The following is a 72,089-nucleotide window of genomic DNA, read 5'->3' on the forward strand; positions in this document are numbered from 1 at the left end:
CACCGAGTGCATCTATGTGAATCACCGAGTCCTTGTTGTTCCTCAGAACATCGTGAAAACCCAACTTAACCCGTCGAGTTGTCTCATCAACTCGCTGAGTTACCCTTGTCCACACTCATCGGGGGAAAACCCTAGCCGACTCGTCAAGTCAGCTCGTTGACTCGACGAGTCTATTCAGTCTGTATTCTCATTCAGACATTTTAAGGCAGATCCACCACTCCAAACTCTAGATCCAGTCCCTCGAGGCTCGAATATCACATAAAGCTTCGATCTTTACGTTCATGCATGACATATTTGCTCCATAATGCCAATACAAGCTACAACAAGGGTTAGATGCACAAGCTCTTATCTCTAGCTCAATTAAGTTTGGGTCTTTGGACTCACAAGACCTCCTACATTCTAGATCTGAGGTTTCAACCTCAAATCATGCTCAAAGGACTCAAATGACACAACAAGGGTGGGAGAAAACCCTAAAAACTCCCTAAACCAAGATCTCATAAGGAAATGATCAAGTTAGCATCTTTTTACCTCCAACTGAAGCAAAAACCTGATGAACCTCTAGATCCAAGCTTTGATGATCTCCTCTTCTCCTTTAAAAGTTCACTAAAAATCACAAGATTAGCTTCTCTCTCACTCACTAGCTCAAGTGGACGATTAGGGTTTCTCTCACGGATGTAAGGTGGCTGGTGAGGCGGAAATGAGGGCTTAAGGCCCCTTAAAAAGGTCACAAACTCAGGGATTTAGGGTTTCCTCGCACAATGCCAACTCGGCAAGTCGACTCTCTGACTCGTCGAGTCGGTCATGAAACCCATGTGACCAATCCAACTCTACTCGATGATTCGGACACACAACTCGTCGAGTCACTCATTAAATCCCAAAAGTAAATAAATAAATAAATGTAATACATGGATGTCGGGTTGTAATATTAAAAGAATAAGGGATGTTTTACAAATCATTGATAGTTGTGAAACTGGGCTAATGGACTGCTTAATTAGGTGTAGACGAATATCTATAGGGAGGCTGAAACGACCCAAAAATCACGACCAAAAAATTTCTTTAAAAGCATTACTAGAATCATATTTATAAAAACTGTATCATAAGTCATAACATAAGTTCTCGAGTATTAATTCAAAACATAATATCATTATCAGAGTAAAACATTCCCAGGCTAACTGACTATGGTGTGTGCACTGCAATCTCCCCGAGCTCCTCTTTTGAAAACTGAGTACCTGAAACCAAAACTGAAAACCGTAAGCACGAAGCTTAGTGAGCTCCCCCAATCTAACACATACCATACAACAACATATAAAGCACATACTGGGCCTTGCCCACTGCATCGGACCAATGTCTGGACTAACTGGGGCCTTGCCCCTACATTGGACCGAAGTCCGGAAACTGACTGGGACCTTGTCCCCTGCATCGGACCGAAGTCCAGACTAACTAGGGCCTTGCCCCCTGCATCGGACCGAAGTCCGGAAACTGACTGGGACCTTGTCCCCTGCATCGGACCGAAGTCCGGGCTAACTGGGGCCTTGCCCCCTGCATCGGACCGAAGTCCGGAAACTGACTGGGACCTTGTCCCCTGCATCGGACCGAAGTCCGGGCTAACTGAGTGAACATAGCATAGCATAACATATCAACTAGCATGAACACATATACTGCATACTACATCGGGCCGTAGCCCGGAACACATAACACATAACACATAAAACATAGCACATAAATCCTGTCTGAGCCACGAAGGCATCAAACATACTAACTACTGCATCAGACCGAAGTCCGGAAACTACTGCTAACTGAACGGGCCGACATTGTGACCTTAGACCCGTCCCTACTGGAAGGAAACTCACCTGAGACTGCTGAACTGATGCTGCTAATCCTCTTGACTGCTACTTGACCTCTGACTCCAAACTGCTGCTCCACTAACTCTTCGAGCTTCAAAAGCCAATAAAACACTTAGTCCAACTGACCTCCAAAGGTCACTAGGTCAACTCTGGTCAAGGTCAAAACCCTCGTCAATGTCAACCTTCCAGGTCAACCCTACTCGCCGAGTTTACCTACTGACTCGCCGAGTTCCTACGCTCAGGGTCTTTCTTATTCGCGACTCGACTCGCCGAGTTAGTCTATGAATCGCCGAGTCCAACTAGTTCCAAGTCCTGTCCTGTCCAACTCGCTGAGTCACCACCCGACTCACTGATTCGAATCTCAACTCGAAGGGTTTAGGGTTTCGCGATCTGACTCGCCGAGTCCAAGAACAGACTCGCCGAGTCCTAGACAATCTTCAACCAACTCGTCGGGTTGTTCATCCAACTCGCCGAGTCCATGCCTAACTTCATCCGACTCGACGAGTTGTTCATCCTACTCATCGAGTTCCTCCTCATCTTCAAGCTACTCGCCGAGTCCACTCGAAGGACTCGCCGAGTCTATCCAGTCCTCAATCCATGCAGTGGCTTTTCGAGCCAAACAGAGTTTCCAACTCATAGATCCATACTTCTAGGGACTATTCCCCACGTAAAGTGGCAAACTTTACGTGTAGATTAAGAGATCTAGGCTCAAAACACCCTAAACTCGGGTTTATGGCAAACATACTTCTTCAACATACCAAGGGCTGATACTTTAGGGGATTCAAGACCAAAACAAACATGGATCTGAGGTAGCAACCTCAGATCTGAACCTCCAAATCGAATTGGTTACATATCATACTAAAAATGACCAAAACTCACATATAAGAATAGATCTAGGTGCAAAGGGAGTCCAAGCAACAGCTTATTACCTCCAACTGGTCTGAAATGTCTTCTCAATCTCGGATCTACAGTCCCTTCTTGCACCTCCAAGGGTTTTCTTCCTTCTCCAAGCTTTAGTGCACTCTACAAGGCAAGATCTAGCTCAAAAGCGGATATGGCGGCTAGGGTTTGGTGTTCTGGGGTAGAGAGGCAGTAAAGGAACCCTAGGAAGGAGAATGAGACGCTTAAATAGGCTCCAAGTTCCCGGATTTAGGGTTTTCCTCGTTCAGACCCAACTCGTCGAGTCTCCTTGGCCGACTCGCCGAGTCGGTCGCTTTCACCACAACCCGGATCCCGCTCGGACTCGCCGAGTCCCTCCATGGACTCGCCGAGTCTCCCCTAAACTTGAGGTTTTCTTTCTTTTCTTGGCTTTCCAAACTTTGGGGTGTTACAACTCTCCCCCACTTAAACTAAACTTCGCCCTCGAAGTTTGCTACGATCAACTGCCTTCGAACTGCCTCCAACTCTCGGTCTGGAAAATCTAACGCCCTTTTGTCCATCACTCCAGCCACTCACCTTGCCGATCATTATCGTTGGTACATACTGAATCCTTCTCCTTTCCATAATTTTCTTAGCGTTACTTCCTCTGACTGGCAATTCTGTACCCCTCATCCGCCTACTGGATGCACTGAGACCACTTTGGTCTAACTAATCTACCGATATCCGAGTTACCGGACTCCCACCGGTCACTATACTCCATCGCAATCTCCTAGTCGCTTCCAGCGACTCCTGAAAATACTTCGACTATCTATAACTGTTCCATCCATTCTTCCGCTCATACTGAAACGATGTTGCTGGAAATAGCTTGCTTATATCCCATCTGATTACTCAACTCCTACTAACTCGAGCCTTCCATCCTGAAAGAAAAGCTACCTGCCTAGCTATCTTTACATATCACTATACTCGGCCGAAGGCTCAGCTGATCCTACTGAGGGAGACTTGCCATTTCCAAATCAACCAACTATACCGTCAACACTTGCATTCCAACGCAAATACAATACTGACCCAAAACCCTGAAACCTTCCAAACACTGAATTGTCTGCAATACTGAGCCTGCCTGAAACACTAAACTGCCTGAAACGCTGATCTGGCTGAAACACTGAGCTGCCTGAAACACTGAACTGGCTGAAACACTAAGCTGCCTGAAACACTAAACTGGCTGAAACACTGAGCTTCCTGAAACACTAAACTCAAACCCAACTGTGGAGTCAAGGGACCCGCACTTAGTCGCTTCCACGACTTCTGAATGAAATCTTCCTCTGGGACTAGTTTCCACTAGTTATCCTGTCTCTGTGGCTCTAACAACCTTCCGATCCAACCGATCGGGTCCATACATCACATCCTGACATCATCCATTCCATGTCTATCAACATGATGGTTCCCAGACTGACGGTAGCCCTTAACATACCCGAACCCCAACGGTCCACTGCTACTCTGATCTCATAACTGATGTGACGATCTATAGCCCAAATTGCTGACTTAGCCATAACTGAACCATTTGGGAAATCCGAAATCTAACCCGTGGATTCCCATATTCCCACTGCTTCACCCGGACGGGTGGGAATTACTACGTTCCCGCGTTCAACAACGCGCTCATGCTGCTACCAGTCTGATAAAAGGTTGCGACTACGCTCGCGGACTTACAACTCTCTAGTACTATCTGGCTACTAGTGAATGCTACGGCTACCCCCGCAGACTTACAACACCACTTACTACTATCTGACTGCTAGTGAATGCTACGGCTACCCCCGCAGACTTACAACACCACTTACTACTATCTGACTGCTAGTGAATGCTACGGCCACCCCCACAGACTTACAACACCACTTACTACTATCTGACTGCTAGTGAATGCTACGGCTACCCCCGCAAACTTACAACACTACTTACTACTATCTGACTGCTAGTGAATGCTACGGCTACCCCCGCAGACTTACAACACTACTACTACTATCTATCCCGAGGACATCCTGACTATCCCTAGTCCCGCTAGTGATTCCTCATCCCGATTTCTCAAAACCAGCTCTCAGTCCTTGAATTACTGCATCATCCTCGACATCCTATATCCTTGATTGCTCAGCGCTTCGTCGAGGAATTCTCCGGCTTGGATCCCAAACCAACCGTCTACTAATCCGAATACAATAAGCTATTGTTGGGAAGTTTCCAACCTCCCAACTCCTGAATCCACACAATCCTGCATGCTGGCTCTGCCACCGGCTACTAATACGAAGACATCTCCTGCTAACCGTTCCTCCGGATCCTCATTCGACTCACTTGAGCCTTTACAGGTGGTCCTCAAATCCTGGATCCCCAACCAGCTTCTAACCATCTCCATTACATGAACCCACTGCTGGGAAAAGTTCTCGAACTCTCAATTCTGAACTTCTCAATCCATCCATCACTGTGCTACTACCACTTCTTCTCAGAGGCCGCGCACTCATTCTGAGTGACTCTTATCCATGTATACCTGGAGGGTTCTCCCCCACTTCGATCCTGCTTACCCCTTGCTGCTTCACATTCAAAAGAGATCCCGACCTTTACTACCATTCCAAAACTTCTACTGGGGAACCCAAGCCCGCCAGGTAGGAATTTGACCATTCCATCCAAACCACTATCCACTCCGAACTAGCGAAACGAACCAGATCTCTCCCTACCATGCTATAGTTATTGCATCCTCCGAAACTTCTCCATATGAGCACATCCCCTAACTACCAACCAATTATCCGAGGTATGCAAATGGCATATGGCATAATCACAAGCAAGCCACTCCATAACACAACACTTATACCACAATTGATGCAGAAACCATAACAATATAATCATAACATAAGCTGACAAAACAAAGTTACATACCTCCATTACTCAGTGCTGCTCGAATCCTTGCTGAAATCTAACGGAGAAACTCGGCTCCGAGCCGTAGGCACCCTTTCCCGGCCTTGACAACCACTGATGGTACTTGAAGTTCCAAGGGCAGGAGCTGGCGCCTGCCCTGCTGAATACAAACTCGGACAGTGGGCCTTCTTGTGGCCCCTCTGACTGCAATGGAAACACAACGGATCAAGTCCCTGGGCGATGGTAACAACACAGTCTCTGCTAAAATGACCAATCCGGCCGCACTTGAAACACCCAGCATCGCCACCACTTCTACGCCTACACACACCCATGTGCGTCCTTCCGCACTTCCCGCATCGACTGCGGCTCTGATAGTTCCTCGTCCTCAAATCTGAACTCTTGGGCCTCTTACTCGAACCTGTGGCAACCTGAGTCTCATCCATTTTCCTCTTCCCTTCCGACTCCCTGCCCGACTCTCGCTCCTGCGTTACCCCAACGGCAACGTTTGCTGACTGAACAACAGATGTCTGGTCCTGAAGCCTCGCTATCAATCTATCAGTGATCCTCACGACCATGTCTGGCAGACCCTCGCGAATGGCTCGCGAAACTTCCTCAACTATCCAATCATGCAATGGTTTCTCTTGGAGACAGAATGCTCCACACACCCCTGCCCCCTGATAGCAGAAACTAGAAATGGGATCTCCCTCCCTGATGGATCCCCGAACTCCATAAGATTCGGGACCTAGACGAGCCCCAATCTGTCCTAAAACTAACCCGGCCCTAAAGGCCTCAAGATGACTGTCCATGAGCTCCACAATAGCCTCTCTAACTGAACCGAAAATCACTGGAGTCTGATCGATGATGTTGCGCATAATCTCTGCGGAAATGAAATCCCTCATCTGATCATCAAGCTGTCCGGCTCTAAAGCCCGAGCCAGACCCCTCCCCTGCACCTGAACTGCCAACTGATATCTCGCGCAACGTCACCATGCTGAAAATATAACAATCCCTGACCAATTACATACTACTGCTGAGGGATCTCTCACATACTCTACTAGTTCCTTGGTTTCGCTTCGGCCCCTCTTGAATCGAGTACGGATCCTCTGCTTTCAGTAGTATGGGCCCCTACTACCTTCCACATCTATCCGTACTTTCCTCAAGAGTTACCTCAACTCCACCAAGTCCCCTTTACTCTTCTACTGATCTCTGCTACTCTCATCCTAGGCTTGCCCTAGGGAACCTCTGACTCTACCCAAACAGTCCTCAGCTGCTGAAGGCCTCCTTGTAATGCCAATTAGCCACCACCTGAATACCATCACATGTGATGAGGCTCGGATAATCCTTCGAGTAAAAGTCTCGTCCCTACAACGGTTGGACTCAGACAAGAGCTGTGCAGTAGGGCCAAATCTAGCACTCTTAGATTATCCAACCCTAATCACATGTGATGTGACGTATTCACCTAATGGCTAACTCCCATCACTCAGAGTCCCACAAAGCACAAAGCAAACAACATTCGGATAAAGGAAACATACTTAGGCAAAACAATTCTCATAACAAGAAACTGTACTAGCATACAATGCTAAGCTCATGCTATCAGGCATAACCTACACAGGCTATCCTACTACTGTCTACTCAAAACTAGCATGCAATTCTTATCAGCTGAAACATATAAAACAGGCACATAAGGCATCATCCTAGATACTTAGTCTTATTCTAGCATGCTGTTCTACTGAAGCAGAAACTGAAACTGAAACTGATAATGATGATCATAACATAACTTGCATGGGTAAATTGGGAGTACTTACTTGAGCTCGGCTGATTGCATGCACCACACCCTTTTCTCGTTTTCAAAACTCTTTTCTTTCTAAGTTCTTTTTCCAAAACCCTTTTTCAAAAATTTTTTTCTTTTGAAAATCCTTTATCGTGTCCTTAGTTTGAGTTCAAATACACTCGAATGCATATCTGAATCCCTCAAACCAAGGCTCTGATACCAACTTGAAACGACCCAAAAATTACGACCAAAAAATTTCTTTAAAAGCATTACTAGAATCATATTTATAAAAACTGTATCATAAGTCATAACATAAATTCTCGAGTATTAATTCAAAACATAATATCATTATCAGAGTAAAACATTCCCAGGCTAACTGACTATGGTGTGTGCACTGCAATCTCCCCGAGCTCCTCTTTTGAAAACTGAGTACCTGAAACCAAAACTGAAAACCGTAAGCACGAAGCTTAGTGAGCTCCCCCAATCTAACACATACCATACAACAACATATAAAGCACATACTGGGCCTTTCCCACTGCATCGGACCAATGTCCGGACTAACTGGGGCCTTGCCCCTACATCGGACTGAAGTCCGGAAACTGACTGGGACCTTGCCCCCTGCATCGGACCGAAGTCCGGACTAACTAGGGCCTTGCCCCTGCATCGGACCGAAGTCCGGAAACTGACTGGGACCTTGTCCCCTGCATCGGACCGAAGTCCGGGCTAACTGGGGCCTTGCCCCCTGCATCGGACCGAAGTCCGGGCTAACTGACTGAACATAGCATAGCATAACATATCAACTAGCATGAACACATATACTGCATACTACATCGGGCCGTAGCCCGGAACACATAACACATAACACATAAAACATAGCACATAAATCCTGTCTGAGCCACGAAGGCATCAAACATACTAACTACTGCATCGGACCGAAGTCCGGAAACTACTGCTAACTGAACGGGCCGGCATTGTGGCCTTAGACCCGTCCCTACTGGAAGGAAACTCACCTGAGACTGCTGAACTGATGCTGCTAATCCTCTTCACTGCTACTTGACCTCTGACTCCGAACTGCTGCTCCACTAACTCTTCGAGCTTCAAAAGCCAATAAAACACTTAGTCCAACTGACCTCCAAAGGTCACTAGGTCAACTCTGGTCAAGGTCAAAACCCTCGTCAATGTCAACCTTCCAGGTCAACCCTACTCGCCGAGTTTACCTACTGACTCGCCGAGTTCCTACGCTCAGGGTCTTTCTTATTCGCGACTCGACTCGCCGAGTTAGTCTATGAATCGCCGAGTCCAACTAGTTCCAAGTCCTGTCCTGTCCAACTCGCTGAGTCACCACCCGAATCACTGATTCGAATCTCAACTCGAAGGGTTTAGGGTTTCGCGATCTGACTCGCCGAGTCCAAGAACAGACTCGCCGAGTCCTAGACAATCTTCAACCAACTCGTCGGGTTTTTCATCCAACTCGCCGAGTCCATGCCTAACTTCATCCGACTCGACGAGTTGTTCATCCTACTCGTCGAGTTCCTCCTCATCTTCAAGCTACTCGCCGAGTCCACTCGAAGGACTCGCCGAGTCTATCCAGTCCTCAATCCATGCAGTGGCTTTTCGAGCCAAACAGAGTTTCCAACTCATAGATCCATACTTCTAGGGACTATTCCCCACGTAAAGTGGCAAACTTTACGTGTAGATTAAGAGATCTAGGCTCAAAACACCCTAAACTCGGGTTTATGGCAAACATACTTCTTCAACATACCAAGGGCTGATACTTTAGGGGATTCAAGACCAAAACAAACATGGATCTGAGGTAGCAACCTCAGATCTGAACCTCCAACTCGAATTGGTTACATATCATACTAAAAATGACCAAAACTCACATATAAGAATAGATCTAGGTGCAAAGGGAGTCCAAGCAACAGCTTATTACCTCCAACTGGTCTGAAATGTCTTCTCAATCTCGGATCTACAGTCCCTTCTTGCACCTCCAAGGCTTTTCTTCCTTCTCCAAGCTTTAGTGCACTCTACAAGGCAAGATCTAGCTCAAAAGCGGATATGGCGGCTAGGGTTTGGTGTTCTGGGGTAGAGAGGCAGTAAAGGAACCCTAGGAAGGAGAATGAGACGCTTAAATAGGCTCCAAGTTCCCGGATTTAGGGTTTTCCTCGTTCAGACCCAACTCGTCGAGTCTCCTTGGCCGACTCGCCGAGTCGGTCGCTTTCACCACAACCCGGATCCCGCTCGGACTCGCCGAGTCCCTCCATGGACTCGCCGAGTCTCCCCTAAACTTGAGGTTTTCTTTCTTTTCTTGGCTTTCCAAACTTTGGGGTGTTACAACTCTCCCCCACTTAAACTAAACTTCGCCCTCGAAGTTTGCTACGATCAACTGCCTTCGAACTGCCTCCAACTCTCGGTCTGGAAAATCTAACGCCCTTTTGTCCATCACTCCAGCCACTCACCTTGCCGATCATTATCGTTGGTACATACTGAATCCTTCTCCTTTCCATAATTTTCTTAGCGTTACTTCCTCTGACTGGCAATTCTGTACCCCTCATCCGCCTACTGGATGCACTGAGACCACTTTGGTCCAACTAATCTACCGATATCCGAGTTACCGGACTCCCACCGGTCACTATACTCCATCGCAATCTCCTAGTCGCTTCCAGCGACTCCTGAAAATACTTCGACTATCTATAACTGTTCCATCCATTCTTCCGCTCATACTGAAACGATGTTGCTGGAAATAGCTTGCTTATATCCCATCTGATTACTCAACTCCTACTAACTCGAGCCTTCCATCCTGAAAGAAAAGCTACCTGCCTAGCTATCTTTACATATCACTATACTCGGCCGAAGGCTCAGCTGATCCTACTGAGGGAGACTTGCCATTTCCAAATCAACCAACTATACCGTCAACACTTGCATTCCAACGCAAATACAATACTGACCCAAAACCCTGAAACCTTCCAAACACTGAATTGTCTGCAATACTGAGCCTGCCTGAAACACTAAACTGCCTGAAACGCTGATCTGGCTGAAACACTGAGCTGCCTGAAACACTGAACTGGCTGAAACACTAAGCTGCCTGAAACACTAAACTGGCTGAAACACTGAGCTTCCTGAAACACTAAACTCAAACCCAACTGTGGAGTCAAGGGACCCGCACTTAGTCGCTTCCACGACTTCTGAATGAAATCTTCCTCTAGGACTAGTTTCCACTAGTTATCCTGTCTCTGTGGCTCTAACAACCTTCCGATCCAACCGATCGGGTCCATACATCACATCCTGACATCATCCATTCCATGTCTATCAACATGATGGTTCCCAGACTGACGGTAGCCCTTAACATACCCGAACCCCAACGGTCCACTGCTACTCTGATCTCATAACTGATGTGACGATCTATAGCCCAAATTGCTGACTTAGCCATAACTGAACCATTTGGGAAATCCGAAATCTAACCCGTGGATTCCCATATTCCCACTGCTTCACCCGGACGGGTGGGAATTACTACGTTCCCGCGTTCAACAACGCGCTCATGCTGCTACCAGTCTGATAAAAGGTTGCGACTACGCTCGCGGACTTACAACTCTCTAGTACTATCTGGCTACTAGTGAATGCTACGGCTACCCCCGCAGACTTACAACACCACTTACTACTATCTGACTGCTAGTGAATGCTACGGCTACCCCCGCAGACTTACAACACCACTTACTACTATCTGACTGCTAGTGAATGCTACGGCCACCCCCACAGACTTACAACACCACTTACTACTATCTGACTGCTAGTGAATGCTACGGCTACCCCCGCAGACTTACAACACTACTTACTACTATCTGACTGCTAGTGAATGCTACGGCTACCCCCGCAGACTTACAACACTACTACTACTATCTATCCCGAGGACATCCTGACTATCCCTAGTCCCGCTAGTGATTCCTCATCCCGATTTCTCAAAACCAGCTCTCAGTCCTTGAATTACTGCATCATCCTCGACATCCTATATCCTTGATTGCTCAGCGCTTCGTCGAGGAATTCTCCGGCTTGGATCCCAAACCAACCGTCTACTAATCCGAATACAATAAGCTATTGTTGGGAACTTTCCAACCTCCCAACTCCTGAATCCACACAATCCTGCATGCTGGCTCTGCCACCGGCTACTAATACGAAGACATCTCCTGCTAACCGTTCCTCCGGATCCTCATTCGACTCACTTGAGCCTTTACAGGTGGTCCTCAAATCCTGGATCCCCAACCAGCTTCTAACCATCTCCATTACATGAACCCACTGCTGGGAAAAGTTCTCGAACTCTCAATTCTGAACTTCTCAATCCATCCATCACTGTGCTACTACCACTTCTTCTCAGAGGCCGCGCACTCATTCTGAGTGACTCTTATCCATGTATACCCGGAGGGTTCTCCCCCACTTCGATCCTGCTTACCCCTTGCTGCTTCACATTCAAAAGAGATCCCGACCTTTACTACCATTCCAAAACTTCTACTGGGGAACCCAAGCCCGCCAGGTAGGAATTTGACCATTCCATCCAAACCACTATCCACTCCGAACTAGCGAAACGAACCAGATCTCTCCCTACCATGCTACAGTTATTGCATCCTCCGAAACTTCTCCATATGAGCACATCCCCTAACTACCAACCAATTATCCGAGGTATGCAAATGGCATATGGCATAATCACAAGCAAGCCACTCCATAACACAACACTTATACCACAATTGATGCAGAAACCATAACAATATAATCATAACATAAGCTGACAAAACAAAGTTACATACCTCCATTACTCAGTGCTGCTCGAATCCTTGCTGAAATCTAACGGAGAAACTCGGCTCCGAGCCGTAGGCACCCTTTCCCGGCCTTGACAACCACTGACGGTACTTGAAGTTCCAAGGGCAGGAGCTGGCGCCTGCCCTGCTGAATACAAACTCGGACAGTGGGCCTTCTTGTGGCCCCTCTGACTGCAATGGAAACACAACCGATCAAGTCCCTGGGCGATGGTAACAACACAGTCTCTGCTAAAATGACCAATCCGGCCGCACTTGAAACACCCAGCATCGCCACCACTTCTACGCCTACACACACCCATGTGCGTCCTTCCGCACTTCCCGCATCGACTGCGGCTCTGATAGTTCCTCGTCCTCAAATCTGAACTCTTGGGCCTCTTACTCGAACCTGTGGCAACCTGAGTCTCATCCATTTTCCTCTTCCCTTCCGACTCCCTGCCCGACTCTCGCTCCTGCGTTACCCCAACGGCAACGTTTGCTGACTGAACAACAGATGTCTGGTCCTGAAGCCTCGCTATCAATCTATCAGTGATCCTCACGACCATGTCTGGCAGACCCTCGCGAATGGCTCGCGAAACTTCCTCAACTATCCAATCATGCAATGGTTTCTCTTGGAGACAGAATGCTCCACACACCCCTGCCCCCTGATAGCAGAAACTAGAAATGGGATCTCCCTCCCTGATGGATCCCCGAACTCCATAAGATTCGGGACCTAGACGAGCCCCAATCTGTCCTAAAACTAACCCGGCCCTAAAGGCCTCAAGATGACTGTCCATGAGCTCCACAATAGCCTCTCTAACTGAACCGAAAATCACTGGAGTCTGATCGATGATGTTGCGCATAATCTCTGCGGAAATGAAATCCCTCATCTGATCATCAAGCTGTCCGGCTCTAAAGCCCGAGCCAGACCCCTCCCCTGCACCTGAACTGCCAACTGATATCTCGCGCAACGTCACCATGCTGAAAATATAACAATCCCTGACCAATTACATACTACTGCTGAGGGATCTCTCACATACTCTACTAGTTCCTTGGTTTCGCTTCGGCCCCTCTTGAATCGAGTACGGATCCTCTGCTTTCAGTAGTATGGGCCCCTACTACCTTCCACATCTATCCGTACTTTCCTCAAGAGTTACCTCAACTCCACCAAGTCCCCTTTACTCTTCTACTGATCTCTGCTACTCTCATCCTAGGCTTGCCCTAGGGAACCTCTGACTCTACCCAAACAGTCCTCAGCTGCTGAAGGCCTCCTTGTAATGCCAATTAGCCACCACCTGAATACCATCACATGTGATGAGGCTCGGATAATCCTTCGAGTAAAAGTCTCGTCCCTACAACGGTTGGACTCAGACAAGAGCTGTGCAGTAGGGCCAAATCTAGCACTCTTAGATTATCCAACCCTAATCACATGTGATGTGACGTATTCACCTAATGGCTAACTCCCATCACTCAGAGTCCCACAAAGCACAAAGCAAACAACATTCGGATAAAGGAAACATACTTAGGCAAAACAATTCTCATAACAAGAAACTGTACTAGCATACAATGCTAAGCTCATGCTATCAGGCATAACCTACACAGGCTATCCTACTACTGTCTACTCAAAACTAGCATGCAATTCTTATCAGCTGAAACATATAAAACAGGCACATAAGGCATCATCCTAGATACTTAGTCTTATTCTAGCATGCTGTTCTACTGAAGCAGAAACTGAAACTGAAACTGATAATGATGATCATAACATAACTTGTATGGGTAAATTGGGAGTACTTACTTGAGCTCGGCTGATTGCATGCACCACACCCTTTTCTCGTTTTCAAAACTCTTTTCTTTCTAAGTTCTTTTTCCAAAACCCTTTTTCAAAAATGTTTTTCTTTTGAAAATCCTTTATCGTGTCCTTAGTTTGAGTTCAAATACACTCGAATGCATATCTGAATCCCTCAAACCAAGGCTCTGATACCAACTTGAAACGACCCAAAAATTACGACCAAAAAATTTCTTTAAAAGCATTACTAGAATCATATTTATAAAAACTGTATCATAAGTCATAACATAAATTCTCGAGTATTAATTCAAAACATAATATCATTATCAGAGTAAAACATTCCCAGGCTAACTGACTATGGTGTGTGCACTGCAATCTCCCCGAGCTCCTCTTTTGAAAACTGAGTACCTGAAACCAAAACTGAAAACCGTAAGCACGAAGCTTAGTGAGCTCCCCCAATCTAACACATACCATACAACAACATATAAAGCACATACTGGGCCTTGCCCACTGCATCGGACCAATGTCCGGACTAACTGGGGCCTTGCCCCTACATCGGACTGAAGTCCGGAAACTGACTGGGACCTTGCCCCCTGCATCGGACCGAAGTCCGGACTAACTAGGGCCTTGCCCCCTGCATCGGACCGAAGTCCGGAAACTGACTGGGACCTTGTCCCCTGCATCGGACCGAAGTCCGGGCTAACTGGGGCCTTGCCCCCTGCATCGGACCGAAGTCCGGAAACTGACTGGGACCTTGTCCCCTGCATCGGACCGAAGTCCGGGCTAACTGACTGAACATAGAATAGCATAACATATCAACTAGCATGAACACATATACTGCATACTACATCGGGCCGTAGCCCGGAACACATAACACATAACACATAAAACATAGCACATAAATCCTGTCTGAGCCACGAAGGCATCAAACATACTAACTACTGCATCGGACCGAAGTCCGGAAACTACTGCTAACTGAACGGGCCGGCATTGTGGCCTTAGACCCGTCCCTACTGGAAGGAAACTCACCTGAGACTGCTGAACTGATGCTGCTAATCCTCTTCACTGCTACTTGACCTCTGACTCCGAACTGCTGCTCCACTAACTCTTCGAGCTTCAAAAGCCAATAAAACACTTAGTCCAACTGACCTCCAAAGGTCACTAGGTCAACTCTGGTCAAGGTCAAAACCCTCGTCAATGTCAACCTTCCAGGTCAACCCTACTCGCCGAGTTTACCTACTGACTCGCCGAGTTCCTACGCTCAGGGTCTTTCTTATTCGCGACTCGACTCGCCGAGTTAGTCTATGAATCGCCGAGTCCAACTAGTTCCAAGTCCTGTCCTATCCAACTCGCTGAGTCACAACCCGACTCACTGATTCGAATCTCAACTCGAAGGGTTTAGGGTTTCGCGATCTGACTCGCCGAGTCCAAGAACAGACTCGCCGAGTCCTAGACAATCTTCAACCAACTCGTCGGGTTTTTCATCCAACTCGCCGAGTCCATGCCTAACTTCATCCGACTCGACGAGTTGTTCATCCTACTCGTCGAGTTCCTCCTCATCTTCAAGCTACTCGCTGAGTCCACTCGAAGGACTCGCCGAGTCTATCCAGTCCTCAATCCATGCAGTGGCTTTTCGAGCCAAACAGAGTTTCCAACTCATAGATCCATACTTCTAGGGACTATTCCCCACGTAAAGTGGCAAACTTTACGTGTAGATTAAGAGATCTAGGCTCAAAACACCCTAAACTCGGGTTTATGGCAAACATACTTCTTCAACATACCAAGGGCTGATACTTTAGGGGATTCAAGACCAAAACAAACATGGATCTGAGGTAGCAACCTCAGATCTGAACCTCCAACTCGAATTGGTTACATATCATACTAAAAATGACGAAAACTCACATATAAGAATAGATCTAGGTGCAAAGGGAGTCCAAGCAACAGCTTATTACCTCCAACTGGTCTGAAATGTCTTCTCAATCTCGGATCTACAGTCCCTTCTTGCACCTCCAAGGCTTTTCTTCCTTCTCCAAGCTTTAGTGCACTCTACAAGGCAAGATCTAGCTCAAAAACGGATATGGCGGTTAGGGTTTGGTGTTCTGGGGTAGAGAGGCAGTAAAGGAACCCTAGGAAGGAGAATGAGACGCTTAAATAGGCTCCAAGTTCCCGGATTTAGGGTTTTCCTCGTTCAGACCCAACTCGTCGAGTCTCCTTGGCCGACTCGCCGAGTCGGTCGCTTTCACCACAACCCGGATCCCGCTCGGACTCGCCGAGTCTCCCCTAAACTTGAGGTTTTCTTTCTTTTCTTGGCTTTCCAAACTTTGGGGTGTTACAACTCTCCCCCACTTAAACTAAACTTCGCCCTCGAAGTTTGCTACGATCAACTGCCTTCGAACTGCCTCCAACTCTCGGTCTGGAAAATCTAACGCCCTTTTGTCCATCACTCCAGCCACTCACCTTGCCGATCATTATCGTTGGTACATACTGAATCCTTCTCCTTTCCATAATTTTCTTAGCGTTACTTCCTCTGACTGGCAATTCTGTACCCCTCATCCGCCTACTGGATGCACTGAGACCACTTTGGTCCAACTAATCTACCGATATCCGAGTTACCGGACTCCCACCGGTCACTATACTCCATCGCAATCTCCTAGTCGCTTCCAGCGACTCCTGAAAATACTTCGACTATCTATAACTGTTCCATCCATTCTTCCGCTCATACTGAAACAATGTTGCTGGAAATAGCTTGCTTATATCCCATCTGATTACTCAACTCCTACTAACTCGAGCCTTCCATCCTGAAAGAAAAGCTACCTGCCTAGCTATCTTTACATATCACTATACTCGGCCGAAGGCTCAGCTAATCACATAGGATTGCATGATCTAGGGTTTATTGCTTTGGTATTCAATTTCATGTTCTATGCTAGATCTAGGGTTTATTGCTTTGGTATTCAATTTCATGTTCAACTAGTGAAAAACTTAGATCCACAACAATTAGGGTTGCATGATCACATAGGATGTAGTTATGCTCATAACCCATCAAGGGCTAGGGGTCTGCTCAGTATTACATGCTAGTGTGCCTGCTTAGGAGAGATGCCTTTATACCTGTTATGTAAGTTCGTAGTGCTACATGCTTATGATTAGTGATCTTGCAAATCACTAAGCATAACATCATCCTATATACAAGGACCGGTCTAATAGATCACTACAACACAATAACATCCTATCACTTAACATGAAATCTAATCCAATGGGTCGACCTTAGTGCCATTGACCCGCAAGTACAGTGAGGAAAACTCACCTCACAAACTGAACATAAACTAATAAGGTCCCGACTCCGTATCTTAGCTCTCTAACCGACACCTATTCCCATTAATGACCATTTTCCATCAAAATCCCCAAACACCCTCAATGTCAAACTTAGTTAAAGTCAACTAGTCAAACTAACTAGGTCAACTGAGTCAACCCAACAGGGTCAACTCAACAAAGTTAACCCAGGATGCGTACGCGGGGCGTACTCTTCAGGTACGTTGGGTGTACACAAAGCCTCGTAGGTTGACCACCATCCGGGTGGTTAACCTCGGACATGAGGTGTACCCTCGCAAGGCCTAAAATTCCATTAAGAGCTTAATGGTTTAATCTCTTACATCCAAAATTTATATCCATGGCTAAAATCCTCATAGGAATCATAAAGTCTCCAAATTTATGTCCTAGCATGTCCAATAAGTTCTTAACACAAAGTCTTATTCCATTAAGATTTTCTAAAAGATGCATGGAGTAAAACTAACCATTGGGACTTCATTTTTATGACTTAGGACCCTTTTAAGGGGATGAAAGGACAACTTAAAACGTCAAGAACATGCCATGCTCAAGATATAACATTTTGGGACCAAAAAGCATCACTAAAACCCCAATTTCTAGATCGATATGATTGAAAGATAAAGTTGCAAGCTTTTTATATTAGAATGGTTGAAAATGAAGAAGAAGTCCCAGATCCAAAGTGCTTCACTCTTCCAAGATGAGCTTGGCTTTCTTCCTTCTTCTTCTAAACAGACAAATACACACTTTTAGGCTAGAAATGGCTTCTCAAGGTGAACTAGGGTTGCAAAACGTCTCAAGAGGTATGGAGGCTAACGAGGTGAGCGGAAATGAGGTTATAAGGATTCTTATACGTGATCTAAACCATAAAAACTAAGGTTTCTAAATCTAGAAAGTATGCCTCGCGTACACTAATGTACGCCCAACGTACTAGGGCGCACCTTAGTAAGCTAAGCATACGCACATATGCATGGCGTACTCCCATTCCTCTCAAATTACAAAAATGCCACTAGTGTTTCCAATGAACACTTTCTTCTACTCATGGACTGAAATGCAATATAATTAAATTATAGGGTTGAAATTAGAAGTAACTCACAAAACTGATTTACCGAACGACAACTACTCACTCTAGACTATGAATGGCAATCCATACTACGTTTCATACTTCCTCGTATTTGTCTCAAGGATCATCACAACTGCGCAAAAAATACAACAAGGATACACGCACATCCTAGCATCAGTGGCTAATCGTGCCTCATCTGTTGGCTGCTTACATATATACTCATGCATGAAACTTCCACCAACCCTGCAACACTCGCGTATGTTAATCATACATAGCATTGGATCCTATAGACATTCGTGTGCACAATTAGACCTTCGCTTTTCCATGATTCTCAGAAGTACCTAAAACAATAAACTAAAACTGTAAGCCAAAGCTTAGTGAGTTGCCCCAAAGTACCAACAAACTACATAACAAACAAAGCATGCAAATATGAGCCTTCAACCTAACTGGACTGCCTCGCAGGGCATACAACCTATCAGGACCGCTCTACGAGCCTTCGGTATGACTGGACCGCCTCGTATGGCCTACGACCTGTTGGGATCGCTCTTAAGGCCTTCAGTATGACTGGACTGCCTCGTAGGGCCTACAATATATATGGACCTTCACGGATGTCTTGGCCGTCAACACAAAGCAGGACCGCCTCAACCCAACCACAATACGTCGCCATATGTAACATATAAACATAAACAGAGAACCAACAAATACAGTTAATCATACAAATCTACAAATCAACCTATACTAGCATACTACTATCCTATAACCATGATACACAATCTAGTGGGCCGAAATTGGTGCCTTCGACCCACGGGTACAGTGAGGAAAACTCACCTCTTAGTCTGAACAAAAGGTTAATTAATCTCTACCCCGACAACTGGCTCTACTCGACACCTATTATCCCAAAATATTGCACAAGTTAAATTAATACCAAATTACCCAAAATTTCCTTTAGATCAAAATAGGTCAAACTCCACAAACTAGCCGAGTCAACCCAGCCGAGTATGTTGCGCGTACACATCTGTACGCGGGGCATACTCGATCGTGACCAACAACGCGACCCTAACCGCATACGCGATGTGTACCATCTGGTGGGTCAAGCATATGCAACTGAAAGCTTCTCAACCCATTAAGTTCTTAATACTTAAGCTTTCTCGTCCAAATTATAAATCCAAGTCCCAACTGTTGTCCTTGACCAGAAAGTTTCCAACTTTATGGTCTTGCATGGCCATTAAGTGCTTAACACTAAAAACCCAACATCTTAAGCCATTAAGACCATCAAATTCATGTATGAGGAAGAACTAAGAGTTAAGGACACTTTTTTATTACTCTATGCGTAGAAAAACGTCCAAAAGGACAACCCATTTGCTCTATGGCATGCCATGCACAAAAGGTCATATTTTGGGGACAAAAGTTCATAATATCATCATATACACAAGATCTAACAAGTTAATCACCAAGGTATGAACTTTATACCTTCTGGAGATTGAGGATGATATAAGACTTCCAGATCCAAGCTTGCTTCTAGCTTCCAAGCTTCACCACCACCTTCTTATTCCTTTGAAACTTACAAAAACACACTCTTAGGCTTCAAAATGCAACATTGGAGCTAGGTTTGCATGGGGGTCGAAATAAGGCTGGAGGCTGATAGATGAAAGGAGCCTTGAGAGTTAAGGATGAATAAATAGTACACAAATCCTAAATATTATGGTTTTTAGGTCCAGGCTGTATACGCCCCGCATACGCTCGGGTACGCCCAGCGTACACATGCAACTCCAAAAATTAGAAAAATGCCATTTAGGACCAATTTGAAAATAATTCTCATACAAATGGTGAAAATGCAAATTCCTGGAAATTGAGATGTTACAATTTTGAAAATGAAGAGCTACATCGACAAACTTTAGAGACTAGGATCTCCCATGATACAAAATTGATAGTCATGTTAATATGAACAATTTGCCGAAGTCAAATGACCACTTTATTTCAAACTTTAATACAAACGATAAGAGAAGTCAATATTGAAGTTACATTTAATGCTTAAAACTGTCGAGAAGAACATTCCTAATCCCTCCTAGGTGCTAATGATTATGGAATGTCAAGTAAAGAAAAAAAATATCATATAAAGGGAAGAGGCAAAGGCAACAGAGTTGTTGCTCCAACCAAAATAAAAACACTCTACAAAGGATATTGATTGTTACTGTTATTATGAGAAATGACATTGAATGATGAAATGTATTTTACATTTTTCAAGAAAATTTATTGGTGTCAGCTATTTGTTTTAGAACTGGCATAAATTTTTATTAAACCACTACCTAAAAGAAGAAGGTAGGGAAGGAACAAAGAGCAAGTCACATAATGTTGAAGGGGGAACAACACCAATCCTCCCATTTACACACACCAAAATTACCCTTATGTTTAACCAAATCGAAAACTATGGTAAAAACATTATCTGCCAAATTGTTAGATGAAATCTGAACGCAATTAAACCTCATCGAGTCTCTCGCTTTCCACATACACCAAATAAAACCGTAACATAAAGCAATTACAATTTTTTTTTCGAACACCCCCCCCCCCCCCCCCCCCAAGATGTTGCAAACTTAACAAGATCACAAACCGTGTCAACGGAAGGGATTTGAATACTACACCGACTGAAAATCCACCTCAAAGCATCCCGAACTATTGACGTATGTTATGTGTAGGAAAGAAAAAGAATAAATGGAATATGACGATGAACTGGAAGCTACCAATTAGATTGTTGAGGTTATCACTTAATTGAGAATTAAATTTCCGGTTTCCAATGTTTGACATTTTTTTTTTGTTCAAAACCAATGTTAATGTGGATACAAATTTGATTTCTTTGATTCAAGTAAGACTATAATTATATAAGTCTACAACATGATAATAGTTGTGACATAAAGTTCAGACATATAAATTTATACGGCTTAAAATGTTATAAAAAATATATTTATACAGTTTCAAGTGAAAATTATCAAAATTGGACAAATGATGTTCGATTTAAAACAAAAAAACAGAGTATAAAAATTAAACTTAGTGTCAAAATAGAAAAAAAGTGAAAAATTAGTGTCTTTTATGGAAAAAAAATTTCAATTTTGACACGTCAGTATATAATGTCACAAAACTTACATGTTATCATGCAACGTCAGTATGTAACCAGGTTGACCGATCAAGTAGTTAGAATCGTAAAAAATTAGAAAACACAGTGTCAAATTAGAACTTTAGTGTAAACTTAGTTTCGTTGTGCTGTTTACCCTAATATTTATAAACTTCATATTTATATATGAATGATTAAGAATTCTTTTCAGTTGTAGAAAGAAATGTACAGAACTTGGATCTAATGTTGTTTAGTCGACTGACTAGTCGGCACCTAAACGCTTGACGGACAGTAAATGAGTAAGATTTTTGGAAATTACCCAAATGGTCGGTTTCAGTCAAACTCGATGAAAAATCAATGAAAATCGGCCTAGATGGCAAGAATCGGTCAAACATGGTCAAAATTGGCCAAAATATTAAACTTGTCAAAAAAAAAAAAATCAAAATTAATAAAATAGTAACCTTAATTATTTATTCCAATCTTAGCTTAGAAAGTTTTGCCGGAAAAAAAAGTTTGATGGACCTCTCTCATCAACCATATTACCATTCAACCATTAAACATTTAACTATTTTCAGTATTTTGTTTCAGGGGAGCTATACACTATAAAGTCTGAAACTTAAATTATCTGTATTATCATTTATCCAAACAATATTTATCTCAGACATCACTAGATGAAAAAAAAAAAAAAAAAAAACAACAACAGAGCTAAGATGATATAAATCAACCTCATATATGCACAAATGGCATAAAATTTACAATAACCACATACCTTGAACATAATCAATCATAAACTCAAAACTTTCAAAAAATTATTTGCTCTCCAAGTTCTTGCCCAGCCATCCCTTCTTCAAGCACCCTTTTAAAGAAATCTTCCAATGTATCTTCCCCATAACTCGGTGTTTCCTCAGCCTTGTATTCCTTAGTTTCAGGATCATAAACCAACATACTTTCAGCTGCATAATACCTCCCTATCTTCCCAAATTCCGCTACATCTTCCATTGAAGGAAATATCTTCACAAGAAAATCAAGAACCCCAATAGCAAAATCCATAATCTCAATTGGGACTTTAATAAAATTAGGTTTCTTTCCCGCGAGTTTAAACAACATCTCCCCTTGCTCCAATGGCGTCAACGCCTTCCCAGGTCCACCAATCGGCAAAATCTGGTTAATTTTATCAGTACTTAACATACAATCTGCTATAAACGAAGCCAAATCTGGCTCGCTAATCGGCTTACAAGCACATAATTTCCCATCGCCAAACATCACATATGGCTTCCCGTCTTTCACAAGCTCGACCTGCCCTCCTAAACTCTTGAAGAAAGCTGTTGGCCGAACAATGCTGTAACTAAAATCATCATCGTTTTCAGCCTCTTTGATCAATTCCGATTCGAATTTTAACTTTGCGCGTTGGAATTCGAGAAGGGGTTTTTGTACACAGATTGCAGATAACAGAACAAAATGTTTAGCCCCAAAAGTCCTACCGGCTAAAAGACTGTTCTTGGTGGCTTCGTAATCAATTTTCCATGAATCTTTAACACCTCCAGATCGACTAGCGAGACAAGATACGACAACATCAATCGAAACCCCCAAATTTTGTAGACTTTGCTGTAAGCTATCCAATTGGGTAACATCTGAAAAGCAAACATTAGCTCCATTTAACTTGCTCAAGGTTTCCTCTTTGCTATTCTTACCTTTGATTCCACTTTTTTCTCTGCAAACTGCAATCACATTGAACCCTCTGTTAACCAGTTCTTTAACCACAAAATTTCCGATATACCCAGTTGAACCCACGACTAACACATTGATGTCTTTGGGGGGTTTGTCTCGAAATGAAGATTTAGGAGGTGATTCAAGAGCTGTGGGAGTTGAAGCAGTTGCAACGATGTGTCTTTTTGTATTGAACACGGAGGTTTTGGATAGATGTGAAGGAAGAAATGAAAATGGTGATGAATTAACTTGAATTTTATTTGGGTAATGAGAAGATAGAAGATTCTTGAAGGTTGAAGATGAAGAACTGAGTGTGATACCGTAGAAGGAGGCACAAGTGGACATGGTTAAATTTCAAGGTTGATGAATGCAAGATGCAGGAGTGATGGAAATGAATAGGGATTTTTGGAGGAAACATTTTCCTTTTATCCATTTTGGCTTTTCCTATCAAAAACGAATCCAAATGATTGGTTGGCATTTAGTCTTGTATTGAATTCTCCCACGAAAGGCCCGTTTTAATAGCCCACCGAGCCCTCTCTTCTCTAAAACTCTTGCATATTATTGTTTTCTCCTTTTAAGAATAAAATAACGTCATCGACATAGAAAAAACTTATGAGCACCACACTTTAAAATTGCTATAATTTGAGAAAATTCTCAAAATACAAGATTGTAAAACCTAAAACATATTTTCTTTAACAAAAAATTATACCATCAACCTCACCCAAAATCTATTGCTTAGTTAATCATAATTCATACCACAAGTGACAAGTTGTTGGGTTATAAACTTAAACGCAAGTACGTATGCATTCATTATATATGAAAAAGAAACCAAACATGTGTACAAATGAATAAAACCAGTTAAATAGTCATTTAACTGGGACTATAAATCAATCAATCCACACACAACACAAGTGAAGTGGAGAAAGAATTACATCAAATTTAACAATTAAAAACACCAATTTATGGTGAATGTCTTCATTAAATTAGTGCAACAAATGAAGAACCAGTTTTGATGATTTCCACTTTGCCACAATCATTCATTTTCATTCTTGAGGAAGAACAGGAGGGGAAATGGTGCGAGTATTATAAGAATTGCAATGCAAACATTTCTGCCCCATTATGTGGAACAAAACTTCTGAAGTGTCATTGCAGTCATTACATAAGATCCAAACCTGCAATTTTCACATTTCTCCATTCACTTCTACTGTTTCAATCTCTTATTCAAAATTCAAGAAACTCATAATATGATACCTTCTTTTGTCTGTAATCTTCAGGCATCACTGTAGCTTCAATCTGAGAAACACAAAACAAACCAACTTATAAAAACGAAAGATGATCAAGAATTTGTTGTTTAAAATTAAATTTTCACAATCATAGATTCAATAGCTGCACCTCTTCATCTAGTCTCTTCCACATCACAGACATATCCATTACTGATTTTGAGCATATGGGACAAGAGTATCTGTAACAAAAACCAATGAAATTTAGCTAAAGTTTCACAAGATTTGGAAATGAACTAATCCAAGAGACGTTTAGACTTTAGATTGACTTACTTATTACGCTTAATCATCTCGTTACAGCATTCTGAGTGCATTGTGTGCCCACATTTCATTACAGTTGTGTCTTTTAGCGAGTCAAATAGGTACTGTAAATGGGAGTGTTAAAACTTGCAAGTTTTTTCAGAAACTAATAATGGTGACAAATAGACATAAAGGGGGAATGAAAAGGGAAAAACCTCATAACATATAGGACAGTGATGCCGCATTGAGTTTTCAACACATGAATGATTGTTCAGTAGACTTAGAGAATAACAAGATCCTGAGAATCCATAGAAACCAGTAAAATAACAACAGTGAATAATGAATTGATTGAATCCTATTACAGAAGTACAAGGCACTGATAAAGTGATAATGATGCATACCACACTTCTTGCAATGAAAGTATTTCTCACGACCACCAACTCTGGACAAAAGAAATGGTTTGGAAGGTGAATGAGAAATAAAGAAAAGATAAAATTAAATTGGAAAATATGTTAATAGGATGGATTCGAGAATGATATGATCTTCTTTCACATAGATCACTGACCTGCAGATACCGCATTCGTTGCAGTGAAACTGCCCCTTGTCAGTCTGCAATGAGAATATTATAATCAGAGAAATCGAGACTTATAGTGATTGAATTTGAGAAGGATGTATGAATCGACTTATAATTTGTACATCATCGTCATAGAATTTGCAAATTTCACAAAAGTATTCCCCCATATTGACTCCACAGTTTGTGCAGACTCGAGCAACCTGATAGACAATATAACAATCATAAATACATTAAAAACAGAGAAGAAAACTCACGCAATCGGTTTCAATTTAGGTCACTGAAATATACCGGCTGCTCGGTGTCACAAACCGAACATATAACCTGCAATAAACATGAATCTCGTCACAATATGAAGGCATACATAAAATTCATAAATATGCGAATTTCGAGTCCTGATTAAGCACTAATTAAGAGGAAACTTGAGGTCTGAAACGTACATGCTTCACATCATATCGAACAAGGTCATGCCGATCGGATGGGCTGTTCAGCATGTTCTGTATAAGTAAACGCAATATAATTAGGAATTATCCAAGCAATATACAGAAGATCTAAGAAGCTTAACTGATTTAAGTACAACAGGATTAGGTCAGAAACGATGAACGCAATTAATAACTCGATTAACGACATTACTCGGGGATGAACAACAATCGAATTGAACGGAAAGCTGAAAGAAGAGAGAGAGAGAGAGAGAGAGAGAGAGATGGAATTAGTACCGTAGCCTCGTTGTGACAATGACGACAACCAAAAATCTCGTTGCAACAGGGAGCACGAATCATACATCGTCTTCGATAGTGCTTGCATCTAACAAAATCAATACATTGAAGAACTTAATCAGTGGAATCAACATTTGAAGTATATTATAAGCAGGAAGAAAGAGCATCGAGAGTATACCCATAACCCATCTTCCCATAATCCAGGCGTTCCATTGGGAAGTAGAGATTGGATTTGCGAAGATGGTGATTTATTACCGCATCTTCCAAATCTTCACTCTTAATACACGCAAATTGCAACCAGTCCTTTATATTTCCATTTTTGGAAATATATTATTAAAATTATACTTTAATCAATTATAAAGCTCCAACTATTATCAAGTGGGTTTTTTTATGGTAAGTTATCGTTACTTTAATTCTTGACGAATGGCGAATTTATAATATATAAACTATATTGTAATTTTGAAAACAAAGTGTAACTGAAAGGTACATTTCATGTAATCGTAATCTTCCTTTTCAATAATTTGAAAAAATCACAAAATCATAATAAAGAATTTTATTACTTCTATTATTATTATATAAATACAATTATGATACTTCTATAATTTTCTAGTGGACTACATGAAAGAAACCATAATATATTTATAATTTTTTGTAATTATATTATCATAAAACAGACATAATAATAACCAAATATATAAGATGATTTTAATAAGACAAAATGTATAACTAAGTACTTGTTTCTAAATGAATGAAGTTCCAAAAAAAAAATCTGTGCCTTGCTATAATCGGAAAGGTGTGGTTCTTTGAAAAAAGTTGTGGCGTGAAGGAGACTGGATAAGAAGGCAATTGACTCAACGTGGGTCCCGCGCACCGCGTCACCAAGCCAATAAGATAAAAGCTGAAGTCAATGAACAATAGGTTATTTGGATTTTTTTATTTATTTTATTTTTTCTTTTCATATCCGATGGTTTCTATAATTTTTGTCGTTTAATGCATTTAATTGATGTAAAACGTTTTTTTTGTATAATACATGGGTCTTTAATATTGTATGTTAGATATCAGACAATAAGTAATTAGGAATGAACATGGTTGAAGTCGTTTTGCATAAAATTAAAACAAAACCGGAAGCACTAATACTTAACAATTTTAGACTTTAAATTTAAGTTCAATATTTATTTTAGAATATGATTTACAGCAAAAGTATTAGTGTAACATATACACTTGCATATTATGATTTAATGCATATGTACAAAAAATTTAGAACATAGAAGCATGATTTTTGGCCAAATTAATTCATTTTTTTGTGTTACATGTTACAACATATCACAATGAAATCGTCTACTAAAACCCGGGACATGTAAATCAATTATCGGTTGAGCCCACATTCAAAGCCCATTTCTAGTACTATAAAAGGAAACTTTTGTATTCTACGTGAATATTTTGAGGTGAGAAATTGGTAGTTTGACCACAAGACAACACCATCGAACAAAGTAAAAAACAGGCAGATTTCTGGACATCCTTTCCAGGACAATCACAGGTGCAGTAAAGGTAATGTACAATTGTTATGGTGGTACTATCTATGAATATGATGGTAAGGTTTAAGGTTATGTAACATATCTATGGATATTTCATATTGATGGAGCACCGTAGGTAGGATCAGGACCAATGTATTCTTTCAAAGTATATATAATCACTAGGCGAATACTATACTCTCACGTTACACATAATTACAAATATATAATTGAAATCTTTACAAATATATGTTTTTAAAAGATAACAATGACTTTACTAACTTTCATATAATAATTTTTATATTATGTTGATATAAATCACTACTTATTTTGGATTATACAATAATGTAGACATCTTTTAAAACTATATAATTTCACTCGTCTAAATGACATCTACGTAAGGGTTACTTATGAATAAAATTAAATATAATATATAGTTTAATAATATTTATACTAATTATAATTAATTAAATTTAAAAGAATTTATTCGCTTAACATTTTAATTTTTATCATTGCGATTATTTAAAACATCAAACATTTTTTTTTGTTTATATATGTAACAATATAATTTTTGTATATAATACTCATTTTCGTCCTAAATTATAGTTCATCTTTCCTTTTTTATTTGTCCCAAAATAATAGTCTATTTTTAATGATAAATAATATTTTTATCAAAATACTCCCTCATTATTAGTTAACCAACTAAGAATTTAATGAAACATTAAATGCAAAATAAGAACAAAACTGTCATTTTATTGTATAAAATTAGTGGTAATTAATGTTTCTTTAATTTGTGTGTTTTTTGTCTGTGAACAATAATTTTTGAACGGAGGGAGTAATACTTTTAGCTATTGCTGTTGTAAGTTATATTTAAGCTACTAATGTTGAAACTCCTAATTATTATAAAAATAGTTTTAGGATTTTTTTTTTAAAGTTAATTTGGGATTATAGTTTAGGTTTACAAAAATAGTTTTAGGATTTTTTAAGTTAATTTGGGATTATAGTTTAGGTTTTACAAATAACACTACAATTTATAACTTTTTAACTATTTACAAAATATTTTTTAACACTAAATTTTATGAACTTTTAATAATTTACAAAATAATCATTGGATTTTCTTTGAAGTTTAATTAAAATTTTGATCTAAATTACCCTTTTACTTTATAATTAAATTAATAATTTTAGTATTTTATAAAAACTATTTCAAAGTTATGACTTTTAAATGACTATGATTCAAATATAATATCATATACAAAGTAATAAGTTAAGTATAATATTTTTAAAGTTAAAGACATAATTTATAAGTATAAGTAAAAGATGTTATTTTAATACTGAAGTTAAGTTAATTTGAGATTATAATTTAGTTTTTGCATTTGTTTATCATTATTAACCAATTTATAATCAATATTAGAAAGAAATTAAAAAATCATGGGAGTTTCAAACTGTAACATCCATTTTCTTGGATGAATCGAATTAGGGTCTTTAAGAGTCAAAAGGTTGAACTTCTTTTTCGGCAAGGATGTGGTAAAGCCTCGCCACGACGTGGCGATAAGCTTTTGGGTCACGGAGGTTTAATGAACCACCACGATGTGGTGAGTTTGCCACAACGTGGTGGCGACTATTAGAGAAAACCCTAAAGTTTAAAGGTTTGAGCCCTATTTAAACCCTTTAACCTCTCATAGCCTTCCTCTATTCGGCCTCCATCTCTCGAAATCGTCCCTTCCAGACCTTAGATCCCTTGTGTGAGTTTTTAGCCTTAAGTGCGAGTGTTTAGTGCTTGTAAAGGAGGAAGTTGGTGGAAGATCATATTGGGAGTCCAAAGCAACATGGGTTCAGGATTTTATCTTCCTCAAGCATCTCAAGGAGGTATAAAGTCTTCATCTTGATGAGTTAGTTGATAGATCTATGGATTTTGTCCACTTTTCTCTATGTACTGTTGTTTTGGAAGGTTGAATCTCATAAAGCTTGCAACTTTATGAATTTCCAAGCCATTTGGAGCATTTGGATCTTTGGATCTGATTTAGATTTAAGTTTTGAGGCCATGCATGGAATCTTGGCCCTTTTGACCTAATTTGACCTAATAAGAATTCAAGACATGCATTGGACATGCATGTCTGAAAAACACTAATTTTTATGATGTGTTTGGTGTTAAAAACTCTTATGGGTCCCTTGGGCAAGTAATCTTAAGGACGGAGTGGATATTGCTTAAGTCATGTGTTGTTTTGGACATTAAAGTTGAGATCTATGCACTTTGGAGGGTTCTATTGGATAAAGTCGGAAACTTTATCCATCTAGACCCTATTATGGACCAGATCTTAGTTGGAGACCCTTTTGGATTGAAGGAAATGGCTGAATATGTTAATCTAGTGAAAATCCAATTACCACGACGTGGTAAGGCCGCCACGATGTGGTGGCGGGGATGGTTGCGACTATTTTATCGTATTCGATGCCACGACGTGGTAAAGGGCTACCACGATGTGGTAGTTAGTTGAGTTAACTCTTTTTTACTTTTGACCAATTGCCACAGTTTGACTCGATTGGGGAGAGGGGGTAGTTTGGATTATGTTTGAAAATTGGTCTTTTGTTGGTTAGGTGTCAGATAGATATGAGATTCGGAGTCAGGGTCTCATCAGTTATTGTTCAGATTCAGAGGTAAGTTTTCCTCACTGTACTTGCGGGTCGAAGGCACCAAGGCCGAACCATTGGGTTAGATATCATGTTATGTTATAGTATGTTATTGTGTTGTGGTGATCTGTTAGATCAGTATCCTGGTATGTAGAATGATGTTATGCTTAGTGATCGGTAGATCTGCCTATTATCCGCTTCTTGGATATGTCTTTATATGTGCTATATGTAGCTGTAGTGTAGGTGGGTTGAGACTGTACTGCTTTGTGCTGTCAGTCAATAAACTCGGTAATGTTTATATAAATATGTTGATATAGTTTATCGAGCTTATATGTTTATTGGATATGTATATGTCGACATGTTGTGTATAATTGGGTTGGGGCGGACCAATGAAGACTGAAGACCAAGAGACCCAGGGGGTCACGGATATACTGCAGGCCCGAGGGGCGTACCAGTCATGCCAAAGGCCCGGAAAACGTTTCAGATAGGCTGAAGGCGTGGCGAGGCGTACCAGTCATGTTGAAGGTTCTGTGAGCGTACCAGATAGGTTGTAGGCTGGTGCGGTGTTCCAGTCAGGCTGAAGGCTTTGTATGCATGTTGTTTGCTATTATGTTTATGTGGTGGTACTTTGGGGGAACTCACTAAGCTTCGTGCTTACTGTTTTTAGTTTATGGTTTTAGGTACCTTAGATGATCGTGATAGGGAGAAGGCGTGACCGTACACGTCCTTGATTTTACGATTAATTGGATCTTGGAAGACTCTGATTTTAAATAATGTCTCGAAAACAATAGTTTTGAAACACCTCTATTAGAAAAAGAGGTTGTTTTGAACAGTTTAAATTTTGTTCATTTTTTTTGGGATGTTACACAAATGAATTTGGTGAAAGGAAAAATATTTTTTATAGTATAGTATAGCTAAATAACACACACTATGTTACATATTTCGATTTTGAGGATGCCTTATTTATTTATTTTATTTTGGTTTATTGATTTTGTTTCAATTGTCTTTTTAAAAGGTTATATGTTATTAGGTAACCTCCTGGTTACCATATGCTAAGTTGGCACTAAGCACAAATGGGGAATTCTAAGATGAGATTTTTTTATGACATGATGCTAACGTGTAATGTTAAGGTGGTTTTTGATAATGTGGAGTTCAAAGGATGATGAAATTGAAAAAAGAAACCGTCCTAAGAGGAAGGTAACTTAAACATCTAGAAATTGGGTTGAAAGTTTTGTAAGTAAATCATTATATTTATGTATCAACTTAACTTGTGTAAGTATTATTTTAGGTGTCATACTTAATTAAGAAGAGTGGATGGCTTATAAGAAGAGTGCAAGGTTTATGATTAATCCCTATTAGTGTAACGTCCCAAAATTTTCATTTTTGATTTAATGAAAACATTAATCAAACATTGTCATAAAACCCAAAAAGATCAAAATGTGTCAATACATCAAAACATATCAAAGTAATTCTCAAAGTGCCAAAAAAGGTGATGTGTGCTCTGCAATCAATGTCGAGCTCTTCCCTTTCAATCCTAAAGTACCTGAAACATAAATTGAAAACCGTAAGAACAAAGCTTAGTGAGTTCCCCGAAATACCACATATCATACATAAATAAATCACGTAATGGGCCTCGCCCAATGAATATAACGGGCTCCGCCCACACTCTCATAACGGGCACCGCCCAGTAAATATAACGGGGCCCACCCACATACAAATCATATAAGCATAACAAGCACATACACATGCAAGAGTCACACAGACATCTAACATCCTACATAACAACCATGGGCTAGCATTAATGCCTTAGACCCGCTAAACATGGTGAGGAAACTCACCTCACACTGCTGAATCTCACAGAAAATCTCTGGCTACTGGCACACTAAAATCCCTGCGCTATCACAAAGTAACATCCAATTAATAATTGGATCCCGACTAACACTAAGAGTCCAAAATAGGGTAAAATACCAATTCTCAATATAAACCAGAATACCTAAAATACCCCTTTGGGTCCAATTAAGCGAAATGGTAAAAAAGGTCATGAAAAGTCAACTCAGTTGACTTCCATGTCGTGGTACCCTTGTACCACGTCCTGGTGTTGAATACGACAAAACAAAAAACAATCGCGAACAGCCCCGCCACCACGTCATGGTAACATGGTATTTAGCAACTTAATGCATCCAACCACTTTCTTCAATTTCAAAGGGTCTCCATATCATATTTGGTCCAAAATAGAGTCTAGATGGATAAAGTTTCTAACTTTATCCAATAGAACCCTCCAAAATGTATAGATCTCAGCTTTAAGATGCAAAACACTTCATGGATTAAGAAATAACCATCCAATCCATAAGGTTTCTTGACCAAAAGCTTAAAAATAGTCTCTAACACCAAACACACCATAAAAATTGGTGCTTTTCATACATGCGTGTCCAATGCATGTATTAAGCTCTTATTAGGTCAAAACAAATAGGGCAAAAAGGCCAAGATTCTATGTATGTCCTCAATACTCAATTCCAAACTAGATCCAAAGAGCCAAATGCTTCAAATGGCCTAGAGACTAATAAGGTTACAAGCTTTATGAGGTTCAACCATACAAGGCAACAAGACATAGAGAAAAAAGGGGCAAAATCCAAAGATCTATCCATTAACTCATCAAGATAAAGACTTTATACCTCTTTGAGATGCTAGAAGAAGGTAAACTCTTAGATCTTCCTTGCTTTAGATTCCCAATGTGATCTTTCACTACTTTCTCCCTTCACAAGCACCAAAAACACACACTTTAAGGCTAAAAACTCACATAAAGGATCTAGGATTGCAAGGGATGATCTGGGAGAGGTGGAGGCTGATGGGAGGGAGGCTAAGAGGGGTTAAGGATATTTAAATAAGGCCCAACCCTTAAACTTTAGGATTTTCCTCTACAACCACCACAGTCGTGGTGTTTCATTAAACCTCTGCGGCCCAAAATTCATTGCCTCGTCGTGGTGAGGCTTCACCACGTCGTGGCCTTCAAAAGGAAAATCATATGCAAAAGAAATAATTTTGCACATGAAATCGAGTGTTACAATTAGCATTTAGTATTAGTATGGACTAATGATGTACACTTAATATAGATTAGGATTAATATCATTAGTAAGAAACCTTAAATGTATGCATTCTTCTCACTAGAGTAAAGTTAGCACAAAATTGAATGAAGGGTTGAAAGTGCTAAGTGCAGAATAATTATAAAGCCTTAGATATAGGGCCTTCGATATATGTCTTGGGTTTCATTTATAAACAAAACAAATCTGATAAAGAACATACGATAGAAAAAAAGACTTCATTCGATTATTAATAAACCTAGTTCCATTATGAGAACTAACAACTTTAATTTTAACACCAAATTGATTTAACAAATTTTTTGAAAAAGACATAAAACAATCAAAAACTTATTCTTTTGTTTTTATGAAAAAAATCCAAGTGGCCCTTGTAAAGTCATTCATAATAGTCAGAAAGTACTTAAAACCTTCAATTGTTGCAACCATATAAGGTCCCCGAACATCTAAATAAATTAACTCGCCTAGTTTACAAAGTACTTAAAACCTTCAATTGTTGCAACCCTATAAGGTCCCCGAACATCTAGATAAATTAACTCACCTAGTTTACTTGTGTTATGTTGACTTATTAAATGAAACTCCCTAGTTTGTTTAGCTATATGGAAAATATCACAAGGAGGCAAAGTATCATTTCCAAGTTTCAAATTTTCCTTTAAATAGTTTAAAGCTTGATTAGTAGGGTGACCAAGACGACTATGTGTAATGACCTAATTTTCAAAAGAAAAATTTTATTTTTAAATAGTCAAAACATTTCCAATAAAACATAAAATCTCAAGTACATTTGTTTTCAAATTCATAACATCAAAAATATTATTCCAAACATCAGAGTGTCCCATAAAAACTCCTGAGTGAGAGTGCATGCCACGCCATAAAGTCTTTCCCTTTCCCTTAGGCTCATATGTACCTGAAACAAATCCAAAAACTGTAAGCTAATGCTTAGTGAGTTCCCTAGAGCATACCCCACACAATCTACATAATCACATAACCATATTAGCTATAAAAGCTACATATACCACATAAGCCATGCATACAACATATAGGGATGTCGTGGGCTCGTCCCCAGGGTCTTACTCCAAAATGCCATGGGCTCCCCACATGGTCTTACACCTAAGTGTCATGGGCTCTCGCATGGTCTTTAATAGGAAAGCCATGAGCTCTCCACATGGTATTTCATCCGGGTGTCGTGGGATCTTCTATGGTCTATAATAGGAAATCCATGGGCTCTCCATATGGTCTTACATCCAGGTGCCATGGGCTCTCCCATGGTCTTCCATACAAGCATACCACATATACAGCTAGCATACTTCCTAGCACATAACCAACTATCATGCCACATAATACAACTCAGCTAGTATATCACATATCATAAAAATGGGTCAGCCTTGGTGCCTTCGACCCATTGGTATGGTGAGGAGACTCACCTCTCGAGAATGCTGAACTGACAAGATAAGATCAGATAAGTCCTAACGTACAGCTCCAACTCAACTGCCTAATAATCATCATATGATTAACTTGTCAAAATCCCGAAATACCATAAATACCCTTAAAGTCAACCCTGATCAAAGTCAATGTCAACAGTCCATGTTGACCCCAACTCGTCGAGTGCATCCAGCAACTCGTCAAGTTCCTTCAGAGTCCATACAACCGAAATCCCGAGTCAACTCGCTGAGTCACCTGAGTAACTCATCAAGTTCCTTAATTTCCAAGGGCCGAAAACTCTAAACCTGTAACATCCCGACTCCAGGTATAATATTTATATATTTATTTATGAATTAATTGAGTAACTCGACGAGTAGGTGTCCTGACTCGTCGAGTAGAGTTGATTTGGTCACATAGGTTTTACAGCCAACTCGGCGAGTCGGAGAGAACAACTCGGTGAGTTGGCGTCGTGAGAAGAAACCCTAGATCTCTGGGGTTGGGTCCTATTTAAAGGACCTAAAGCCCTCATTTCCGCCTCACCAGCCACCCAACTCCCTTGTGTGAAACATTAATCGATCACATTGACTTGTAAGAGAGAGGGGGAGAGAGAGAGAGAGAGAGAGAGAGACTAAATTAAGTGCTTTTGTGCATCTTTGGAAAGAGATTTGGAGAGCTTGGCGTGTTTGATCAATGAGGGGTTGTAGATCCAAAGTTCTTTAGTGATTAGATTCAGCGCAATGGTAAAAAGCTTCTATCTTGACCTTTCCTTCGTGAGATCTTAGTTTAGGGAGGTTTTTAGGGTTTTCTCCCATCTATCTTGAGAAAATGAGTTATTTGAGAATATCATGAGGTTGAAACCTCAGATATGAACTGTAGGAGGACTTAAGAGCCCAAAGGTCGGAGATTTATTGAGCTAGAGACAAGCTTTTGTGCATCTAACCCTTGTTGGAGTTTGTATTAGCATTATGAGCAAATATGCAACGCATGAACGTAAAAGCTAGCAGCTTTACGTGACATTCGAGCCTTGGGAGGCTAGATCTAGAGTGTGGAGTTGTAGATCTGAATTAAAACGTTTGAATGAGAAAACATATTGTATGGACTCGTTGAGTCAATCAGTTGACTCGACGAGTCGACTGTGGTTTTCCCCGATGAGTCTGGACATGGGTAACTCGACAAGTTAAGTTGGGTTTTCGCGACATTTCTAAAGGAACAAGTGGACTAGGCGAGTCACATAGATGAACTCAACGATTCAGATCAACATGGACCGTTGACTCAAGTGTTGACTTTTGTTGACTTTTGGGTTTTTTCTAGATAGGGATTATGGGGACCATGGAGGGGTAAAATGGTCTTTTACCCATTCTAAGAGTTGAGAGAGAAAATAACTTAGTTTATTTAGAGTCGTGATTGAGTGTTAATTAGAGATAATTATCCTACGTGTTAGGCAAAGGCTAGTTCGAAGATTCGCGTACGGGATTATTTGTTTGCTTACTTACGAGAAGAGTATTCTCACTATACTTACCTAAAGTGGTAATATTTGTGTGACCGATATTAAGTATTGTGATATCCTGCATTTTACCTTTGTGATTTGTGTTGCATATTATTCTGAGCTTACTGAGTCAGGACCGGAGGGTCCCACTGAGACACATTGACCGGAGGGTATTATTCAAGCATAACCATAAGAGGTCGATGAGATATGTGTGGTATTTTGGGGAACTCACTAGGCTTCGTGCTTACCATGTTATGTGTTATGTGTTTTAGGTACTTCTCAGGATCATGGGAAGGCACCGACTTGATTGTACGTATGAGACGGAGATATGTTATGAGGATCCTAGATTTCATTATTATGGACATGTGTTTTGATAAATTGATATTTTTAGGAATTTTGTGATTTTATTAATGAGATTAATGTGATTTTTAAATGAAAATTTTGTTTGAAAATTTACGGTGTTACGAAACCAAAATCTCTTAATCAGCTCATCGAAATCACTTAGGATCCCGAAAACGAGAAAACCCTACTCGACTCGTCGATTTGGCTAAGCAACTCATTGAGTCCCTTCAGCCCTTTTGTGTTCAGTCCTTTCAAGTGGGATCTAAGGCTCCAAACTACAGATAGTTTAGTTACCACGTGAAGTTGCAAGCTTTACGTGCATGCAAGGCCTCACAAGGCTAAAACACTAAAACTAAGGTACCTACAAGGTTTTAGTGCATGGAAAGGGCCTAAACTAGATAAAGTGGGCAAATTTATGTCATTGAAGACCTAGAGGTGTCTAGATTTGGAACCCTATCCTTATGACAAGTCTAAATCCAAGTATGACACCCTTTTCGCACCAAAAGTGACCATATTGTTTCATAAGATGGGATCTAAGTAAATAGAGATCAAGGTAGCAACTTTTTACCTCTAATGGATGCTAAAACCAAGTAGCTGCTGGATCCAAAGCCCTCTCCTCACCTCAATCTGTTCAACCTTCAAGGTTCCTTCCAAAAAAAACACAAGATTCACTCCCCAAAGCTCATACACACTCAAGAAAGCACCAAAATGCGGCTATGGTTTCTCTCTGGATAGATAGGATAATTAGGGAGGCCGCAAATGATCCATAAGTTCCTTAAACAGGGTACAAACCCTTGAAAATTAGGGTTTTCCTTTACAGTCACGGACTGAAGGTGTTCCAAGATGACACTGGAAGCTGCTAAAGATGAAGCTGATGTCGCTTCAGGTACCTTTCTCATTAACAATTTGCCTGCCCAAATTTTATTTGATTCTGGAGCCAACTACTCCTTTATATCGCATGAATTTGGTAGAAAACTAGCTTTGCCTATTGTGAGACTAGATAATGCTTTATTAGTTGAAGGTGCTAGTGGCAAGTTTGTACCTGTTAGCTATCGTATGAAAAACATTTTAATTGATTTGAATGGGAATAAGTTCCACGAGGAATTATTACCTATAGAACTTAATGGTTTCGACATCGTTTTGGGAATGGATTGGCTTAGTGTCAATGATGCCGAAATTTTATGCAAGAAGAAAATAGTGAAAATGAATCCGCCTGGAAAGGAATCATTTATGGTGTATGGAGATAAACGCAGAGTAAATTCTGGAATCATTTCTCTAATGAAAGCCAGAAAATGTTTGACCAAGGGGTGTACATCATACTTAGCATTCGTGATCGATGCTAAGAAGGAAAAGAAGGTGATGCAAAATATTCCTGTTGTGTGTGATTATCCGGAAGTATTTCCCGAAGATCTTCCTGGATTACCGCCCGATCGACAAGTAGAATTTCGTATTGACTTGTTGCCCGGAACAACGCCAATTGCAAAAGCACCTTATCGATTAGCACCGACGGAGATGAAGGAACTGATGATGCAACTTCAGGAGTTATTGGACAAAGGTTTCATTAGACCTAGTTCATCACCCTGGGGAGCTCCGGTGTTATTCGTAAAGAAGAAAGATGGAAGCATGAGGATGTGCATTGATTACCGAGAGCTGAATAAGGCAACAATAAAGAATAGATATCCGTTGCCAAGGATTGATGACCTATTCGATCAACTACAAGGTTCAAGTTATTTCTCAAAGATCGACTTGAGGTCAGGATATCATCAGCTAAAAGTAAGAGAGCAGGATATAGAGAAGACTGCATTCAGAACCCGATATGGACACTATGAGTTTTTAGTTATGTCATTTGGACTAACCAATGCTCCAGCAGCATTCATGGATTTAATGAACAGGGTTTGTAATCCGTTCCTTGACAAATCTGTGATAGTGTTCATTGATGACATTCTGATTTATTCAAAAAGCCAAGAGGAGCATGGCAGACACTTGCGAGAAGTTTTGGAAGTCTTGAAGAAGGAGAAGCTGTATGCGAAGTTCTCCAAATGTGATTTTTGGATTCGAGAAGTCCAATTCTTGGGTCACGTGGTCAACCAAGAAGGTATAATGGTTGATCCAGCAAAGATTAAAGCTGTAATGAAGTGGGAACAACCAAAAAGTCCCACGGAGATTTGAAGCTTTTTAGGATTAGCCGGATATTACTGAAGGTTCATCCAAGGCTTTTCTTCGATTGCTAGTCCATTAACAGCTTTGACCCACAAAGGAGCTACTTATGCTTGGAGTGATAAGCATAAAGAAGCATTCGAGAAGCTAAAGAAGAAACTATGCGAGGCACCGATACTTTCTCTACCCGATGGAGTTGAAGACTTCGCTGTTTATAGCGATGCGTCTGGTGTTGGATTGGGTTGTGTCTTGACCCAAAGAGATAAGGTGATCGCGTATGCATCTCGACAGCTGAAAGAGCATGAAAAGAACTACCCGACTCATGATTTGGAGTTGGCAGCGGTAGTTTTCGCTCTGAAAATATGGAGGCATTACCTCTATGGCACGAAGTGCAAAATTTTCACTGATCATAAGAGTCTCCAGTATCTCTTTAGTCAGAAAGAATTGAATATGAGGAAACGACGCTGGCTGGAACTACTTAAAGACTACGACTGTGAGTTAATTTACCACCCCGGTAAAGCCAATGTTGTCGCTGATGCTCTCAGTCAGAAAGTCAATCTTGAAAAGAGAAGGCCAAGAGCGTTGAGAATTGAAGTTGTCTCAACCATTTTGGAAAGTATAAAGAAAGCTCAAGAGGAAGCTTCGGAGAAGAATGACCGAAAGGAGGAACGTTTGGGCAAAACGTTGGTGTTCGGTGTAAACAGTCACGGACTGAAGGTGTTCCAAGATCGGATTTGGATACCTAAGACAGGAGGAGCCAGAGATCTTCTGATGGAAGAAGCTCACAAGACCATGTATGCAATTCATCCCGGTAGCACTAAAATGTATAGGGACCTGAAACCCTATTATTGGTGGCCGACAATGAAGCTCGACATTGTGAAGTATGTGGTCGAGTGTGTGACTTGAGCAAGATTCAAGGCACAACATCAGAAACCGTACGAGAGTTTAGAACCATTGCCTGTGCCTATGGGTAAGTGGGAAGACATTACTATGGATTTTGTCACTAAACTGCCCAGAACAAAGAATGGTCACGACATGATTTGGGTGGTCGTCGATCGATTCACTAAGAGTGCGCATTTCATAGCAGCCAATGAGAAATGGTCTATGGAAAAGCTTGCGAATTCTTACGTGAAGGAAATTGTGAGGCTTCACGGTGTTTCGATAACGATTGTGTCGGATCGTGATAGCCGTTTCACCTCACGATTTTGGAAAAGTCTACAAGAGGAATTGGGTACCAAGTTGTGTCTAAGTACAGCTTACCATCCGCAGACTGATGGTCAGAGCGAACGGACGATACAAACACTTGAAGATATGTTAAGAGCGTGTACCTTGGAATTCCTAGGTAATTGGGATGAACATTTACCTTTGGTAGAATTTTCCTATAATAATAGTTTTCACTCGAGCATAAAGATGGCACCTTATCAAGCTTTGTATGGACAGAAGTGTCGTACGCCGTCTTGTTGGCTTGAGGCTGGGGAAAAGCAGTTTATGGGGCCGGAGATAGTCCATCAAACTGCTGAAAAGTTGAAAATAATTAGGGAGAGAATGTTAGCAGCTCAGGATCGTCAAAAGAGTTATGCTGACAAAAAGCGAAGACCGATGACTTTTGAAGTTGGAGATTCGGTTTTGCTTAAAGTCTCGCTGTGGAAGGGACTTATAAGATTTGGAAAAAGGGAAAAGTTAAGTCCAAGGTTTATTGGACCGTTTAAAGTTCTTCAGAGGATTGGGAACCAAGCTTACAAGCTCGAACTACCAGAAGAACTGAATGGAATTCATAACACTTTCCATGTGTGTTATTTGAGGAAGTTCACGGGAGAAGTTCCCGACGTAATTCCACTTTCAGAGTTGAGGATCGATGAGAACAAAAGGTTGATTGAGGAACCGGAGGCAATTGTTGACCGAAAGACTAAGAAATTGCGACGTAAGATGGTGGAGTTAGTGCTTGTCTGATGGAAACACACGGATGGGCCAAATCTCACCTGGGAGACGGAGAGTGACATGATGAGTCGCTATCCGCATTTGTTTGCTGGTGTGTGATTCCGGGGACGGAATCATTCTAAGGTGGAGAGAATTGTAACGTCCGTGTTTCTGGGCTTGCCATTTTTAATAATGTAATAGTCTAGGTTAACCTTTGTAACTAAATTTGAAATAATAAGAATGTATTATTTGTGAATTATGTGTTTATTTTCTTGATTTTTATAATTTAATGAATTAAGAATAAAATAAGCATCAAAATTAAAGTGTGAGATACGCCCGATATCTTTGCATAAAGTTGTAGTGGTCGAAACAAGGATTCCGGAGATATAAGGAATGCCAAAATCTGAGTTATAACGAAAAAGTTATGACCTGTCGAAGTTTCGCGACAGAACCGACACGACGCCGAGTGACATAAAATATGAATTTAAGATAGAGCGATATTTAGCCTTAGCGATCTAAACGAAAGTCGCAGATTTCGTTAAACCGGGAGCGTGCATAAAGGGAACGCCTAAATCTGACTTCGTATGAGGAAGTTATGATTTTCTGAAGTTTCGACGTGGCAGTATGCAGCCCGAATACTCGATTTGAGATCGAGCGGTTTTTAGCCGAAACAATCTAAATGAGAAACGAAGATCTCGTTGTTAGTAGCGAAACGATGACAAGTTAGGCGAGGACGGACGTCAGACGAAGAAGTTATGAATTTATAACGAAGTTTTTCTGTCCCGGCCTTCTAAAAATAAATAATAAAAATAAAAGTCAAAATTAGCCGACGGAGTCTAAATGAAAGTTGTAGAGTATGGTCTGAACTTCGCGTGGATATAAAGAACGTCGAAAACGGAGCTCGTATGTGAAGGTTACGCAATTTAGAAGTTCGACGAGTCAATTACGCCCCGCGTAATTTGAGTACGCCCAGCGTACTCAGTCGGATGCAACTTGTCTGACCAATACTCGAGTGCCACCAGTCGACGCACGCAGTGACGTCAAAGTACGCCCCGCGTAACGCGAGTACGCCCCGCGTACTGAGTACGCCCTGCGTAATGTGAGATTACGCCCCGCGTAATCCTAGACCCAGCAGCCTATAAATAGAACTCGAATTCAGCCATTTTCTCTTGTTCAAACTCTTCCCTCTCTCTAAGTTTTGCCTCGTTTTGCGTGTCGTTTATGCCCCAAAGCCCCGGTATCATTCCCGAGCCCCGAAGCAAGATCCGAAGCCCCGAGGATCCCGAAGAGCGTTATTCTCGAGCCGAAACGCTGCCCGCGAGGAGCCCGGTTTTGTGAAGATCTTCCAGATCTACGGAGAAACACCTCTTCTGCAAGCCATAGTGCTGCCCAATCATCTTCTGATCAAGTGAGTGTGTAGTTATTTTCATTCCAACGCAATATTATGAAGTATTTCCTATAAAATACGTGTTATGTGTATATATTTGGTTGTTATACGTGTGAGTGTATATTCACTCTCTGCTATCTTATAGATCTGATGTATTCTCTATGAAATACGTGTTATGTGTGTATGCCTCATCTGTTATGTGGAATATGTGTTGATTAAAACATGTTATATAGGTTTTTAAACAATGTATAAAAATGTATATTTTTATCTACTAATATGTTGGGTAGAACATGGGTAGGTAATTGGTGTGTAATAAACAGATGAGAGGCCTCGGTGTTATTGGTGTTATTCTAGTCATTCAGCAGAGTATGGATGACGACCACGGACTATTCTAGATTGTCCTGTGGAACACTAGCAGGCTCATTACCTGTAGGTGTTGTGAACGACGTGTTCACCGGTGTACTCTATCCCCCACATGGTTGCCTTTAGGACACTTATTGTTGAGGAAGCCCCTCTGCAGTAATGTCCGTCCCGATGAAAAATCCTGAAATTGGTTCCTTATAATAGACGTTATTTTTAGGAACGTAAGGTGAGGATAACGGGAATGGGTAATCGGGTTTATTGTTGATTGTTGAAATTAAATATAATTATTGTGGGTTGAAAACCCTATATGCTCACCAGGCTCCCAAGCCTGACCCACTCAGTTGATTTATTTTACAGGAAGTGGCGCAAGAGCTTAAGATGGGCGAACATCAAGTTGTTTTGTTTACAAGTCTGTATATGTATATATTTGTTGAATGACTTGTAATGTTATCGTTTATGCTTTATGACCTGTATCGGAACATGACATCCCGACTTTTGATTGTGAAATGAAATCATATTTCTTTATGAAATGTTTTGATAAATATCTATTTTATCATGTTTTGTTTTTGGGAACAAATTCCGCATCTCTTTTAAAATTAAAAGGATTTACTCTGAAAATTATTTTAAAAAGCATAAATGAAATCGGTCTTTTCTGATCGAGATTTTGGGGATGTCACATCAGTTAACTTTATAGTGTTGATACGGGTTACGACATTATCATAATGATGTATATACAAGGGATCATCAAAGTCAACATGACTGTCCTTATCACTACTACCAGGAGTTTCACCAGTCATGGTAAACAAATAAAAAATAATCGGATAAAGAAATCAAGCACACAAATAACAAACAAGAAAAGAAATCAGACATCTATGTTGACTTAAAGTCCAAATGGTCACCACATGTTTGTTGGGGGCCCAATACAATAAACACAAAGTCAAGAAAACAACACAAAGTGATGAATAGTAACTTGTGTACTAAAGACAACCAGGATCTTCCACAAGTATAACTAGAAAAGCAGTGGAAGGGAACAAGAATACGCTCACAGAGCAAGTTAGCAAAAGAAGAACCCAGATCGACTCCCGTTACTCAGTTCCCTACATGAGTTAACGATGATGAAGCCGGTTCTCAAGAGAGTTATTTCAGAGTTTAGGGATTGGTCGATCGAGGAGTTGACGAAGATGAAGTACGTCAAATGAAGAGACAAAGTCCGTCAAGCGAAGAACACCAAGAGATGACAAATCTGCAAGAACAAACAAGAAACTCGCAGCACCAGGATCTCAAGAGATAACAAAGAAAAAAAAACGTTTTCAATTGGAAGAAATTCCACAGAAAACCTTAGATCAAAACAAGAACCCTAGATTTTCACAGACTACGTCAACGAACTAGAGATTTCTATAGAACTCACCAAGGTTAATCGATCTATGAAGATCTACAAGGATCTAAACAACAGAAAACAAAGGATCTAAAAAAACAAAGTGAAGATACCTTTCATGTCTGATGAGCGCAAGAACAGATTAGTCAGTGAACGAAACTCCTAGCCACCATGACTCTAATACCATGTTAAAAATTATAATAATAATTTTTTCCGAACATCAATAACTATTATATCATTTAATGACAAAAAAACCTTAAAGTTTTCATGTATATACAAATAAAACCTCACTGCAAATATTTATTCTAATATATCACTCAACCAAATCTAAAACAAATTATCAAGAAAAAAACATCAAAATATTGATAAATCCTAACATCTATGATATATATATATATATATATATATATATATATATATATATATATATATATATATATATATATATATATATATATATATATATAGAGAGAGAGAGAGAGAGAGAGATAGATGTAATTGAAAAAATCAATCTATCACTCTAAAATGCAGCTGCCCTTTCTTTATATCACCGGATTAAAACTACGGGTCAAATCCCAGAATCCACGCGTCAAATTTTGTACTAGATTAACAAAAAAACAAGCTGCAACCCAGAAGAAATGGGAAAATGACTTAAAAGCCCAACGAAGTTTCCAAACCATTCAAAAAACCTCAATCATGTTTTGTCTGTTCAAAAAAACCCAACGAACTTAACCTTTTGTCTAAAAAGTTCAACAAAGTTTCAAACCGTTCAGAAAATTCCAATTTTGTTTTATTTAAGTTCGTTGGGTTTTTTTTTTGAACAGTCAAAACATGATTGGAGTTTTTTAAACGTTTTGGAAACTTCGTTGGTCTAACAAGTCATTTTTCCGATACGGTAATAAGCCACATCATCTGTTTCTCTTATTTGACTTTCAAGAAAGTGTAACTTAGTTGGGTTTTGTAGATATAATGTTAAGTTTGTTGAGTTTTTTTGAACAGACAAAACATGATTGGAGTTTTTTAAACGGTTTGAAAACTTCGTTGGGTTTTTAAGTCATTTTCCCCAGAAGAAATCTATAATAACAGAAACTATTCTTTAAACCAGATCAATAACAAAAAGTGTCACGATAAGGAATAACAATATGTCCACAATCATCCCAACAACAAAAATAAATACAAAACTAATCCAGAAAAAATAAATAATGAATGTTAAAAATCAATTAATATTTTCAAACAGAAGTTAACACCACGATGCCCGACTTTTGTATCCCATGTGTATGTCACTTGCAAAATCTTGAAATCAGTGTCCCAAGTTCAGTGGAAAAGGTAACAGAGAATATGGCAATCTTGATAAAGAAGCTACATACTAAGCTTTTTATGCACGTATTTAAATCAAATTCGCGAGATATTATAAGTATACAATTTCAATACACGGTATATAAATACAAAAATACGTAAAGTTTCCAGGTATTCCATTTTCACATTATTCATTATCCCTATACAATACACAATATATATCTCTCTTAGCCACCATATTACACCAACCAACCAACCATCAAATTTAACACTATTTTTGTGTAAGGTCCATTTTAACAGCAAATATAAAGGCCTTTTTTGATTGGAATTCAAATACCATTTTGGTACTAAACAATCATTTATATATATTCTTTTTTTCTTTTTTAGTGATAAATTTATTCTTCGAGAAAGTCTCCCTGACTTCCTAATTAACCTAATTAATTAACCTAAACAAACACAAAGTTAAAACGTACTCATACTGCTACCACCTTCTTTGAGGTCGCCAAAGATGCGTTGTCGGAAATCCGACACCATCAGAGGAAGTCCTTCCCGGAGTGTCACTGACGGCTGCCACCCAAGAAGCTCTTTAGCTCTGGAAATGTCTGGCTTCCTCTTGTGTGGATCATCTTCTGTATTTGGCCTGAACTCTATCTTTGCATTTGGGTCTATCGTATCTTGCACCACCTGACACAAATCCACATCGCTTTCTTGAATTAATTCACAGAAACCCTTGAAAGTTTATACATATAAAAAATGACAGCGTTTTAGGGTTACCTTGGCGAGTTCAAGCATGGTGAATTCACCAGGGTTTCCGAGATTAAAAGGTCCAACATGTTCTCCTTCCATTAGCCTCATTAATCCATCTACCAAGTCGGACACGTATTGGAAGCTCCTTGTTTGCATTCCATCTCCATAAACAGTCAACGGTTGTTTCCTCAAGGCCTTAATTATATTGATCGATACACCAAATATTAATTTGTGTTTTTTTTCCAAATTAACAATCACAATTTGTTAATTAATAATTAAACGTCCACCTGAGCGACGAAATTGCTGACAACACGTCCGTCGTCAAGGCACATCCGTGGTCCATAAGTGTTGAAAATTCTAGCAATCCTAACCTGCAAAAGATATCATCAAAAGTTGTACGTTGTTTTCCATGATACTTAATTACAGAAAAACGGAAAACCATATATGGGAACCTCGGTGTTAAGCCCTCTATGATAATCCATGGTGAGGGTCTCTGCAACACGCTTTCCTTCGTCGTAACAGCTCCTAACACCTGCATGCATCCATGGAAAATTAACAATATGTATTAAGCTAAAGATATATACTGGAATTAATTAACTCACCAATGGGGTTAACGTTGCCCCAATAGGTCTCGACTTGAGGGTGTTCAAGGGGATCGCCATAGACCTCGCTTGTACTCGTTAACAAGAATCGTGCATTGATCCTCTTTGCGAGTCCTAACATGTTCAACGTTCCCACCACATTTGTCTTGTGATATCTCAATCTCCGTCAAGGATCGATTAATTTCTAACAAACACAATTAAAGTTCTAGATCGATGTCACAATAAATTTCATATATACAAATTAACCTGGAAGAAAATAAAGTTATGAAGGATATGATTGTTTTGACGGGGTTGTATTTGTAATGTACGGGGGAAGCGGGGCAAGCAAGATGATAGATTTGATCGACTTCTAACAAGATGGGTTCAACCACATCATGGCGAATGAGCTCGAACCTAGGGTTCCTAAGATGGTGGAGTACGTTGTCTTTCCGGCCTGTAAAGAAGTTGTCGAGTACGATAACATTATCCCCACGCGCCATCAGTCGATCCACCAGATGGCTTCCGACGAACCCTGATCCACCCGTCACTAACACCCTCAAACTCTTCGACTTCAACCCAAGAGGAATCCTCGCACCTGTACAATCAAATATATATAAACATCGATCTAATTATAGTGTGACGAAGATCAAAGGGAGGAATAATTAAGTTCGTAATTAATTATATTAGCAAGGTTTTTGCGATGATTCCCTCTTGAGCTGAGATTTATTAGTCTTATCGAGTCCATTATTGCACATAATGGATCGACTGCATCTAAAATCGTATTCAAATTTGTTGCTAACAAAACCCTAAAAGGATGAATATGTAAATAAAATAAAAAATGAATTGGTGATTTGGCTACGGACCCGCCGCATTGACGAGATCGAAATTGCGTGTAGGGAGTTCATAGGCTATCCGACGGGGTACGGAAGTCGATACGGCAACCTGAAACGATGCAGAGATCGGTTCAGACTGCGACGACGACGGAATGACGACGACATTGGATATCAGAGCTACAATGGTTATTCCGATAAGCACAAACAGCAGACGTTGTTCTCCAAACATGTACCGAACTGAATCCTTGATCGAAAATCTGGCAGGATTGATCTGGCCTTCGTTTTGAATCCTTTCTGGATTCATATTTCGATTTTTTTTTATTTGATGATTATGATCCGGAATAATGAGCGAATCTGTATTATTGGGCAAATCGAAAGGGAGAATTTGTCGGGAAGGATGGAAAGAGAGAGAGAACGGGGCATGATTTCATACATGCGTAGATCTTCTGCTTTACGTGAGAGAGGCTCAAACTGAGGGAGGTTCGAAATAGACGGTGCATAATTTGTAATATTATTATCACATAAAAAGTAAGACAACCCTATTCTCGTCACCATTTTCTAGCCCAAGTTTCGGAGGCCTAAAATACTAATAAAAAATGGAGTAAATTACACGAATGGTCCCTATGGTTTAGGGTAATTTGCACGTTTGGTCCCTAATTTATTTTTTTAACTCGGAAGGTACCTACTGTTTGTTTTTGTTACACGCTTGGTCCCTATCTTACCTAAAAAGACTATTTTGCCCTTGATTTTTTAATTTATTTAAATAAACATACTCCCAACCTCACTCCACTCACCTTACCCTACCTATCCCATCATCTTTCTCTAATCAAATAATAATCTTTTTAGGTAAGATAGGGACCAAGCGCGTAACAAAAACAAATAGAAGGGACTAAACACGTAACAAAAACAAACAGTAAGGACCTTCCGAGTTAAAAAAGTAAGTTAGGGACCAAACGTGCAAATTACCCCAAACCATAGGGACTATTCGTGTAATTTACTCTAAAAAATGGTTAATTGCATATTTATGCAACGAAATTTAATCGTCCCTGTTTATGCAATTGTGTTATTTTTATACAAAACATATAAACGTATTTTAAAATAGATCTGAATCATGCAACTAGCGAATCTGGTTATTAAAATTTTAATCGACCTTTATCTTTCAATTTCTACTTTTTTTTTTCTTTTTTTTCTTTTTAAACAGCAAGAAATTTATCAAAGCAACACAAACAATATGCTAGTGAGCATTAACAAAAAATGGAATTACAATTAATGACAATGTCCTTGAAAATCTTGTTGTTCATATACACCATAAAACCCATATGAAAGCCAATAGAATCACTTCAAGTTTGTTGCCTTTATCCTTCTTATCTGCATTCTTCTTCTCAATAGTTTGGAACATATCTCCAATGGCAACTTTGTTAGCTGGAAACTCATGACTCCACATATTAAGAGGAGCGATAACTTAGCCGTCGAACACCAGGTAAACAGGTGGTTCTTCGTCTCCTCATAACTATGGCACAAAGGGCAATGTGTGGATCTGATTTGAGAACTTCTCACTGCCAAATTCGACAAGGTTGGTTAATGACCCAACCTTGTCCTCCAAAATAGTACATTTAATTTTTTGGGAGTTGACTTGTTCCAGTAAGTATGAAAATCCAAACGTTCAAGAGCGTGGTAGTCTATAAGCTTTCTAATGGAAGAAACCATGAATTTTTCATCATCTTCGAGGCCCCACTCCCAGCCTTTATTGGTTCTGTAAAACATGTTTCTAAGATCTATATTTCCAAGGTTAAGAGTTGTTAAATGTGAATCAAGCATTTGGATTATGTTCATGGAGCATTTTGAGCACTTGGAACTCGATGGAGCAATTAGGGTTCATGGAGCTTGTGACAAAGAAACGGATCATCTGAGAAAGGAATGGATCATCTGAAAAAAGAATAGATCAAGTGCCAAAGGAACGAATCGTACATAAGGGAGTTTGGGGCACCTGGAAGAGGTTTGGAGCACTCGGGAGTTATATGGAGCAACAATGGAACCTTGTTGCACCATATATTGAAGGGATGGGCCAAGAAGGATGCTGTTGCGCCAAGAGCATTCCTTCTTGTGCCACTATCCTCCATCTTGCACCATGAGGGGTTCTTCTTGAGCCATAGGGTACTCTTGTTGAGCCATGGAGTATGCTCTTGCGCCATGCATGTCCTTGTTGTACCATGTATGTTCTTACTGCAACAAGGTGGTGTTGTTGCTCCAATCTTAATGTTCTTGTGCCACACTTGAAGCCTATTACGCCATCCATACACTTGTTGCACCATCATGGTGCAAGTTGGACCATATTGGTCCTTAATGAGCCAAGTATGATATGACATCCTATATGATGTTCAAGACCGTTCAAGGATGCTCAAAAGTTGGTATTGCTCAAGGATTACACCATATTGTGCCACCATGATGGATGTTGGGTCATTAGTGTTCATGATGCACCACGTGTACATCATGATGCTTCACTATGGTACAAAGTGCTCCATCATGTGTGTTGTTGATGCTCATGGGTTGTATGACATGGAAGAATGTTTCAGAAGATGTTGGATTAGATGTCTAAGCTCATAACTATTATTGGTATGTACTTGGCCCGAGAGTAGCATGGTCCATTTGGTTGCATATCATCAGGACAATTTGTTAGGATAAACTTTTGAGAGAAGAGGTTATATATGATTTATTAATATATTATAAGTTATAATATATTAATATGAAATCATATGAGTTAATTAGTATTGATCAAGAATTAATTTGGAATTAATTTAGTGATCAAAAGAGGCTAATTAAATCTATGGGGACTAATTATGTTAATTAGTTATATATATATATATATGTGTTGGGCTTATGATCCATGTTGGACCAAGTTTATGTATGGATATATAAAGAGTTGGGCCACATGAACCATGGATCATAAAACCCATAGGTATGGATTTGGGTTATATCCATGACTCTAGAAATCCCACATATAAATACATACTTCATTGCCCAAAATCTCCATAAGTGTATTCTTGGAGTTCATGGTGTTTTTAGGTGCATGGAATTCTCTCTCAAGTTCATCCTTTTTCAATGGTGTGTTGTGATTCCACTTGAGGCTTCCACACTATTAGGGCTAAGCTCTTTAAGGCCAAATACATCAAAACTTCAAGTTCCATCAAAAGGTATGTTATCCTAACTAGTATTTTATATGGTTTATATCAAATACATGCTAGTTGTAGGTTTACTACCTTGGAAACCATTTGCATGTATAATTAGTGAAAACATAGATCCAAGGTATTTAGGATTGTATGTGCACCATATGATATTGTAATATACTAAAACCCAATAGTGGTATCAGAGACATGAGTTGTTTTCAATTATACTTGATGCAACTAGTTGAAAAAAACCGAATTTTTTCTGTTTGGACAGTAGACTCGACGATTCCAATGTGTGACTCGACGAGTCCATGAACAAATGCATCCAACTCGTCGAGTTTGTTCATTCACTCGACGAGTTGGGCCCCCTGATAGCATATATTCGTGTTTTTTGACCTGTTTTGGATGAGAAACATTACCACAAAGTGTTTTTGTTCACAAAATTTGTTTTTGGTACTATGGTAATGTTTATTTTCATCCAAATAAAGGATAATTGTCAAAGTTTCATGAGTCATGTTAATTTTTGTGACTAGCTATGTTCTTGAAAAATGTTGATATGAATTGTCTTTACTTATGAGTTTGATCTTGTTCATAGAAAACTTACTTGATTAATGTGTTAATTGGTAATTTGATCGTAATGTTTTTTTATAAACTCCATAACTTGTCCTCAAGTTATGGAAAGTGAAGAGTTTTTCATTTAAAAGCACATTAAGTCTCATAGGTTATGAAAATGAAAGAGACTCTATTTTTAATGTCATCATTAAATGATTTTATGTCTTCCATAACTTGTCCTCAAGTTATGGAAGTTGAAAGGTTTTTTTCATTAAACCATAATTAAACTCATAAGTTATGAAAATCCAAGAGTTTGGAAAGGTTTCAAAACTTGCCCTTAAGTTTTGAAATTTGTAAAGTCACCCCCATGTACACTTTAATTCCAAACCCTTTTTAAAAGTTAAAATTCAAACTTTATGGACTTCATTAAATTAATAAAAGTGTTTAATTAAAAGAGTTAATAATTCCATAAAGATATAGTTTAAGTTTAATTAAATTAAGAGTATAGTTTAAGTAATAGATTAAACCACCAATTATTTTAAATGTTTAAAATACACCCTTATATTATTATAATATTAAAAGTTAATGATTATATATATATATATATATATATATATATATATATATATATAAGATTAAAAGTCAGCCTTACCGTTAGTAAGCCTCATTCACGAAGTCGGTCTATAAGGGGGGGGGGGGGTATAAGGTTACTGCCTATAAAATGGCAGTTTAATGGGTGTCCACTCTCACCCACCATCTCCTTGACTGGTGAAGGGTCGTTAACCGAACGGGTAGGAAATGACTATAATTCTCCTTACATTAAAAATATAATGATAAATACTAAGTAACTAAACACTTATAAATTCTCAATCTTAGTTACTTAGGAAAATGTTAAATGGTGATAACCCATGAAATTACACTTTGTGTTGGGTTATGAGCATTCTAACACTCCTAAGTGTACATGCAACCCTAAATACCTTGGATCTATGTTTTCTCTATTATACATGCAAATATGAATATCCAAGGTATTATCCTAAACTAGCATACAAAACAATGGATATAACAAGATAGAATACATACCTCTTTGATGGTGCTTGTCTTCATGAAGCTTGAGTGCCTAGTGCCCCAAGTGTGACACCTCAAATGGTTCACAATCATCAAAACACTTAGAATAACTTAGAGAGAATTCTACACTTCATGAAATCGGCTAGCCCTCTTCAAGAATAATACTAGTCTCTCTAGTGGCCGATTTTCCTCAATAATAAGATGCTTATATAGTTATACAATTAGGGTAAACCCTAATTGTCATGACTTTCCATTTCCTTGGATCCATTGGTTCAAATACACCATGGAGCATCATATGGGTTTTGGCCCAACTAGATAATCCATGAAGCATTAGCCCACTATACAAGTATGGATGATTTACACAATCAACCCATATATATTTAATTAGTCTTCTTTTGATCACTCAATTAATCCTAGATTAATTCTTGATCAATACTAATTAAATAATCTCATTATTCTTATTATTAATATACTAGAACTTATAATATATTAATAACCATAAGTGTCTTATTTCTCTCATTTAGTCTATCCAAGTGCATGATGGTATGCAACCCAAATGGACCATGCTGGGTCGGGTCAAGTCTTACCAATTATAGTTATGGACTTAGACATTAATCCAACAGTCTCCCACTTGGATAAGTCTAAAACTATTATTGCGTATGACTTCAGGAACCAACTGGCAATCGTAGCTCTCAAAAGCTTCTGTCGAACTCTGACCTTATAGATGAACTCTGACCTTTGTCAATGACTTGTCCATTAGATAAGGGATCATATATTCCTCCATTCTAGATATCATATGGACTGAGACATGGATTATAATCATTCTCTCTGTCCATTTGTTGTTTCCCGATTTCCGATTTATGACGACTAACTAATTGAACAAATCAAATCAGTCCTAGCCCGGCCGAGCACTTCCATTTGCCATCATCAAATCATCGAGGGGCCCACAGATATCGCTTTTATCCCGAAGGTAAAAGGAATGGATAAACTTCGACTCATATGGCTTGTTCTACTACTTGTTGAATCATACACAAAGGCACGTTTTATAGCACCGAGTTACCAAATGCGGTTTCGTGCAATCAATGTACTATCAACTCATAGTAACAACTCATATCTCTAGGTTTGAAGAATATAAGATATTATCGTCTCGTGATCACTCGTGACAAAATCCATGAAGTGATTCCAATGAGCGCGGGTTGAATCCAATACTCAGAACTTACGAGCACGCATGAGTGTTGTAGCCACTTGTCCAATACCTTAGACCTCTACAAGCCAACCCATGACAGTCTTAATTCATATCTACTTCCAACATATGACTGACTATGGATGGTTTGAATAACTTAGTCATTCTGGAAGAATAACCTAGTTTATTCTGGAAGTCAAAACATGCAAAATGAAACACACGAATAATTGAATCCAATATGGTATCAAAACCTATGAACATAAATAAAACATCTTTTATTTATCACCATATGATTACACATTATTGATTGTATACTGTTTCAGCTATCAACTTTATTCTTGAATTTAAAACAATAGTTGTCCCATGCTCCAAGCACGTACACTATGTTTTTCTAAACACTGGTCATGCCACACACCAAGTATGCATACTATGTTTGTCTATGATCTTTACTTTGTGAACTAGATCAATTGAACATAACTTCAATGATTCTCTTTTCACAATCCCAAATCCTTACTGCAAATGCAAGAATTCCAAATTCATGCCATTTACTGAAATCTGTTAGATTCTAAACTTATATGCATTGATCCTCTTGTAACGATTATGCACAAATTCACAAAGACTTGGCAACAATCATTATAGAGTATTCCAAAGGAGATCAACTCCTTGGAAACATCCTTCTTGCATTAAATTTCCTTAATCTTACACAGATTGAAAATTCTAACTTTGAAACATTTCCGGATTCATTTTGATTATCACTTCTGAACAAGAGTTGCCTCCTTATAGATTATGTCAATATGGTCCTTCCAGAATTATCACTATACTTCCAATTGTCTTTGAGCAACCAATCTTTGGTAAACCTTAGATTGTCCTCGACAATTGTTTAATCCTTTTAGTCATATCCAGTTCTAAACCTTTTCCCTTCTTAATGCCCCAGGCATTTGGAAAATTTTAGAAAGGATGAATATAGCACATGTAATCGATCCTATATCCGAAGGATATGGGACACGATTCATGATGTCTCACATAAAGACTAAACCAGTCTTTTGCTATAACATTTCCATTTCTATTTGCCAAGTTCTCATAATTCAGATTATGAAAAGGGATGCCGTAATCATAATCGAATTTAAGAATGCAAATAATGGACCCATATACAGAATTTCCTTATGTTGAGCCATTCCAACATGAAATTCATATATATTTCCTTGACTAAATGATTAAAACCTCACGATCTAAGCTTATAGATTTGAGATGAAGTATAATTTCCTCTCCCTTAATTATAGCAAAACAACTTTTTCCCAATTGAAACCTTTTGTTTTTCTATAATTAACATTGCTAACTTGCAATCTTTATCATAATTATCATGCTCCCACTAACATGATGATTATTAGCATAACACTTATGCTCCCACTAGCTTTGACATGTACTCAAAAAACAGCTGGACTTCTAGAAATCAATACTTTATTGACTTTCTTACCAAAGTTCAGATTTCTGATACTAGATTGTTTTGATAAGACTTTATCAAAAACATACACCTTCCCTTAGATAGCTCATGGGTGTGTCAAAACAATTTTAAGAACTATGAAAAGGGATGCCGTAATCATAGTCTTGATCGTTTTGACCTTTGCCATTTCTCACAAGTCCAAGTTAGTGTGCCGGTAAACCACACACGCTCCACTAACGACTTTGAGAATGCAAATATCACAATTGCTATCTAACTAAAATCTACTTAGTGAAAGTGTTTCCTCACCATCATTTTCATGAATCGGAGAGAAACCTTATGACACTTAGATTTAATGGTGTATGTGTTCTTATCCATGTGAATTGTCATAACCATAGTCACAAGACAAGGATAATGACAAACCCAAACTCATATGGACTGAACTCAATCTTAATTTCTTGCCACCTGGCAGCTCAAGGGCCTGCCATTGCTTCCAAGTTGTTGTGCAACCAATTGAGAACTCTATGAACTCAACTTTAACTGGAATGGGCACAGACTATGTCAACACGATAGGTTATAAACCTCAAGTCGTGTGCTAGTGAAGAACTTTAGGTTTTATTCTTGATTAGTTCTTGAGACTTTCAAGACCTTTAAGACTCCCACTGTCCTCTTGACCTATAAGACTCCCTTGTCAAACATCCAAGAGATAGTGCGGATTCTAATCAAGACGAACACTTCACACAATTGGCCTAAGTTGGTCTTTGTTTTATCCAAAACATCACAACTTACCAATTTCAAATGTACGAGAGTAGAAAACTTTTACTCTTACATTTGACAAGTGTTTTAAACCTTCTTTTATGTCACTCAATGTCACAATCTTGGAGTATGACTCTAAGAATTGTTTTGGAACGAAGTATGACTCATCTCCTTGATCTGAACCAATCCAACAATTCATGACCTCTCTTCTTAGCCATAACAATGCACTAAGACGTCCTTAGAGTATGAATTTGTGATATGGTTTCTAAATCATTAAGATGATCATAAAACTGATACTAAAGTACTCTCCCATCTTTTCAGATTTGAGAAACTTTTATCCTTCTTCCTAATTTGATTCTTCTTATTCGTTCTGCCATGCATTGGAACCTTTTTCCAATGTCTCAGAGTTACACTTACGCTTGTAAGTATAATCATATTTACTAAGCTTTAGTAAACTATGACAAATAGCCTTATATCTTTTGTGGTGGACTTAATCAGTGCACATGACTATGTACTCGATCCCTTAGTCCATTACTTGACTCACACATCCATGTGAACAAGTAATTAGTCTTAATTTTTCCAATACTTGAAAGTTCTCATTCATCATGCTATACAACTTGCATGATTCCAAGTTTCGGTCCAATTGAGACTTGGTGATGAGAATCTTTCCTTATTTGGTAAATTTAGACATTACCACAAATGAAGGAATCAATTTCATATTTCCACTCTTGCTATTAATGGAATCATATAAGCAACAATTTTTTTTTCCTCAAATGCCATTGTAAGGATATTTTAAAATAAATAAAATCAAAATTTTCTTTTATTTTAAAACTATGCGGAAAAACTTATCCTTACAATCCATATGAAAACTTGTTGTTATCTATTCCTTAGCAATATCTCATAACTCCTAAGAAGTAGCTCAAGAATCCGATTTTCAAACTACGCAATAGAAATCCATCTATGCGATCAGATTCAACATATTCTTTCTTTAAGTTCCTTTACTTTTCTTTGATTCTTAAAACATTACCATGTGACACAGTCACATCATGTATCAGGAATCTCAGAATAGAAACTTAACAGAGTTAGATAGTGGACTTTACCTGAAATAGAGTCAAACTTATTGACTTTAACATCCTTAGGTAAATTTGGCAGCTTCGCAACTAATGACCCTTTCTTGGGTAATATAAACATATGGACCCTTTGATAATGGTACACGGGACTATCACAGACTTAGCTTTTCTCTTTACCATTTGTTCAACCGATTTGACTATGGCCGATCCCTTTCCATTGGGAAGAGAATGCTTTTCTGGATTTCCTGTGTCACTATTGTCAATGTCCATCAAGTTTTTGAGGAAGTTGATCTTAACAAATAAATAAGATCATTAAGGGTCTTGTCATAGTCTGTTTCATAGGTGTTCCAAAAAGAACTCACTATGTGACTTAGAAAGTAGTTGAACCACCATCTTTCTCAAGACTTTGACACCCAACTCTCCCGGCTTGTCAATATGTGACTACATCTCCAAGATGTGATCACACCTAGACCTTGCCTTGCCAATAGGGCTTGAGTGACCTTAAACTTTTCAAGAACTTGTGGGGTAGGGAGAATAATTGGAGGAGGTGACAGAAGTATGATTTCCATTGGAACATCATCTTCATTTAGGAAAGCTAGTTTCAAGAGATTTGGGAAGATCATAAATGTCTAAACCAGACATGTTTTGGGAGATATTCAAGATAGTTGATCTTAAAGTCCTTAATATGACACCCAATATGAAATATTAAGGCTAGGACCCAACAGACTATTTTATAACTTAGAAGAGGTATGTCGTAATCCAAGCTATAAAACAATTTGAAGGTAGGTGAATGACGATTCACCAATTTCCACCAAGATAAACGAAATGTATTATTAGGTTTTAATTGGTTTTGAAACTCCTAGATCTTTTGAGATTCATTGAACTGTTCAATGGCATGTTTCAATCTCGAGTGTGCCCTTCAGGTTTTGTGACTGGGATGTCGAGGATCACAAAACAAGGTGTGAAGTAACCATGCAAATTACTTGGTACCCTTAATAAATTACCCCTCAATCGATGTGCTGGTTAACCACACACGCTCCATCGATACTATGATAAATATTAAGTCACCCTTTACCTACCTTGTTAAGTCCAAGTTAGTGTGCCGGTTAACCACACACGCTCCACTAACGACTTAGACAAAGTGTAAAGTGTAATCTCATGGATTAGCACCTTATTCACATTTTCCTAAGTAACTAAGATTGGGAATTATTAAGAGTTTAGTTACTTAGTATTTATCATTAATACTTTTAATGAAGGGAGAATTATAGTCCTGTCAAACCCGCTCGGCTAACGACCCTCCACCAGTCAAGCAAGCGGTGGGTGAGAGTGGACACCCATTAAGTTGCCATTTTATAGGCAACAACCTTATACCCACCTTATAGACCGGCTTCGTGAATGAGGCGTACTAGCGGTAAGACTGACTTTACTCTTATACATACATATATATATATATATATATATATATATATATATATATATATATATATATATTATTAACTTATAATATTATAAAGTATAAGGGTTGAATTTTAACTTTTAAAATTCTAAGGGCTAACTTGGAATTAAAGTATTCATAAGAGAAAACTTTACAAATTCCAAAACTTGAGGGCAAGTTTTGAAACTATTCAAAACTAATTAATTCCATAACTTATGTGTTTAAAGTAGTTTTAATCCAAAAACTCTTCAAGTTCCATAACTTATGGAAGACTTTAAACTAATAAAAGAATTATCTTTTCTTTATTTTTATAACTTATGGAATTAATTAAGGTTACATTATTTATTATTATTATTTTTTTTTTATTTAATGAAGAGACTCTTGGTCCTCCATAACTTGCGGACAAATAATGGAGTCATAACTCCAATTAATTAGAACTAGACTCTTCATTTTTGTAACCTTTGCCAACTTTATGAGTTTTATGAGTCTTTAATGTGACTCTTCATGTAACTTGAGGATAAGTTACACAAACACATTTTGTACTCAACTCTTAGATTAAAATGGATTGAAAACAACTATTTCAATTAACTTTTCTATTAATCTAAGCAACTCATAAGAACAAGATAATTCAAATCAAACTTTTTCATGTAATTAGTCTAACCTTTAAACTAATACAAAACATGAATCTATTGACAATTATCTTTGAAAATGGATTAGCATGAACATTACCACATTAAAAACAAGTTTATAAGTTCAAAAACAACTTAGGGTAATGTTCCTAGTCCATTTCTAGCCAAGAACCTCGAAAATATGCTGTATGGGGTCCAACTCGTCGAGTGCATGAACATAACTCGGCGAGTTGGATGCATTTTGCCTTGGACTCGTCGAGTCCCTTCATGGACTCGGCGAGTCTGCTGGGCTGACAGCATCAAAACTCGATTTTTCAGCTTCTATTGTAGGTATAACAAGAAAACAAGCCTAGGCTCTGATACCACTGTTGGGTTATGAGCATTCTAACACTCCTAAGTGTACATGCAACCCTAAATACCTTGGATCTATGTTATCTCTATTATACATGCAAATATGAATATCCAAGGTATTATCCTAAACTAGCATACAAAACAATGGATATAACAAGATAGAATACATACCTCTTTGATGGTGCTTGTCTTCATGAAGCTTGAGTGCCTAGTGCCCCAAGTGTGACACCTCAAATGGTTCACAATCATCAAAACACTTAGAATAACTTAGAGAGAATTCTACACTTCATGAAATCGGCTAGCCCTCTTCAAGAATAATACTAGTCTCTCTAGTGGCCGATTTTCCTCAATAATAAGATGCTTATATAGTTATACAATTAGGGTAAACCCTAATTGTCATGACTTTCCATTTCCTTGGATCCATGGGTTCAAATACACCATGGAGCATCCATGGAGCATCATATGGGTTTTGGCCCAACTAGATAATCCATGAAGCATTAGCCCACTATACAAGTATGGATGATTTACACAATCAACCCATATATATTTAATTAGTCTTCTTTTGATCACTCAATTAATCCTAGATTAATTCTTGATCAATACTAATTAAATAATCTCATTATTCTTATTATTAATATACTAGAACTTATAATATATTAATAACCATAAGTGTCTTATTTCTCTCATTTAGTCTATCCAAGTGCATGATGGTATGCAACCCAAATGGACCATGCCGGGTCGGGTTAAGTCTTACCAATTATAGTTATGGACTTAGACATTAATCCAACACTTTGCACCTTTGTTAAGTCGTTAGTGGAGCATGTGTCGTTAACCAGCACACTAACATGGGACTGACAATGTGTGGCAAAGGGCGACTTAAGTTTTATCATAGATCGGTGGAGCGTGTGTGGTTAACCAACACATTAATTGGGTGATAAAATTAAGGGTGCCAAGTCAATTTGCAATTTTGCATGGTTATTCACACCTTGTTTGTGATCCTCGGCATCCCAGTCACAAACTTGAAAGGGTCGAGATTTAAACATGCCATTGAAAGTTCAATGATTCTCAAAAGATCTAGGAGTTTCAAATCCAATTAAAACTTAATAATGTATCTTGTTTTTCATGGTGGAAATTGGTAAATCGTCATTTACCTACCTTCAAATATTTTGTAGCTTGGATTACGGCATCCCTATTCCAAGTTATAAAATAGTTTGTTGGGTCCTTGCCTTAATATTTCATATTGGGTGTTATGTGAAGGACTTAAATCAACTAAAACTTGAATTTCTCCCTCATAGATGTCTAAGTTCAAACAACTATGGTCTTCCTCATCTTTTTGGAACAAGCTTTCCTAATGAAGATGATGTCCCGTGGTTGGCTCATGGAAATCATACTTCACTTCCTCCACCTCCTCTAATTATTCTCCCTAACCCACAAGTTCTTGAATAGTTCAAGGTCACTCAAGCCCTATTGGCAAGCAAGGTCTATGTGTGCTCACATATTGGAGATGAAGTAACATATTAACAAACCGGGAGATTTGGGTGTCAAAGTCTTGAGAAAGTTGGTTGTTCAATCACTTTCTAAGTTACATAGTGAGTTTCCTTTGGGACTACTATGACATGACCCTTAATTGTGACAACCCTATTTTTCCCAAAAGCATTGTAAACACTCGAAAGCTAAAAACAACGAAATTAACCTCGAAAATAAAGTGTTCAGGTATCTAAGTTGGGATGCATCGAATATTAGATATCATGCCCAGGTTTCCAAAAACATAAAGAACACTCAAAACCGAGTTATATTGAAGAAATTATAACCACTCGTATAATTACGACACGACGTTAAAACATAATTTGACGTAAAAAGTGGAATCTCAATAAAATACATTTTAGCCTTTAAGTATCTAAACAAAAGTCGTAGATCTCGTTGAAAGATGAGCGTGCATAAAAAGATCGCCCAAATTGGACCTCGTATGAAGAAGTTACGAATTTTCAAAGTTTCGTAACAGTAGTAGAGGGCTAAAAAACTCGGATTAAAGATCGAGTGTTATTTAGCTATCGCCACCTAAACGGAAGTTGAAGATCTCCAATCAAAAGAAAAACAAAAACCGACGTCGAATAAAGAACCTATGAAATTTTAACGAACTTTAGGAGGCCCGGCCTATTAAAATTATATCATTAAAAATAAAGTCAAAACTAGCCGACGGAGTCTAAATGAAAGTTGTAGAGCATAATCTCACCTACGCGTGGATATAAAGAACGCGAAAAACGGAGCTCGTACGCGAAAGTTACGGAATTTAGAAGTTGGAAGCAGGGATTACGCCCCGCGTACTAGACCCAGAGTCGAGTCCCATCGGCCCGCCCAAGCTACGCCTAGTAAGCCAGGAGTCGTAAGCCATGACGCATTATTACGCCCCGCGTAACCGAAGTACGCCCCGCGTACTCCGGAAGTACGCACCGCGTACGAGGATCTTCAGCCCTATAAATAGAGGGCATAAAACTCGAGTTTTGGCACACCTTCACAATTTCTCAGCATTTCTCCCTGTTCCAGAGACCATTTCATTGCCTTGGTTTCCGCACTCGAGCCCCCGATGAAAGATTTATGTTGCAGAGATCCCCGAAGAGCCTGACGACGCAACTATCCGCGATCGAAACTCTGCTCAACTCTAGTCCCTCTCTTCAAACTTAACGAGTGAGTTCATACCCCTACTTTTCAATTCTTTTTCATGTTTTAGGGGGGAAATACAAGTACATTACACGTTAAAAGTATCGTTTTATAAACATAAATGCAATTTCTAACTTCGAATATCGATACAAACATCTTATGTATACAAGGGCGATTATATCACTAAGTTATGTCTACGAAATGGAACATACTATCTGAAAAACTATAATGGGTATAGTTAGCAAGTTAATCCTACATTTTATACAATTTGAAAAACGAAACACTTTCAAAAGAAGTAAGGTCATTTCATTGTAAATCTACTTATACTAGGTAATGTGAGATAGTTAAACTTCAACGTACATTTTTGTATGCATTTCAAGTCCTGTATTTTATACCATAATCTCTTGGAGGGAGAGCGTGATACTTGTGTATAGATCTATACGGGATTGACAATCCCGCACCTAAACTACTAGCTATAGTTAGACCGGCAGGTCTGGGGTGACAAATGTCATAACACTGCAACACTTGAAGAATGTTGTTACAGGCCGTCAGTGTCATTAGTATGGTTATAAAACTCACATAAAAAGTATAAAACAAGATTGATTTACGAGTTTCATATGTGCATCGCAGTTTTCCTACATTATATTTTCATACAAAATTATTGTTATCATTTGATTATAAAAGTTACTAACACATTCCAACTTTGGAAACTTTTTCCTTTTACAAGAAAATATTGGATTTTCTAAAAACCTCGTTTACCAATTTACTACCAAAAGGGATATACTTTTCAACTCGAAACACTCATGAACTCACCAACTTAATTGTTGACACTTTTCAAAACCACTTGTATTTCTCAGGGAATCAGTGATACAGGTAAACTACCAGCTTTTGGGAGAAGGAACACAAAGGATGTTTTTATCATTAAACATTTATCATCATATTGTAATATTCTTTTGATAACATGTATAACGCAACAATATACATTTTCATTTTATATATATGATGGTTGTGTTACTTTCTTTACAATATTCAATCGTTGTGATACTACGTGAAGTCATCCACCCCCGAATGTTTCCGCCATTCTGGTTTGGGGGTGTGACAGATTGGTATCAGAGCATTGTTTATAGTGAACTAAGTATATCAAACCACATAAGATATACAAACTATAAATACAACGGGAATCAAAAACCCTCTGATAAAAACATTTTCATAGAAATATATTTTCTTTTAAATATATACATTTTACCCGCACGTATCAGCCTCGTAACATGACAAGTTTTTCTAAAAAGTAGTATGGCAAGTTGCAATACCACGATTGAGCCTTGGGGTATGTAATCAAATCAAGAATACATATAGCCTGATCAACTATATTTATCCTGGATTTGACCAATATACGTCGAGGAATGGTTGTAGTAGTCAACAAGCCAAAAACTTATAAAATCTAACTTCGCTAAATTGAAATATTATAAGTCTATTATTAAACGATAAAACATTGCGCTCAGTAAAGATATAAATAGGCTTAGGAAGTCGTTAATTAGAAATTTCTTTTCTTATAAAAATCTCATACCTCTATCCCAGTACAAACAAATAGCCGGATTTCCTTTACCGGGAGACCCCTACTACCTAAATCAAGGTAACGGCGGCTGGATAGAAGAAGACCCGGAGGAAGACCCAGAGGAAATCGAAGAAGAAGTCGAAGAAGAATTCGAAATCGAAGTCGGAGAAGAATACGAAGTCGACGAGGAGATCGTGGAAATTTCTAGCGGAACAGATTCCAAACCGGAAGTAATCGACCCTCCCATCCCCCATCCTCCAGTGATCAGGCCACATCAACCGGGACCCATTCCCATATGGGGAAGCCACCTCTACTACTGGAGCCATCAGTAAGGTGTACGCCCCCCATTCGGCATGTGTCGGGATTTTTACAATGTCAGTGGAGGAGGCTCAGCTGATCGAGCACTTCCCGTTGTCGTGAACGCTATAGCTAACCAGAACTACCAGGCAGACCAACAAGCAACCAGAATTCGAGAGATCAATGCTGCTACCCAAGGTAACGCCTCCGACATCAGCCGTTTGGAAGGACTACATGAGAATATCCAAATCTACACGGGGACACTTCAGAACCAAATGATAACAGCTCTAGATGAAATAAGAGAGATGAAAGAACAACAAGCGGAATTCGAGAGGCGACTGATGGGAGTCAAACGGTCAGATGCCGAATCCAGCTCCAAACGCCACAAGTAGAGTTTGTTCAAGCTCCAACAAATTTTGATATAGACTAGGACCACGGATAAAGTTTTTCTCTTATTTTCTTTTGTATCTGTAAACGGAGACCTCTTAGATAGGTCAAATTTTCTTAGAAGCATAATGAAACACACCTTAGGTGTGACATATATATATGCAGTACCTCTTATTATACCTCTCGAAATTAATTAAATTGTTATATCTAATTTGAAACCAAAAACTAAAGTCAAAACAAATTACAAGATACGACTAACCCTCAACTACACGATTGTCAAAACATTAGAAACTTATAGTATTCATTCTTATTTTCTCTACCAGAACATGCCTCCTCGTAGATCAACACGCAGAAACTCAACTCCAGCACCACCTCCTCCAACTATGGATGCAGCTATGTTCCAAACTGCTGTAACAGCCGCTGTAACCGCGGCGATGGCTCAAATGAGCAACAATGGGTCGGGAGGTGGAATAAATAGCTTTACCAACGGCCCAAGCCAAGGCCGTACTGGAGTCTGCACTTACAAAGACTTCACCAATGGAAAACCTATTCCCTTTTATGGAACTGGAGGAGTATTGGCTCTGTCCCAATGGATAGAGAAAACGGAAGCCGTATTTGAAATTTGCGCATGCCCGGAAGAAAGCAAAGTAAAATTTGCTGCCTGTACATTCTCTGAACGCGCCTTGACATGGTGGAACGGCCACGTCAAGACACTAACCCTGGTGGTGGCAAACTCCATGGGTTGGGAAAATTTGAAGCGAATGCTCCTACGGGAATACTGCCCAAGGGGCGAGATTCAGAAGCTAGAACAAGAATTGTGGAACCTTTCGATGAAAGGATCGGACATCGCAGGCTACACCAATAGGTTCAGCGATTTGATAACACTTTGTCCTGGGATGTTAATTCTAGAAAGCCAAAAAGTGGAGAGGTACATCTGGGGATTATCACCCCAACTGCGAGGAAGTGTGCTAGCTTCCAAACCCATGACCTTCGACAGTGCCAAAGAACTGGCGCAATCTCTCGTTGATCATGGCGTCTGCCAAGGAGTCACGACTATCGTAACTGAACCAACCAAAGGGAACAACGACAACAATAACAACAGCAAGAAGAAATTCTGGAACAAGAGAAAGGGACTAACCTCGCAAGAACCTTCAAAGAGACAAATGGTGGCGGGTCATGCTGCTACTACTCCCGGCACAACTCCTACAACTTCGGCGCCAACAAAACAATATGCAGGGAACTTGCCAAAGTGCAACAAATGCAACTACCATCACCACGGTAATTGCCGCGAGATGTACTGTAAGAACTGCAACAGGAAAGGGCACACAGCCCGTTTCTGTAAGGCACCAGCGCGGCCATTCACTCAAGTTCCTGGTACTGGAGTAAGCCAAGCATGTTATGGATGTGGAGAAACCGGGCATTTCAAGAGGGACTGCCCCAAGACAAGGAATGTTGGTGGTATTGGGAGAGTGCTGACGATAGGTCAAAATGAAGCAATAACTGATCCAACAGTAGTTACGGGTACGTTTCTCCTCAACAACATTTATGCATGCATACTCTTTGATTGCGGTGCGGAGAGAAGTTTTGTGAGCCATAAATTCAAACATCTACTTAACCAGAGACCCCAACCACTTAATAAAATATTCACTGTAGAAATGGCTAATGGAAAAACAGAAAGCACAAGTGATATGTACGTCGGGTGCACATTAAATTTAAACGAACACTTATTTCAAATCGACCTTATGCCCATTTTGATAAGAAGTTTTGATATAATCATCGATATGGACTGGTTGAGTCTTCACAATGCCGACATTCTTTGCCATGAAAAGGCCGTTCGTCTCAATCTTCCCAACGGTGAAAATCTCATCATATATGGAGACAAACCTAGTGCAAAATTACAAATCATCTCCTGTGTTAAAGCACGAAAATATCTTCGCAAGGAGTACCATGCCTTTCTAGCCCACGTAGTAGACCAGAAGAAAGAACCAAGGAACATTAAAGATATTCCAGAAGTCTGCAACTTCCCAGACATTTTCCCAGAAGATCTCCCAGGAATTCCACCGGAACGTCAAGTCGAATTCAGAATCGACTTAATTCCCGGAGCCACCCCAGTAGCAAAGTCACCTTACCGTTTAGCTCCAGCCGAGATGCAGGAACTGTCCAGTCAATTGAACGAGCTGTTGAGCAAGGGATTCATCAGGCCAAGCTTCTCACCATGGGGTGCACCAGTCCTATTCGTGAAAAAGAAGGACGGATCTTTTCGCATGTGCATCGATTATCGAGAACTGAACAAACTGACAATCAAGAACCGATATCCCCTTCCATGTATAGACGATCTTTTCGACCAACTACAAGGAGCGAGCTACTTCTCAAAAATCAACCTAAGATCCGGTTATCACCAACTACGAGTACTGGAAGGAGACATCCCCAAAACGGCCTTCCAAACACGATATGGTCACTACGAGTTTGTAGTAATGCCCTTCGGGTTGACAAACGCTCCAGCGGTGTTCATGGATCTGATGAATCGAGTATGTCGTCCCTTCCTGGACAAATTCGTGATCGTGTTCATAGATGATATACTCATCTATTCTAGAAACCAGGAAGAACAAAGCCAACATCTCCGCTAGGTTCTGGAAACATTAAGGGCAGAGAAACTTTACGCAAAATTTTCCAAGTGCGAATTTTGGATTCGAGAGGTGGATTTTCTAGGACACGTAGTAAGCAAGGAAGGAATACACGTGGATCCCTCGAAGATCAAGACAATAGAGAATTGGACGATTCCAAGAACCCCTACAGAGATCCGACAATTTTTAGGACTCGCCGGGTATTACCGAAGGTTCATACAGAATTTTTCCAAGATTGCCAAGCCACTCACCACACTAACTCAGAAAAATGTGACCTTCGACTGGGGAGAAAAACAAGATGCCGCATTTCAAACGCTAAAACGAGCATTATGTAGTGCGCCCATCCTAACCCTGCCAGAAGGGACGGAGGACTTCGTGGTCTATTGTGATGCATCAAACCAAGGACTCGGGTGTGTCCTGATGCAACGAGGGAAGGTCATCGCCTATGCCTCAAGACAACTAAAGACGCATGAAGTGAACTACACAACGCACGATCTTGAGCTAGGAGCAGTCGTCTTCGCTCTAAAGATATGGAGACACTACCTCTACGGCACGAAATGCACGATCTTCACTGACCATAAAAGCCTTCAACATATCCTCAACCAGAAAGAACTCAACATGAGACAAAGACGGTGGGTAGAGCTACTAAGTGATTACGAATGCGAAATTCGATATCACCCCGGAAAGGCTAATGTAGTGGCTGATGCACTCAGTCGAAAGGAATACTCAGGTCGCCGAGTGAAGTCCCTAACTATGACGATCCATTCCCACCTGTCCACGCAAATCAAGGAAGCCCAAATAGAAGCCTTGAAATCTGAAAATGTGGCAGGAGAAACCCTAATGGGAATGGATAAGAATCTTGAAATCAAGAACGACGGAGTTCGTTATTTCATGGATCGAATATGGACACCAAAGTTTGGTGGATTCAGAGAAATCGTCATGGACGAAGCCCATAAAACACGATACTCCATACATCCCGGCTCCGACAAGATGTATCTCGACCTCAAGAAGTCGTACTGGTGGCCGAACATGAAAGCCGAAATTGCCACCTACGTGAGTAAATGTCTGACGTGCGCTAAGGTCAAAATAGAATACCAAAAGCCTTCAGGCTTATTACAACAACCAGAAATACCCGAATGGAAGTGGGAGCGGATAACTATGGATTTCATAACCAAGTTACCCAAAACGACAAACGGACTCGACACCATTTGGGTGATTGTCGACAGGTTAACTAAATTAGCGCATTTCCTACCGATCAAAGAGACGGATAAATTGGAGAAGTTAACAAGGACATACCTCAGGGAAATTGTACGACTGCACGGTGTGCCCGTATCCATTATCTCGGACCGAGATAGTAGATTCACCTCAAGATTCTGGCAGTCACTACAAAAAGCTTTGGGGACAAGACTAGACATGAGTACCGCCTATCACCCTCAAACCGATGGCCAGAGCGAGAGAACCATACAAACCCTAGAAGACATGCTGAGAGCCTGCGTAATCGATTTTGGTAAAGCATGGGACACGCATCTACCCTTGGTCGAGTTCTCGTACAACAATAGCTACCACAGCAGTATCAAAGCTGCCCCGTTCGAAGCCCTCTATGGCCGCAAGTGCAGGTCACCTTTATGCTGGGCCGAAGTGGGAGACACCCAACTAGCAAAAGGACAAGCAACTGACAACACACTTACTGGGCCAGAAATCATACGGGAAACTACGGAGAAGATTGTTCAAATCCGAGAACGTCTAAAGGCATCAAGGGATAGACAAAAGAGTTGTGCAGATAAGAGACGAAAACCCTTGGAATTCCAAGTTGGAGACCGTGTCCTACTAAAAGTCTCGCCTTGGAAAGGATTGATACGCTTCGGAAAACGTGGGAAACTGAACCCCAGGTACATCGGACCATTCGAGATCCTTGCCAGGATCGGTCCAGTGGCTTACAAACTTAGACTACCTCAGGAACTCCACAACGTACACCCTACCTTTCACGTATCAAACCTAAAGAAATGCTTATCCGACGAGACCCTTGTCGTCCCTCTAGACGAAATTGCAATAAACAAAAACCTTCAATTTGTAGAGGAACCAGTAGAGATCATGGATCGGGAAGTCAAAAGGACTAAACAAAGCCGCATACCTATCGTAAAGGTCCGCTGGAACGCCAAGCCAGGACCTGAATACACCTGGGAACGAGAGGATCAAATGAAACAAAAGTACCCGCATCTTTTTCCTAATTTTTAATATCTATCTTAGATTAAATTTCGGGACGAAATTCCCTTAACAGGGGGATGATGTGACAACCCTATTTTTCCCAAAAGCATTGTAAACACTCGAAAGCTAAAAACAACGAAATTAACCTCGAAAATAAAGTGTTCAGGTATCTAAGTTGGGATGCATCGAATATTAGATATCATGCCCAGGTTTCCAAAAACATAAAGAACACTCAAAACCGAGTTATATTGAAGAAATTATAACCACTCGTATAATTACGACACGACGTTAAAATATAATTTGACGTAAAAAGTGGAATCTCAATAAAATACATTTTAGCCTTTAAGTATCTAAACAAAAGTCGTAGATCTCGTTGAAAGATGAGCGTGCATAAAAAGATCGCCCAAATTGGACCTCGTATGAAGAAGTTACGAATTTTCAAAGTTTCGTAACAGTAGTAGAGGGCTAAAAAACTCGGATTAAAGATCGAGTGTTATTTAGCTATCGCCACCTAAACGGAAGCTGAAGATCTCCTCGGTGGTAATAAAACAATCAAAAGACAAATAAAAACCGACGTCGAATAAAGAACCTATGAAATTTTAACGAACTTTAGGAGGCCCGGCCTATTAAAATTATATCATTAAAAATAAAGTCAAAACTAGCCGACGGAGTCTAAATGAAAGTTGTAGAGCATAATCTCACCTATGCGTGGATATAAAGAACGCGAAAAACGGAGCTCGTACGCGAAAGTTACGGAATTTAGAAGTTGGAAGCAGGGATTACGCCCCGCGAGTACGCCCCGCGTACTAGACCCAGAGTCGAGTCCCATCGGCCCGCCCAAGCTACGCCTAGTTAGCCAGGAGTCGTAAGCCATGACGCATTATTATGCCCCGCGTAACCGAAGTACGCCCCGCGTACTCCGGAAGTACGCGCCGCGTACGAGGATCTTCAGCCCTATAAATAGAGGGCATAAAACTCGAGTTTTGGCACACCTTCACAATTTCTCAGCATTTCTCCCTGTTCCAGAGACCATTTCATTGCCTTGGTTTCCGCACTCAAGCCCCCGAAGAAAGATTTACGTTGCAGAGATCCCCGAAGAGCCCGACGACGCAACTATCCGCGATCGAAACTCTGCTCAACTCTAGTCCCTCTCTTCAAACTTAACGAGTGAGTTCATACCCCTACTTTTCAATTCTTTTTCATGTTTTAGGGGGGAAATACAAGTACATTACACGTTAAAAGTATCGTTTTATAAACATAAATGCAATTTCTAACTTCGAATATCGATACAAACATCTTATGTATACAAGGGCGATTATATCACTAAGTTATGTCTACGAAATGGAACATACTATCTGAAAAACTATAATGGGTATAGTTAGAAAGTTAATCCTACATTTTATACAATTTGAAAAACGAAACACTTTCAAAAGAAGTAAGGTCATTTCATTGTAAATCTACTTATACTAGGTAATGTGAGATAGTTAAACTTCAACGTACATTTTTGTATGCATTTCAAGTCCTGTATTTTATACCATAATCTCTTGGAGGGAGAGCGTGATACTTGTGTATAGATCTATACGGGATTGACAATCCCGCACCTAAACTACTAGCTATAGTTAGACCGGCAGATCTGGGGTGACAAATGTCATAACACTGCAACACTTGAAGAATGTTGTTACAGGCCGTCAGTATCATTAGTATGGTTATAAAACTCACATAAAAAGTATAAAACAAGATTGATTTACGAGATTCATATGTGCATCGCAGTTTTCCTAAATTATATTTTCATACAAAATTATTGTTATCATTTGATTATAAAAGTTACTAACACATTCCAACTTTGGAAACTTTTTCCTTTTACAAGAAAATATTGGATTTTCTAAAAACCTCGTTTACCAATTTACTACCAAAAGGGATATACTTTTCAACTCGAAACACTCATGAACTCACCAACTTAATTGTTGACACTTTTCAAAACCACTTGTATTTCTCAGGGAATCAGTGATACAGGTAAACTACCAGCTTTTGGGAGAAGGAACACAAAGGATGTTTTTATCATTAAACATTTATCATCATATTGTAATATTCTTTTGATAACATGTATAACGCAACAATATACGTTTTCATTTTATATATATGATGGTTGTGTTACTTTCTTTACAATATTCAATCGTTGTGATACTACGTGAAGTCATCCACCCCCGAATGTTTCCGCCATTCTGGTTTGGGGGTGTGACATTAATGATCTTATCTATTTGTTTAGTGCTGCTGAATCAGCAATTATTTGGAGGACTGGTAAAGCAAATTTGATTAAAAGATCAACTTCCCAAACCTATTTGGACATTGGAAATGGTGACATTGGAAGCCCAAAAAACCTTTCTTTTCCCAATGGAAAGGGATCCGCCATGGTTAATTCTTTTGACTCAATGGTAAAGAGAAAGGCTAAGTCTGGACAATCAAGTGTACCATTTCCAGAGAGTCCACATGTTTCTTTAGCCAAAATAAGGGGAATTGGTTGTGAAGCTGCCAAATATACCTGAAAGATCATAAGGATGGTAAAGTTAAAAAGGTTTGACTTTACTTCAGGTAAAGTCCACTATCTAAATCTATTAAGTTCTTATTTGGAGATTCTCGATACATGATGTAATGTAATTTCATTTTGATGTTTTGTAGAATCTAAGAAGAGTGAGGAAGCTTAAAGAAAGAGTAAGCTGATTCTAATCGCGAATAGATGGATTTCGATCGTATGGTTCGATGATCAGAATTTTGAGCTGCTACTTAAGAGTTATGATAGATTGCTTAGGAATATATAACAACATGTTTTTCATATGTATTTGCATTGTAAGGATAAGTTTTTCCGCAAGTTTTAAAATAAAAGAAAAAGGTTTTGATTTTATTTATTTGAAGAATCCTTACAATGGCATTTGTGAAAAATCGTCGTTTATATGTTTCCATTTGATAGCAATATTGGAAAATGGATTTGATTCTTTCACTTGTGGTAGTGTCATAATTTACCAAATAAAGAAAGATTCTCATCACCCAAGTTTCAGTTGGATAGAAACTTGGAACCATGCAACTTGTGTTGTATGATGAATGAGAATTTTCATCTTTTTGTAAATTAAGACTAATTCATTGTTCACATGTATGTGTGAGTCAAGTGAAGGACTAAGGGATTGAGTACACATTTTTGTGCACTGGTCAAGTCCACCACAAAACATCGATAAGACTATTCGTCATGATTTACTAAAGTTTAGTAAATATGGTTATACTTACAAGTTTAAGTATAATTCCGAAGCATTGGAAAAGTTTCGATGTATGGCAGAACGAATGAGAATAATCAAATTTGGCAGAAAGATAAAAGTTTCTCAAATCTTAAAAGATGGGAGGGTACTTTAGTATCATGTTTTATGATCATCTTAATGATTGTGATACCATATCATAATTCATCCTCTAAGTACATCCTAGGACCTTCCTATGGCTAAGAAGAGGAGTCATGAATTATTGAAGTGGTTAGATCAAGAAGATGAGTCATACTTCATTCCAAAACAAGTCTTAGAGTCATACTCTAAGATTGTAACTTGAGTGACATAATTTTAAGAAAACTTTATAACACTTATCAAATGTAGAGTA

At 39.4% G+C, this 72,089-nt stretch overlaps 3 protein-coding genes across 3 annotated transcripts; all 3 read right to left on the bottom strand.

Moving 5' to 3' along the window:
• Positions 1-22,153: 22,153 nt before the first annotated feature.
• PCB2 (NAD(P)-binding Rossmann-fold superfamily protein) lies at positions 22,154-23,560 on the bottom strand. Its single transcript, XM_078983271.1, has one exon. The coding sequence runs from the start codon at positions 23,492-23,494 to the stop codon at positions 22,244-22,246; it is 1,251 nt and encodes a 416-aa protein (XP_078839397.1). The 5' UTR covers positions 23,495-23,560; the 3' UTR covers positions 22,154-22,243.
• Positions 23,561-23,934: 374 nt separating this feature from the next.
• LOC145034768 (E3 ubiquitin-protein ligase MIEL1-like) lies at positions 23,935-26,276 on the bottom strand. The gene is made up of 12 exons (XM_078983272.1): positions 26,135-26,276; positions 25,957-26,044; positions 25,681-25,737; positions 25,532-25,564; positions 25,366-25,443; positions 25,235-25,278; positions 25,071-25,111; positions 24,885-24,967; positions 24,703-24,794; positions 24,542-24,611; positions 24,401-24,442; positions 23,935-24,321 (listed from the first exon to the last, which is right to left on the bottom strand). The coding sequence occupies exons 1-12, from the start codon at positions 26,167-26,169 to the stop codon at positions 24,193-24,195; spliced, it is 792 nt and encodes a 263-aa protein (XP_078839398.1). The 5' UTR covers positions 26,170-26,276; the 3' UTR covers positions 23,935-24,192.
• An 18,791-nt stretch (positions 26,277-45,067) lies between these two features.
• Positions 45,068-47,541, bottom strand: LOC145033463 (UDP-glucuronic acid decarboxylase 2-like). Its single transcript, XM_078982068.1, has 7 exons — positions 47,118-47,541; positions 46,551-46,849; positions 46,276-46,423; positions 46,126-46,205; positions 45,961-46,044; positions 45,701-45,868; positions 45,068-45,610 (listed from the first exon to the last, which is right to left on the bottom strand). The coding sequence occupies exons 1-7, from the start codon at positions 47,389-47,391 to the stop codon at positions 45,389-45,391; spliced, it is 1,275 nt and encodes a 424-aa protein (XP_078838194.1). The 5' UTR covers positions 47,392-47,541; the 3' UTR covers positions 45,068-45,388.
• Positions 47,542-72,089: the final 24,548 nt, after the last annotated feature.

This window comes from Lactuca saligna, chromosome 3, assembly GCF_052625555.1.
Source record: "Lactuca saligna cultivar CGN05327 chromosome 3, ASM5262555v1, whole genome shotgun sequence".
NCBI classification, from domain to species: domain Eukaryota; kingdom Viridiplantae; phylum Streptophyta; class Magnoliopsida; order Asterales; family Asteraceae; genus Lactuca; species Lactuca saligna.

Coding starts and splice junctions, on each gene's coding strand:
- PCB2 (XM_078983271.1), bottom strand. CDS start 23,494: ATGTCCACTTGTGCCTCCTTCTACGGTATCACACTCAGTTCTTCATCT.
- LOC145034768 (XM_078983272.1), bottom strand. CDS start 26,169: ATGGAACGCCTGGATTATGGGAAGATGGGTTATGG. Junction 25,279..25,365: donor GCAAATTCTATGACGATGAT/GTACAAATTATA, acceptor TTCTCATTGCAG/ACTGACAAGGGGCAGTTTCA. Junction 24,968..25,070: donor CTTTCATTGCAAGAAGTGTG/GTATGCATCATT, acceptor ATGGATTCTCAG/GATCTTGTTATTCTCTAAGT.
- LOC145033463 (XM_078982068.1), bottom strand. CDS start 47,391: ATGAATCCAGAAAGGATTCAAAACGAAGGCCAGATCAATCCTGCCAGA. Junction 46,424..46,550: donor ACAACCCCGTCAAAACAATC/ATATCCTTCATA, acceptor TTGAGATATCAC/AAGACAAATGTGGTGGGAAC. Junction 45,611..45,700: donor CCATGCTTGAACTCGCCAAG/GTAACCCTAAAA, acceptor GATTTGTGTCAG/GTGGTGCAAGATACGATAGA.